The 65,463-nt window shown below is 31.4% G+C and overlaps 5 protein-coding genes and 1 long non-coding RNA gene across 8 annotated transcripts; all 6 read left to right on the top strand.

The window, feature by feature from the left end:
- Window positions 1–840: 840 nt before the first annotated feature.
- LOC137807109 (Alkaline-phosphatase-like family protein) lies at window positions 841–8,253 on the top strand. Of its 3 annotated transcripts, none has more exons than XM_068607566.2 (20): window positions 841–1,320; window positions 1,399–1,433; window positions 1,515–1,636; window positions 1,770–1,859; window positions 2,143–2,262; window positions 2,405–2,488; window positions 2,628–2,705; window positions 2,831–2,956; window positions 3,055–3,144; window positions 3,500–3,535; window positions 3,639–3,694; window positions 4,450–4,582; window positions 5,400–5,844; window positions 5,938–6,029; window positions 6,181–6,727; window positions 6,924–7,038; window positions 7,160–7,201; window positions 7,420–7,576; window positions 7,667–7,750; window positions 7,849–8,253. In XM_068607566.2, the coding sequence occupies exons 1-20, from the start codon at window positions 1,046–1,048 to the stop codon at window positions 7,984–7,986; spliced, it is 2,865 nt and encodes a 954-aa protein (XP_068463667.2). In that variant the 5' UTR covers window positions 841–1,045; the 3' UTR covers window positions 7,987–8,253. The 3 variants fall into 3 exon arrangements, with proteins under 3 accessions (XP_068463667.2, XP_090156803.1, XP_068463668.2); XM_090300677.1 differs by having other exon boundaries at window positions 894–1,320; window positions 3,639–3,701; XM_068607567.2 differs by lacking the exon at window positions 2,143–2,262 and having other exon boundaries at window positions 919–1,320.
- Window positions 8,254–13,917: 5,664 nt separating this feature from the next.
- On the top strand, window positions 13,918–16,886 carry LOC137807108 (protein NRT1/ PTR FAMILY 4.5). The gene is made up of 6 exons (XM_068607565.2): window positions 13,918–14,015; window positions 14,267–14,360; window positions 14,466–14,683; window positions 15,049–15,471; window positions 15,545–15,669; window positions 15,766–16,886. Exons 1-6 carry the CDS (start codon window positions 14,013–14,015, stop codon window positions 16,673–16,675), a joined length of 1,773 nt encoding a protein of 590 aa, XP_068463666.1. The 5' UTR covers window positions 13,918–14,012; the 3' UTR covers window positions 16,676–16,886.
- Window positions 16,887–20,824: 3,938 nt separating this feature from the next.
- On the top strand, window positions 20,825–25,094 carry LOC137807107 (pectin acetylesterase 10). The gene is made up of 10 exons (XM_090300676.1): window positions 20,825–21,840; window positions 21,991–22,064; window positions 22,482–22,568; window positions 22,657–22,781; window positions 22,907–22,967; window positions 23,494–23,547; window positions 23,735–23,812; window positions 24,034–24,139; window positions 24,285–24,430; window positions 24,716–25,094. Exons 1-10 carry the CDS (start codon window positions 21,783–21,785, stop codon window positions 24,821–24,823), a joined length of 897 nt encoding a protein of 298 aa, XP_090156802.1. The 5' UTR covers window positions 20,825–21,782; the 3' UTR covers window positions 24,824–25,094.
- Window positions 25,095–25,586: 492 nt separating this feature from the next.
- LOC150028799 (uncharacterized) lies at window positions 25,587–26,318 on the top strand. The gene is made up of 2 exons (XR_016519693.1): window positions 25,587–25,655; window positions 26,039–26,318. It is a non-coding gene; the product is annotated as an uncharacterized LOC150028799 (long non-coding RNA).
- A 12,684-nt stretch (window positions 26,319–39,002) lies between these two features.
- IAA31 (indole-3-acetic acid inducible 31) lies at window positions 39,003–40,249 on the top strand. Its single transcript, XM_068607562.2, has 4 exons — window positions 39,003–39,292; window positions 39,443–39,651; window positions 39,738–39,834; window positions 39,944–40,249. The coding sequence occupies exons 1-4, from the start codon at window positions 39,075–39,077 to the stop codon at window positions 39,996–39,998; spliced, it is 579 nt and encodes a 192-aa protein (XP_068463663.1). The 5' UTR covers window positions 39,003–39,074; the 3' UTR covers window positions 39,999–40,249.
- Window positions 40,250–46,098: 5,849 nt separating this feature from the next.
- BSH (transcription regulatory protein SNF5, putative (BSH)) lies at window positions 46,099–51,194 on the top strand. Its single transcript, XM_068607561.1, has 10 exons — window positions 46,099–46,425; window positions 46,496–46,584; window positions 46,660–46,754; window positions 47,354–47,425; window positions 47,513–47,560; window positions 47,638–47,721; window positions 47,972–48,010; window positions 48,096–48,178; window positions 48,298–48,360; window positions 50,808–51,194. The coding sequence occupies exons 1-10, from the start codon at window positions 46,376–46,378 to the stop codon at window positions 50,905–50,907; spliced, it is 723 nt and encodes a 240-aa protein (XP_068463662.1). The 5' UTR covers window positions 46,099–46,375; the 3' UTR covers window positions 50,908–51,194.
- Window positions 51,195–65,463: the final 14,269 nt, after the last annotated feature.

Raw genomic sequence — 65,463 nt, 5'->3', positions numbered from 1 at the left:
GTTATAAATATTAATCTTTAGTGTGATTGTAAGGTGGAATATGTTGTGAAAATATCAAAACTCTTCATAAATTATGTCAACATCTGCATGTTCCGTGATTCATATATTAATTTATTATATTTAATATTTAAATATAATTTATAATTTATTTGTCCCTTGAATTTATTTGTTTTTATTTAAAATTATCATTTATTTATTTTCAAACGAGATTTATATTTTATATATAAAAATATATGTTATAATTTTGTCTTTATAAATTTATTATATATATAAGTTTATAATAAACATAAAATTTATAATAGTATTTAAAAATGAAGATACATATAATAAATTAAAAATATTATGATATAAATTTATAATTGTTTTAATAAACATAAATATATATATATATAATAATAAAAATAAAAAATACCTACTTACAGTTTTAAATTTTACACTATATAAATATAATTCAATAAAAACACCCAAATGTTAAACTTTTAGGGAATTGCTTCTTGCACCATATCACTGCACCCGATCACGGGGGAAAACCCAAAAATACCCTTAAAAAATGGGATACATATAAAATTACATTCTAGACCCCTTTTCCCAGAATATAATAATCTCTTCCAGATAATTTTTTCTGGAATGTATTATTTTCAGTCCAGGGTTTTTTATCCGAAATGGAATTTTGTTTTCTTTTTCCAGATTTTTATATCCGAAATACAAAAATCTCTTCTGGATTTATTTTTCTGGAATGCATTATTTTCACTTTCAAATTTTTATTTTCGGAATAAAAGGTATTTTTGGAACTTTTATGTTGGGTGTAGGTTAAAAAGTATTGGGTGGAGATCATTTGCCAACTTTTATCTCCCTCTCATGTAGAAAAGAAAAGAAAACTATTCTAAAATAATGGTAACATCTAAAACCCAAAAAACAATCAATTTTGAATTTATTAATTACTGAAGATGAATTTAGGAATAGTTTGACGCAAACACGAAGCAAGTTAGATGAATCGATGAACTGAACAGAGCAGCAAGCGAAGACGGAAGCGGGGTGTAGTGAAATGAAGCAAACGGAAACTACGTCTTCGTCGGTGGCGGCGGAAGGACGGAAGCGTGGGAAGTGGGGATACATATGGCCGCTGTGGACGACGTTGTTGCTCCACCTCCTCGCCATTCTCCTTTTCACCGCCGGTTTTCTCCTCACCCGAACCGAGCTTCCATACCACAGTCAATGCTCCGACGTGTCACTCTCCCCTTGCTTCTCTTCCAACAACGGATCTTGCTGGACCAAACCCGCAGTTAACCGTGTCGTCCTCATCGTTCTCGATGCTCTCAGGTACACTACCATGTGTGGATGATGTTCACAATTATCACCATTCATTAATGGCGTTATGTTCTGTGATTTGCGTTTCAGGTTTGATTTCGTTGCTCCCAGTACCTTCTTCGCAGGTTACCTATCTCACTTATTCTTCACTTGCTAAACGATTTTTCTTCTTCTTTTTCTCACAAGTTTGTTATGTTGTGTGACAGAGTCGAAACCGTGGATGGATAAACTGCCAGTTTTGAAGAATGCGGCGTCGACGCGACCGTTGTCCGCAAGGATTTTCAAAGCCATTGCTGATCCGCCTACCACTAGTTTGCAGCGCTTGAAGGTCTAATCAATTTCTTTTTCATGAATTCAACGTGTTACGATAATGAATTAGTATGATAACATTCCCCGTTGCTAGATTGTGTTGAATGTCTATGAATTCGGGATTTGATGTTTAGTATCTTGAACTGATGAAGGGCTTGACAACTGGTGGACTTCCGACTTTCGTTGATGTTGGTAACAGCTTTGGTGCACCGGCAATTGTGGAAGATAACTTCATAAATCAGGTAGGTATTCTCTCTAGCTTCTTGCTTGTAATCTAGGTTTTATATTAGAGTTGTAGTAGCGATTGGGGTTTCGTTGCGATCCTTGATATTGTGGGTAAATGAGGCCCTGTGGCCACAATTGAGGTTGCGATGCACTCATAGTGAGTAGAGAGTCCTGGACATTGTGGTCGATTTTTAAACCTTGTCTGTAATGTTTGTCATCCAAATATTGCTTCACTACTTTGATCCCAGATTTGAAGCAGATTCTTGTTAAATTTCTGCTAATTTATGTGCTCACTTGCAGTTGGTTCAAAATGGAAAGAAAGTTGTTATGATGGGGGATGATACGTGGACTCAGTTATTTCCTCATCATTTTGAAAGATCTTATCCATACCCGTCTTTTAATGTCAAAGATCTTCATACAGTAGGCCTTCTTTCGTGTTAAACCTGACTTTTGATTAGACTTCTAATCCCTCCAGTATATGTGAATTGAGCATGGGTGGCTTTAGTCTTTTTGTTTGATCCATCATTTCAATGAATATTAAATATTGTTGTTTATTTTCTAGGTTGACAATGGATGCATTGATCACCTATTACCATCCTTATATGAAGAAGATTGGGATGTTCTTATTGCACATTTTCTTGGAGTGGTAGGTTTGATATTATTTCATGCTATTCACCTAATAATCCTAATATCCTCATTCTATACTTGTTATTCCTGTTCTCGTTCTCCTTACCAGTGTGTAAGCAATTTTCACGAGGTTGTGTATTGTATTCTGCTTGGTTCAGGATCATGCAGGACATATATTTGGTGTTGACTCAACCCCAATGATAGAAAAGTTGGAGCAATACAATACCATCTTAGAGGTATGTTTTTTGCAATCCTTGATTTACAATATTTGTGGAAATCTTGTATTCATGCTTTATCAAAATATGTTGGTTTAGTATTGCTGATTTCCATGGGTTAAACAAACTAATGTAAGTTGTTTTAGAAAGTTATTGAAGTTCTGGAAAATCAGTCTGGACCTGGGAGCTCACATGAAAATACTTTGCTTGTGGTCATGGGTGACCATGGACAAACATTAAATGGTGATCATGGTGGTGGGAGTGCTGAAGAGGTGTGTACAGCACTTATAGTGTCTTTTCATATGCTTTGTTTTTTCATTTATAAATTTTTCCAAATTTGACTTAGGATACTGGTGATGAAATCATGCAGGTTGAAACTGCCCTTTTTGCCATGAGTTTTAAGAAGCCTCTTTCGTCTGTACCTGCAGAATTTGATTCTTGTTCTATTCAACAGGATCTGGTATTTACTATTCCTTTTAAAGTTTAAACATAGACAATAAAAATGCTGGTGTCTTTTTTCTCTTTCCAAATTTCAACAATCTTTTGCTTCCTCTTGCACATGCTCATTACCTTTAGTGCAAGAAAAATCAAGAAATGGAGAGCATAATTGGGAGTGGAAAATGGTTATGCATAAATAAGTTATTGAGGAGACCACTGGTAAACTATAACACTAAGTTCATGCATATCTAACTTAAAGGATACACTTGGATAAATATTCATTCTACTCATAGGTAGTGCTATTGCACGAAGCTGACATTGATCTTTATATTTCTGTGCTTGGATTTTAATATTTTTATGGGTAAATTACATTTCAGGATGGGAAGAATGTTTGTATCAGCTCCATGCAGCAGGTTAGCAAAGTTTTTCCCTTTGTAATAATGGCATTTGAACACCTCAGATATAATTTAATATATTGATATCTGTATTCATCCAATTGCCTATCATCCTTTACAGCTAGACTTTGCAGTAACAATCTCAGCTTTGCTTGGCATACCTTTCCCATATGGAAGGTGCAGTGTAAGCAACCTGTCTATATTACTACTATCTTCCTTTGTCTTGCACTAGTATAGCTATATAATTAGCCTGATGTATTGACTCAATTGACTTTCTATATTTCTTTGTAACATTTTGTTTTCCTGTATGAGCTGTGGGTTAAATGGAAGGTTATTTTGGTCTCAATCTTGATTCAGTATTTCATGTTTTAAGGTGGTTTGCAAAGGCCTAGGATACTTTTTGCTTGAAAGTATTGGTTTTATGTGTTATTTGGTGTTGAGAATTTACAAAAATATTGGGAGTTGAAGGGGATTGAAATTTATTTTTCTTAAAATTTTTAAGAGGATAGATGAATATATAAGGAAATTTTGGAGCCATTGTGCCTAAGTAGATGTCTATCCTATCATTCAGCATTTAGATTTTCCAGAGGGCTTCATAAATTCTTGCTACATAGGCTTGATAGAAACACATATATATAAATGAAGATTATGAAATGAAGCACCTGTGCAATTCTTTCAGTCGAGTCCAACAAATATATCGTGCATCAGAACATTAATCTTGTGCATATAAGCCTCCATATTTATTGAGTTAAGCCTTGTCAATTCATCACTTTGCTGTCCCTATCTATATGTCCCGAATCCTATTCTCCATTAATTTCTTCAATCTGGAAGCTTCTATTTTGATGTCTGGTTTTTCATTTTCTTATTGAAGCACATTTTAAAAATTTATTGATGACTGTTGATACTCACAACGTCTTTTTCTTGGTCATCAGCATTGGTCATATCAATCCTGAATTATATGCTTTGGGAGCAGATAGTTGGAATTCGGATGCCTCTCAAAAGCTGTCAGAATCAGATGTCTGGATGCAGAATTATGCTAATGCATTGTGCATAAATTCTTGGCAGGTACTTGCTGAATCTTATATTCTTAATTACAAGTTACTCTTTCTACAACTTTTCTGCTGAAATTTGGCTATACAGTTGTGAAACGGACCTTGATGGTGCAATTCGAAAGTTAGAATACCTCCCTTTCCTGGATGCAGCATTTACTCTTTTCTCCTCAGGATATTTGTTGACTTGAAAAACACAGCATTCTTTCTTCTTCTTGTCTCATTTAACATAATTCTTGTTTGGACTTTTGAGAACCCCATGCTTACTTTATAAGAAACGGTTTTCTGTTGGAGTTTGTTAGTTGATACCACAATGTTGCTCAAGCACCAAGATAGACAAGTGAACTGTTTAATATGTTAATATTTTTTAGACTTAAACAAACATATCCCATGTTTTCTTTCCCGATTGAACATATGAGGACTAACAAATGCACACACAAATATGTATGCACACATGCATGTATGTACGTATATGCATTGACATTTTTGTATTGTGAGTAAACTGTGTCTCATATCCAATACACTTGCGTTATTTTTTCATAAACAATAAATGCAGGACATTTTTGTTATGCTAGTAAATTTTGATGGTTTGCACTGTGGTGCTGCATGTAAAAATATTATTGACAAGCTTACCATTCATGTGTTATTTAATCAGAAAAAACACGAGTCTTTTATGCTTTCAAAATAGCTTAATTATACTTTAAGGAAATCTTGGGTTTTACTACAATTTTGATATTTAATTACGGCAACCAATAATGATATAAGCATTTAGGAGAGTGTGTGTGTGTGAGATATCATTTAGTCATTAGAATAATGATTTTCTCCTTGTCTAGGTGAAGAGATATGTAGATGCTTACTCAGCATCATCAGCCGTTGGATTCTCTCATGATGAATTTTCACGAATAGCAAGCATCTATGCTCAAGCAGAGAATCATTGGTCACATTCCACCAAAAAGATTCTGCTTGATAGACAAAATAACAGCGATATATCAGTGTCAGCACTGAAGAAGCAAATTGATGAATACTTCAAATTCCTAACAGCGGTCACTGAGTTAGCTCGGTCTAAATGGACTGAATTTGATTTGAACATGATGGGAATTGGCATTGGAATCATGTTAATATCACTTATATTTCAAGTTTTTACTGTTTTAAGGACAACCAAGGAGCATGATGTGACACTGTCATCATCTGGAGGTTCTTGGATTGTCAATGGCTCAATTCTTACAATCTTTTTACTGGCCATCCGTGCATTCAGTTTCCTTTCAAACAGTTATATCCGTAAGTGTGAAGTTTTTATCAACATACATTCCACTTTGTTTATCCAGAATGTTTAAAATAGTTATTGTATTTTTCACTCTATCTTTTTGTCAGTGGAGGAAGGGAAAGTAGCAAATTTTCTTTTGAGCACATCTGGAGTTGTGACATTACGCCAATCTGTTATCAAGGGGAAGCTGTTAATAGAAGTATGTGTTTTGTTTAGTTTTTTTTTTCTGTCCTCTGTCTAAAAGCTTAATTTATTTCTGAACTTCCTTACATTCTAACGCATGTGTGCCTATAGAAGTCTTCTTGGAATTCTAATTAAATGGCTCTTTAACTTATTTATCTTTTCTGCAGAGCATTGGGTTTCTTATTTTGAGCACTTTTTGCCGATTTGCAATTGAAGTTGGGCTGTCCAAGCAGGCTGCCACATCTGCTTTCATGAAAGACTATACCTCATGGATCATCAACATAGCCTCAGGTTTACCTGTTTGGGACTATGCAGCTGAAGTTGTCCCAATCGCAGTTCTGATTCTGTTGGCAGCTTGGTTGTACAAGGCCACCCGTGGCAGCTTCTTTGATTGGCCATGGAAGTATTTCATACTGGGCACTATCTTGAGTTATATGCTAATAATTGCTCATTGGATCACAGACAGTAATAGATTTGATGGCGCATTGATACCTCAAAGTGTTGGAAGAACTTATATTCCTAGAATCATTTATGCTATTGCTCTGGGGCAGTTGTTATTTCTGACATTTGGTCAATTATTTAAGAAAAGCAATTTAGACTGCAAAACAAATTTAGTTGCAAAAACAACATCCATGTTATCTGCGTGGAGTTCAACTGTCATTCTTCTCTCAGGAAAACAGGGTCCCATGGTTGCTTTTGCGTCCATATTTGGAGGTGCTCTTTCTTTTTGTGCTCTTATGTTGTATAAATGGCCTATATCTTGCTGCATAATTCTCGAATACATTTCTTTCATGGCTTTGGTTATACCTTTGTAGATAAGGAATGGGTATTGCGGTTTAGTAGTCAGTTTCATGTGCTCAAAGCTGCATGCTCTTTAGTGAAGAAATGTTTGATTTTCAATGTATTCCAGGTTGTTTTATTATGAAGTTTGTTAACATAGAAGGTAAGGATGGACCTCATAGAAGTTTTTCTATCATGCAATGGAGCCTCTTTGCGACATGTCTCTTCTTCTGTAGTGGTCACTGGTATGCTCTTCAAGGTTTAATTTTGGAGTTATAATTATCATTTTTAATAGGTGTATAGATTTGCAACTCTCTGTCCTTCATTCCCATTGTCTTGTAATAATTTTGAAAACTATGGTTTCAGGTGTGCATTTGATGGTCTCCGCTACGGTGCTGCATTTATAGGGTAAATAATTATTAGCAATCTTGATACAAACATTTGAGTTATTATAAGATCCGCTATTGGACTTTTTTCCTTTGGCAATATATTGGGACTCGAAACAAATGTAACCATTACAATCAACCCTATTTTTTCCGTTCGAATAATCAGTTATTGGCATCTCTGTCGTTACTATTTCTATACAATTGGTAAATTAAATAATTGAGACACTGATTAATTTTCAGGTTTGAAGAATTTGTGCTAGTTCGCCAAGCAATCCTCCTTACTATTGATACATTTGGCTTTTCTATCATTCTTCCAGTTTTTGGACTCCCGTTTCTTGTAGCAAGCAAGTACCAGGCTAATCATGGAAAGCATTTTATTTTCACACAATTATCTCAAGTGAGTTTTCTTCATTTATTAGTATATCCATTAGTTGATCATTGCATGCATTACTTGTTCAATGCAATAACCACTCAATGTTTTGTATAGATGTATACAACATATGGGCTCATAACAGCAATTACAACCACTTTCACGATACTATGTGTCACAATTCAAAGGCGGCACCTGATGGTAACTTTTATATTTTTTACCTGAAATATATTTCATTTACCCTGATGTTACATATTTGATGCTTTTACAGTTTACTCAATGCTTAATCGTTTTTGCAGGTTTGGGGTTTGTTTGCTCCGAAGTTTGTTTTCGATGTGTTTAATCTTATTCTTACGGATGTCTTTATTTGTTTGGCCTCAATTTACTATTTTGATCAAGGGAGGGATGATCCAGAAGTGAAATCACCAGGTGGCTGAATAAACATACATATACTATGATCAATTTAAATTTTTTTGTTTTAAGTTTCTCACGATTTGAGCTTTTATCTTTTAGTGTTTAAAATAGTGAAACTGAGGGCATAGGGGGCATAGGGAACTTGCAGTCCTCCCCCTCTCGCTGTTGGGAATTTTGTCCGCTAATTATGTAATATAGAAATATTTATAGCTCATTGAACCGAATCAATCAATGCTTTGTTTTTGGTGATGCTAGCTAGTAAAATAATTACATGAACCTGATTATTTCTACGGACTTTTACTATCTATATCTTGGCAAGTGGTTGCTTGAGTCGGGGTTAATTTAATTTTCCATCTTTTGGTGTTGCTTGTCAAGTATGCCACGCTCATTCATATTCAGTAATCATTGTGGATCTTGTCAGTTAGCAAGATATGCAAAAACCAAGTTATTTCTACGTCTACCAATCTACTATTAAAACTGCAAGAAAGCTACACTGACAATGAAAATAAGACTCAATATTTCTTCTTTGTTACCTCAAAATATAAAGTAACCCTAACCTCTCTTCATTCGTTTTACCTATCAATTTCTTTTAAAGATTTTTTGTTTTTATTTATTTGTTGTTTCCCAATTTTGAAATATTAATTACTTTTTTTTGTTAATTATATCTTTATTTTTTGCCTAATTTTTAATTTATTTATGTATGTACATTTATTGAGGTAAAAAATTAAAAAAGTTAAAATAACAAACTTCATAACATTAGACAAAAGAATAATTACATATTTTTTAGTTTCGAAATTAAACCTTAAGTAAAAAGGATAGTAAAGAGTATTATGTATATTATCTATAACTATTCTAAATGTGAGCTACATCTTTAAATGTGTCGCTTTATTGGTACGGGTGTGCAAAATCCAAATTCAAATAAGTGGGTTGGATTTAAAATCCATATCTACTTTAACTAAATCAAATATATTTGGATTTTTTTAAAATTCATTTAAAGTGGATTGAATCCAAATTAAATTCACTTTGTTAATTATATTAAATCCTCTTTGTCAATTACATTAAATCCATTTTGATAGGGATAAAGACTAACTTGGCTCAAACTAGGCCTAAGCCGACTCAACCTAAACACAGACCAATTCAGCTCTACATCGGCCCCGACCCAGATGACTCGACATCGGTCCGGGCCCGGACGACTCGACATCGGCTTGGGCCCAGACAACTCAACAGCGGCCCCGACCCGGACGACTCGACATCGGTCCGGGACCGAACGACTATACATCGACTCGGCCCGAACGACTCGACATCAGCCTAGGCCCGAACAACTCGACATCAGCCTCGGCCGAACGAATCGACATTAGCCCAGGCCCGTCGACATCGGCTCGACATCAGCTTAAGCCCGCTCGGCTCGACATCGGCCCGGGCCCCCTCGACTCGACATCGGCCCTAGCCCACACAACTCGACATTGGCCCAGGCACACTCGGCTCGACAACGACCCGAACCCCCTCGACTCGACATCGGACCAGGCCCACTCGACTCGACATTGGCCTGAGTCCGATCGGCTCGACAACGGCCCGAGCCCGGTTGGCTCGACAACGGCCCGGGCCCGGTCGGCTCGACAACGGTTCGGGTTCGGTCGGCTCAACAATTGCCCCGCCCCGGTCGGCTCGACATCAGCCTGGGCCCGCTTGGCTCAACATCTGTCCGGGCCCAGTTTGCTTAACATCGGCCCGGCCCCGGTCGGCTCGACATCTGCCCGGGCCCGCTCGCCTCGACATTGGCCCGGGCCCACTCGCCTCGACATCGGCCCAGGCCCGCTCAACTCGACAATGGCACGGGCTCGCTCGACTCGACATCTGACCGAACCCAGTTTGCTTGACATCGGCCCGGGCCCGGTCGGCTCGACATCGGCCCAGGCCCAGTCGTCTCGACATCTGCCCGGGCCCACTTGCATCGAAATCGGTCCAGTCTCGCTCGCCTCGAAATCGGCCTGGGCCCGCTCGAGTCGACATCGGCCCGGGCCCGCTCGACTTGACATCGACCCGGGCCCAGTTGCTCGACATCGGCCCGGGTCCAGTCAGCTTGAAATCGGCCCGGCCCGACCGACTCGACAATGGCTCGGGCCCGCTCGACTCGACATCTACCCGGGCCCAGTTTGCTTGACATCTGCCCGGGCCCGGTCGGTCGGCTCGGGCCCGTCCGCTCGACATCTTCCCAGGCCCGCTCGCCTCGAAATCGGCCTGGGCCCGCTCGCCTCGACATCGATCTGATCCCGATCGTCTCGACATCGACCAGACCCGCTCACTTCGACATCGATTTGGATTCGCTCGGCTCGACATCGGCCTAGGCCTGAATGACTCAAAATCGGCCCGAGCCCGCACGACTAGACTTCGGCCCGGGCTCGCACGACTCAACATTGGCCCAAGCTCGAATGACTAGATATCGGCCCTGGCCCCCTCGTCTCGACATCGGCTTGGACTCGCTTGGCTTGACATCGGTCCGGGCCCATTCAGCTCGACGTGGACTTGGATCAACTTTGCTCAACCTGCGCCTGAATTGTCTTGGCTCAACCTGGATCGGGCCAAGTCAAAATCCAACCCAAAATACAAATTGGATAATCCAAAAATGTATCCAATCCATATCTAATCCATATCCAATTAAATGGATTGGATTTAAAATCCAAAAATATGGATTTAGATTTGAAATAAATCCATTTAAATGGATCAAAACTAATATGGATTTGGATAATTATGGATTGGATTTTGTAATTTGGATTTTTTCCCACTTACTTACTTATTGGTATGATTCAAGAAGTGAATGTATTATGTGTAAATTCTAATAATATCTATTATTATTTTCTCTTTCACGTCAAAATTTAACTTTTCTGTATTCCTAGGTAGTGTATTATTTTCTCTATCACGTCATTTGAATGGATGAAAGATGAAAACAAAAAAGGAAAAACAAAACAAAAGAGGGTTCTGAACGAAGAACCTTTCCTTTGAAGTAGTAGTAGATGCCCTATGATATACCAACACCATTATCATTCTTATAATTACAGTTACTGTTTTAGCATATACATAATTTGCCAACATAACACTCAATGGAGACTTGCCTTCTTACCATGCACATATGATTAATCATTACCATGTTTTCCGCGTCATCTTAACTGATGTCGGCAAAAAATAATCTAACCAATATTTATGAGAAAAACTCATTAATATTGATATAATAACTTTGGTCTACATTGAAAAAAAAACTCCAATTAAATCAACTGAAAAACTATTTATTCATATTAACTTAAAATAAACTATTTAATATAAGTCAAAAAACAATAATGTTGAAAAAAATCCCCATCAAAATACTCAAATAGTGTACACTTTACCCCCAATTCATGTGGTATGGGACAAGTAATACAAATTATTCAAAATGATTATGCATGCCCATTGTTTGACAAAAAGTAACTCATCTGCTAAACAATTTGCAAGAAAAGTCTTCTAACCCTGTCCAATCCCCTTCCTAGTTAATCTATTATTTCAAATTACCCTTTAAATCATCATGAATCTTTTAACGTGTTTTCTTTTATATCTTAGAATTCATGCAACAAAGTTCTATAATATTCTTATCGTGTATTTTGTATTTATAAGTAGAAAAAACGTTTTATTTATAATATGTTATTATGAAATACATGTGTTATATTTTAAAATATTTACATTATTTATTTAATTCTTATTTTCTTCCTGTGGTATATGAACATTATGTTGTGACTTGTTCTTGAAGCTCTAGGTAACATTTATATATAGGTGGGGTTGCAGATACTTGTAGAGTCTTCAAGTAGGTATTTTATTAAAAAATATTAAAGTTAACCATTTCACTATTTTTACTTGATGCAAAACATAGAGGATAATAATTTCACGTGATAGTCAATTGAATTATTTTAGTTTATTCTTCTATGAATTGAATTTTTATTGTGATATTGGATTTGTAATTTAACTAGCTATATAGACCTAGGTATAAAGTAAATTGCAGAGTTTTATTTTATATTTCTTGTGTATTTAAATCTGGTTAAATGGATTTTAGAATATACATTATTTAGATGCTTGATAATATATCATTGTACTTTAAATATATAATTTTCAAACATGTAATACACTTGAGAAAAAAATAAGACAAGCTATAATTAGAAGACATAAATTAAGATTTTTGAAGTACATTATTGTAATACACATGAATAAAATAAAACAAATAATACTGTAATTACAAGTCATAAATTAAAACTTTGAAATACCTTAGTTAGCATAGTCATTGTCACTGTAGGTCTCGTAAATTGGAGATTAAGAACTGAAGTAAATGCACTGACCCTTATTGAATAATTTTTTTTTATAATTTAAATCAATAAAAATCTCGTTCTTTGATTAAAGTTGCAAAGATGAACTCTTTTTTATCTTTCTCACTAATATAAGTGCATTTCATGTTTAAAAAGATTTTAACTCTTTTACTTCAAATTAGAAAAGTATCCCTTTTGGTTAAACAATTTTTTTTCATTATAAACCAAAGGTTGAAGCTCTAATAACATACTTGGGATAAACTCTTGAAACCCATTTCAATGTATGCATTATATTTATAAGGTAAGAAAGTAGGCAACCTAGGGTTTGAGCAATTAATTATATTAACTTGAATTTTGTTGCTTGACCTTAAAAGAGTTTAATTTAGTTTGAGTTTGGAATTGCCTTCTTCTTTATTTATTTAGTTGGTTAAATTAAGAATCCCCTCTTCTCAATTTTGCGTGGACGTAAATATCACTCCACCAATACAAAAAAGTGTAATTTGATTTTCTGTTAAGTTTCGTTAGCATGTTTGGAAACTTGTGTAAGATTTTATCTGTAAAAAAATATGGCTAATATACAATATCACTAATGGAAAAACAGTATTCCGTAACAAGGGTGTAGTAAACAATGAGATGATATGCTGATTTTAGTTATTATCGACATAGTAACTTTATTTAGTAAGTGTTCTATTTCTATTACATGCCATTATTTATTTAGGAACTTTTCTTTAGGAGAAGAGACATTAATTCTTCAACGATTTTTCCCATTTTTTCTTCTGTTTTTGGTCTTTGGCAGAGGAATCAGGTGCACCTACAAAAGTTTTTCTAATGTTTAAAGAACTTATCAATATTTTGATATAATAACTATCGTAGTAATATCTTATTTTTATCTAGGTTGTACATATTTATAAAGTTTTATTTTATGGTTGAATCGAGATTAAATTATATATCACGATTAATATTTGTATTATCTTGTTATATCTTAAATATTAAGTTGCATAATAATATTTAACATCAAATTTTTTATTAAAAAAATTTATATTAATTTATATTTATTTTAATATATTTTTCTTGTAATAACCAGCTGGTACCGGATACCACCAGTAGATTTAGGACCATTCGGCCTTTTAACGGTTAGAAAGTATTTTTTGTATACTACAGAATTTATATATGTGGATAAATTTTATTTAAGTTTGATGCAATAGTTGTTATTAGAGCTGTAAATATCACGGTGCATGAAAGTTAAGAGAAGAGATAAAAGATGCAGTGTTGCAGAATAACTCGGATATTAACGAAGTTTGGTGCAGTTCATGGGCGGACAATGTTTTCAATCATATCAAACCTCACAAAATTCCAAAACTACTCTTAATATATGTTTGCCTTTAACAAAGTCAATAGTAGGTTTTGTCCAAGTAATCCATAATCACCATCATCATCTTTCTCATAATTAAATTTCATAGACACTTTTTTATTTTTACTATAATTTTTGCAGCCGGTTTCAGCATACCAATTTCCCAACACTATCAGCCAATGGAGATTTCCCTTCTTACAATGCATTCTATCATTACTCATTACCATGTTTTCCGTGTCATCCTTGTCATGAAAGCAACTGGGTGATCATTATAAATAAAGTACACTTTTCACACGGATTTCATCACAACCAAACTTTCCTTCCTATTTCTCTCACTGGTCGCTGCTTTCTGGCTGTGACATTCCATTCCAGAGTCATGGTAACTATCTGCACATTGCCTGAAATATGCAGTTTTAGACTTTGCCTGTATAAGGGTTCACAATTTTCTACTTCATGTTTTTCTTTAGCTAATCAACTCTCCATATATTATCCACTTACCTTCTATTATCTGTTTATCTTTGGCACATTCAAATGGTTCAAAAATGATTCTGCATGCTCATTGTTAACAAATCAGATCACTTTTAGATGTTCATTCATTTGCTTAATTAAATGTGATGTTTTACACTGAAGGATTTGAAAGCTGAGGATTACGTTGGAGATGTTGAGTATAAAGCAGATAAGACTCCGAGACAAGGAGGATATAGAGCCACATATTTCATCTTTGGTGGGTAGACCATGTTCCCCTCATTCACATTTTCTTTTTAACATTCTTCAGGTAAAATGGAATAATCTGTTTAACAAAGGCAAATTCTTTGGCTTTTTACTGCAGCAATGATGTTGCTAGATAACGTAGGATTTGTGGCCAACATGGTAAGCTTGGTTTTATATTTCATGAATGTCATGCATTTTGACTACTCTGGCTCTGCAACCACCACAACAAACTTGTTGGGTACTGCTTTCTTGCTGACGATCGTTGGAGGGTTCGTCTCTGATACCTATATGAATCGCCTCAACACCTGCATCCTCTTTGGCATAATTCAATTGTTGGTAAAGTATAAACAACTGAGCTGCTTAATTTTAATTTTTGAGGGTCAAAACATAGATAATTGAAATACAAAAATGCTAGAAATATATTTTCTCATGTATTTTTTCAACACACATACCATTATGTTGGTTGAACTTTGTGGGAGATTACTAAATGATGTTGGTCTCAGTAAAAGAAAACGTAGGCTTGAATCAATAAGAAAAATGTGTTAGAAAGAGGTGTCACAAATCGTTGCTAACACTTATAATTGAAATAACTAGCATACAAAAAAGAATCACTGCTATCTGTTGATACATAGTTGCACACAGACACAAAAGTGAAAGGAATTTTTTCTCACTGTCTTAATCTTGATATGTTTGAATTGCAGGGATACTCCCTACTTGTGATTCAATCTCACGACCATAAACTTCAGCCTGATCCATGTTTAACATCAAAATGTGTACATGGCACAAAGGCTTTTCTCTTTTATGCCTCAATATACTTGCTGGCACTTGGTGGTGGTGGAATCAGGGGCTGTGTACCTGCTCTTGGAGCTGATCAATTTGACGAGAAGAAACCAAAAGAACGCATACAACTAGCCAGTTTCTTCAATTGGTTTTTATTTAGCATCACAGTTGGGGCCAGCATAGGAGTCATTTTTGTAGTTTATGTGAGCACAGAGTATCAATGGTACTTGGGTTTTATCATGTCTCTGACATGTTCTGCCGCTGGTCTTCTTTGCATTTTCTCGGGAAAGAGATTCTATCGTACCAGGGTGTCGGGAGAGAGTCCATTGTTAAGTGTTTTACAGGTCTCTTCATTTCCCCTCAATGTTTCATTGCTACTCAACTTCATTCTAGTTTCATTTGAGATTGTTCTTGCAGGTGCTCGTGGTCACCATAAAGAATTGGAGGGTGAAAGTACCCGTGTATTCTGATGAGTTGTATGAAATACAAAGTCACGAGTCTAATTTTATGAAAAAAACCATCCCTCACACTAACCAATTCAGGTTGGTCTTTCTACTAGACCATTATTTTGTTCAGATTTTTAGTTGTCTTGTTTTCAAGTTATACCTTATTTTAATACTTGTTTTGTTCACGAACAGTGTTCTAGACAAAGCTGCTGTTCTACCTGAAGGCATTGAGGCAAGGAAATGGAAAGTCTGCACAGTGACACAAGTTGAGGAGGTGAAGATTCTGACAAGGATGATGCCTATTCTTCTAAGTACCATCATCATGAATACATGTTTAGCCCAATTGCAAACCTTCTCCATCCAACAAGGAACCTTAATGAACACATACATCGGCAAACTTAACATCCCAGCAGCTTCCATTCCCATAATACCATTAGTATTCATGACCCTTTTGATACCAGTCTACGAATTTGTTTTTGTACCTTTTGTCAGGAGAATCACTGGCCACCCCAATGGAATCACAGAGCTACAAAGAGTTGGGGTTGGCCTTGTTTTGTCAGCAATCTCAATGGTGATAGCAGGGATGATAGAAGTGAAGAGGAAGCACGAATTCAATGATCACAATCAGCATCGTATCAGCCTCTTCTGGCTCTCTTTCCACTATGCAATCTTTGGTATAGCTGACATGTTCACACTGGTGGGGCTGCTGGAGTTTTTCTACAAAGAAGCTCCTCAAGGCATGCGTTCTCTTTCCACTTCATTTTCTTTTCTTTCCTTGTCCATTGGTTACTACTTGAGCACAGCTTTTGTTGAGCTCATCAACTTGGTAACTAGAATCGGAAAGAGCAAGAAAGGGTGGCTAGAGGGACGTGATTTGAACCAAAACCATGTTGAATTATTCTACTGGTTCTTGGCTATACTCAGCATGCTTAACTTTCTCCTTTATCTGTTGTGTGCAAAGTGGTACAAATACCAAACTAGTGTACCATTTGAGAACAGGGGAATGTTGCACAAAGATCCACCACCTCGTAACGATGAAAACATGTCTACTATCCAAAACATTGCCTCCAATGAAGAACATAGACCAGAAATCTCCCACTGATCAGAAATTCTTGTATAGTTTTAACTCTATGGATTTACGTTCTAATCACGTGATCCCGATTAATTTATTCATGAGACAATTATGTTTTTAAAATTGATTAAATAAACAATAATGTGCCATGTAAAGAATGTTCAAGATCACATGGTGTAGACTATACAATATTGTTGTGACCATTATGTGTTTTGCAATACCAAAATGATAATTTAGGTCATTTCCCCTTCATATCACAAATGATTTCACTATGTAAATTTTATTTCCGCAAATTCTTCCTATAACTTCATACCTTCTTTTTTTCACCTCTATTTTTTTAATTTCAACAATATCCTTCTAACTATGGTGAAAAGTATTGTGTCTTCTTCTTCATTTTCAAGTGTTAGTGATTTTTTGTGGTGGTTGACGGTGAACATTAGTGGTTGAAGTAGTATTTTTACTAGTAGTGATTGTTTTCATTTGTTTATTGTACAATCTGAAAGCCACAAAATCTATAAAAAAAACCTTGGAGTACAAACCTAAAAAAAATCACACTGTAGAATAAAATTTTGGTTCCAAAGGTCCACAATTCGCTTCAAATTGCAATAACAGTTAATTTTATGAAATCATTGCAAGGTGCAACAATAATTATTTTTTATAGGATTTTTGTGTTGTTGTTTGAGTAAAACTTCTAACTACAAGAGACTCAAAGTTTTCCGATAGATGTGAATTTATCTTATGAAATTAATTAAAACATGTCAAATGATGAAATTGCTCTTTTGAACATTATGGTTGAATAATGATAAAAGTGTTGCGGTTGAAAGGGATGTATAAGTTTCATTTAGAGTTATTTAATTTTTTAAAAATGTTAAAATCGAATTTCACAAATAATATGAAAATGAAGGAAGTATTTGTCTTTTATTTTTTTATTTTAAAATAGAATTTATAGAAATATATTTGATCAAATTACTTTACGGGCTTTGTAGTGGACCTACCTTCATTTTCCTTTTGGGCTTTGTAATTCAGATGGGGAAATATGTGGGCCCATCTTATTTATTATGTAATTGTTGTACCGCATTTATCGCCGATTGATTCATTAATTAATTCTAAGACGGTCTGGCTAATGCTATTCACGTGACTTCAAATTAAAGCTGACAGCAAAATTTAATAAGAAAAAGTTCGTGTTTTCTAAAAATGCATTTTTGAACTTATTAGAAAAAAGAAGTTTTATAATCGAGTAGAATATAATAATCTTTTAAGCTAATAAAACAGAGTCTTGCGTTTAACTAGTTGTAAACTTCGATATATTCTTACAATTTGAGAAAAAAAAAAAATAACAGAACAAATATAAACTTCAATATAAACTAAGCTAACAACATAACATATGGTCTTATTTTTTCATATTAATCAGCTTTGCATTATTTAACAGAGTTTGTATATTGTTATTATAATAACTTTATATTTTAAATACACTCTAATTTTAAATTACGAGAATATTCCAAGAAATTCTCAGCATAATTATTTAAATAGACAATTGACACAGTGATAAATTAATTCCTGAATGAAAATTTTGAAGAGTTTTGTTATAATTAAAAAGGAATTCTCACAAAAAAAAGTCAAAATCAATCCAAATATTTATTTTTGTTGTCATCTTCTTCATCTAAAAAGACTTAAAATGCATTAAACACGACCCGTTATAGGATATTGTTGGATTCACCATCTTTGATAACAAAATGAAGTAAAAAAAAAAAAAATAGTGTACCGGTATGGCCGAGAGGCCGAAACCTGAGAAGACTTGGTCGAGGGGCCGAGACCTTAGAAGGCTTGGCCGAGAGGCCGAGACCTTGGAAGGCTTGGCCGAGACGGCCGAGGGGCCGAGACCTTAGCAGACTTGCCCGAGAGGCCGAGACGACCGAGACCACTGGAACATGGCCGATGGCCGACCCATGCCATGATGATTTGGCCGATGGCCGACCCCTATTACAGTTAACGCTCAAACCAAGATCAGTGAAGTTAATCTATCATTAAGAATTAGGTAATGCAAACCTAAGAGGTGTCCACCTCGATAAATGGGCCCAACAAGGTAGGCCCACTAGAATAATATAAATAGTACGCATCCCAAGGAGTAAGGTATGTCATTTATCACTCTGAGAGCTGACCACCCGCTTTACTGACTTGAGCGTCGGAGTGCCTTCGCAGGTACCCCACCATCCGATGTTCAGCCGAGGCCGAGGGCCGAAGGAGAAGCAGGAGGACGAAGAGAACCTCAGTTCACTACCCAGTCACCTGACCGACCGAAGGAAGGAGAAGAAGACTTCAACAGTTTTCTAGGTCCCATCTCCCTAGCAGGAACAAATAGTATTAATTTAAGTAAAAGTGTAAAAATCCCATATAAATCTTTTAAAAATGACAGGACATAATGAAGACTAAAAAAATACAATAAATATAGTTGAAGAAACTAGTGTAACTGTTATTGAAAATGACTTTATCATGAATTGTTTCTATCTGTTCTTATTTTTTTCCCTCTCTTATTTAGATACTAATCTATTTGCAATAATGCATGTATTATTTGTTTACAAAACAGTGTTATAACTGCACTATGTATCAATTGTATATAAATACTCATAACAATACATAAAAAAATATTTTTTTATAAAATTAGGCAAACGTAATTTATTTTTATAGTTATATGTATTTAGTATTTTCATTCTTATTTTGTGACAGTCCTTTTGTGAAATGATAAACTATAGTTCGCACTGAAAAAAATATAACTTGAAAAGTCTAAAACTCTCACTATTTTTCTCAAATCATAGGTTTACTCACCTTCGCATACAATAGACATTAAATTAACCTTCACATATATTATAATATAGACTGTTATTAAAAAAAAAAAAGTAAATCTAAAAGATACTAAAAGACACAGAGAGAACCCTTTAAATATTTTTTTAAATTACAAATATTTAATTGATAAAAATTGTTATCATGTAAATTCAAGAGAATAAATAAATTGTCATTTATTTTTTAAAGGTATGAACTACATTTTTTAAAATACACGATAATTTAAACAGAACTTTATCAAAGTTATTGCGGTTAACAATTTAAATGATTAATATTGTGAGAATAGAAAAATATACACACATGTCTACAACTTAAAATCCAGTAACTCTCCTAATTCAATGAGGCAAATAAATAAAATTAAATCTTTAAAAAGCTAATTTCAATAGTTATATTGTGTTCAAATAGCATTAAGATTACAATTATAGAATTTTTAAATATCACTTTATAAATATTTTTATAAGTTTGAATTAGATTTAGAATTATTTTTTTAATATTTTTCTAAATAAAATGAAACATTAATTATAATGTTATCTTCTATATTATATTTTTCTTATTTGGTGGTAGGGTATCTTTTATGTCACTAATCAAATTATGGTGTTTAAGATATTAATATCTAATGATTACGGCACATTATATTTAATCATGTGGTTAAATATAAATTTATTTAAATTGATATATATAATAATAAGACATTGGCATTATCATAATGTAATATAATAATATGATATTTTGTTATTTTTATTAGCTTACTCTTAAATACTTGTGTGTACTCTTTGATGAATGTACTTAGTATCTGTATAATATACCTACATAAAGATTGTAATAATATAGTATTACTAGTATTATTTTTCGCTTAGTTTTCAGAGTTGTGCCTTTATAAGATTTTGGTTACTAAATCAATAAATGCAAATAACAATAAAGAACACAGATACGATATGACATAAGTATCATTGATTCATAAATTATTGAAAATGTTTTCTATCTTTAATGAAAGACGTTCAAAATCCTCTAACCACTATTTAGCTTCAGAGAGGAATGATTTAAAAAACAAAAGCGGATCCTTGAAGTTAAGAATGTTTTTATTAATTAAAAATGGCTACATTGGAAGAAAGAATGTACTTTTTAAAGGTGATATTTTTATTTAGACAGAAACATCTTGAATCTGGGTTCCTGAAATACTAACGTGTTAAAGATTTGAAAAAGAACATAATTGTTATTAAATGTTCTGAAGAAATGTGGTCCTAAAAAAAAATCTTAAATTGTATGTGGTGCCACCAAAATAACAGGAACAGAACAAGCTGATAGCTACACTGGGACACACACACACACACATATATATATGAATTGCTATGCTAATGCAATCTTAAATTGACTCTTGAGCACTACTTAATTCATTGTAAAGTTGCATGTAATCTTCCCTTCTTTCTTCACCACTATATGTTGCTAAAGTTGGAAAATGGCTTGCTCTGTTAATAAATATACAATGTATTTAGATGTCAAGATCCTCAGTGGTGTTTGGTTTATGACATGCAATTTTTGTATCCTTTCTATACCTTTTGCTGCAAGTAAATTATGCACCGATTGACAACCCACCTGGAAATCAATGCACAGGCAATACAGATTACCTTTCTAAATATGTTGGATGATGTCTTTGTGAATGTATTAGATATGATTATGACACTATACCAAACATAATTTTGTAGTTGGAATGAGAAATTTCAACCAATACTTCTTCCAACGTACAAGGCTGTGTAAGGATCTTCCATATAGCATGTGGAGTTATGGAATTTAGCATTTTGCTGTGATGACAATGGCACTTGTATTGGCAGTCATGAGAAATTTTGTTGATACCATTTTTTCCGGATCTTCATTGGCCTAATTCTCATGCTCTTTCCTTAGTCATATCCTGAACATTAGAATAGGGAAATTAAAATTTGGTAATGCATGATGGTACCATTAGCATCTGCTGTGCTGCTGAAAATTTTGGTTTATTTTTTATGTTGAGACTGAGCAGTAAATATTGGACTAAATGGTCTATTGATGTAAAATATAGGAAAATTATAAGGTATATAACATTCCTATATTGACTGGATGGGCCTGATATATTTGAAACACTTACAAAATGTCAAAAAGAGAATATTGCCCTGGGCATTGAATTTCTGACTTTCTTGTAACATCCTGCTGATCTGTTTAGTCATAATAATTTCACTAAACCTTTTGGTGACAGGGAGGAGGCTGGTGTGGAACTATAAAAAATTGTCTTTACAGTAAGAAAACACGCCATGGTTCTTCATATTTTATGGAAAAGCAAATACCATTTATTGGGATATTGAGCAACAAAGCTCAGGAAAATCCAGGTTACAATTCTCAGACTCAACAGCATTTCTATTTCTTTTTTCCATTTAGCACATACACACATAACATGCGTTTATACCAGGTCATGCTTATTACTCTTCATTTCTAAGTATAAATTAGCTTCATCTTTCTTTTGATGATTATATTTTCAGATTTTTTCAATTGGAATAGAATAAAAGTCCGATATTGTGATGGGGCATCATTTAGTGGGGACAGTCAAAATGCGGTAAGAGTGCCATCTCTTTTTCAACTTTAAGTTCCTCCTGAAGTCATACACTTTGCTATGTAGGATAAAACAAAATGCATGTTGCTTATTTTAATTGAAAAGAAAAAATATAGTTGTCAATGAGCTATAACTGTACTTTGATTCCCTATTCTCTTATCATATTTATTTTATGAGTCATCCCGTATGTTGTGCTATTTTTTTTATTTTATTTCACACATTGTTTTGCACTTTCAAGTTATTCCTTTATTTCAATACTAGAGTTGTGTCAATTTATTTGATGTGAAATTAAATTGTTATCAAATCAAGACAACTACTTCATTCAAGTGTTTATCTAAGAGTCTTGTCTGTTTAACACTGTTTATTTGGGCTGATGGTGAATGCGGTTGAATTAATACTGAGTTCATCTTTGCTCCACAGGGAGCAGGATTGTATTTCAGAGGGCAACGCATTTGGCAAGCTGCTATGGAAGATCTAATGTCAAAAGGAATGCGCTATGCCAAACAGGTTTCCCTCTAGCCTCTGATAATTTCAGGAAAAAGAAAATTGTTGCCTGATTTCCTTTTGATATTATCTATGTTTTTTTCTTTTTCAGGCTCTTCTATCTGGATGTTCTGCTGGAGGTTTAGCTACTATTATACATTGTGATGAATTTCGGGAATTGTTTCCTAGGACCACAAGAGTAAAATGCTTGAGTGATGCTGGATTGTTCCTTGATTCGTAAACATCATCCAATGAACTTTCAATTCTAATATATTATTTATTGGATCTGGTCATAAATCTTAGTTCTGATCAGTCCATGTACTTTAAGAGATGAATAATCATCTTGAGTTGTATTGTTGCAGTGTTGATGTATCTGGCCGTCGCAGCTTAAGGAATTTGTTTGGAAGTGTGGTCACCTTACAGGTTTTTCTCATTTGAATATTTAATGTTGTTGTATTTTGTTTCTATTCCGTTATAGATGATATAGTAAAATATGGTGAATCAAATAACTTTATAGCAGAAAACAAAATGTCATGAGCTAGACCCAAACAATCATTTGCCTCAAGCCTGAACCACGAATAATCACAAATTAGAGACTTTCTTGGAGAACATTTTATATTGCCTTAATACACCAGAGCAATAATGACAACAGCGTTTGGTCAGTCTGAAATATGAGTTTCTTCATTGCTAAATAAGTACAATCAACAATAATATCATGACTCTAAGAAGATTCATACTCACTGTACAATCTGAAACTTCAGCTCTGATCCTCCAGTAAGAGGAAGGAAAAGAATAAAGATGTAATAATGCCTTAAAATTGATAATCACCTTATTGTGGAAATTTATTTCAATTTCCTGGTAGGAGGCTTTCAGTAACTTCTGATTACTTGATTATTAGCAATGCAATCATGTTCAACAACAAAAGTTAATTGGTGCATCTTTATGTCAGGGAGTGCGAAAGAGCCTTCCAAGAAGTTGTACCAGTCGCCTCAATCCAATTTTGGTAACTACTATTACTGTCATTCAAGATTGTAAAATTACACAACTAGTCTAATCAAGTTCTGATTATGGTACTCGAGATGAGATATATTTTATTGACATGGAATACTAGTATTGTTATCATCACTGTTCTTTTCAATACAGAGGCATCTCGTAATTATTTTTACTCTTTTCTGTATTTTATTTTTCAGTGCTATTTCCCTCAGCACTTAATTGCCAGTGTTAGAACACCACTGTTTCTTCTCAATGCAGCTTATGATACTTGGCAGGTAAGTTCCTTTCCCATATGAAATTTTTCCCATGACAAAAATTCTTGTTTACATTGGGAGCAAGATCTCATGAGCTAGTTTCTTATCACTTGTGGAGTATGGTTTGTGAATGACTTTGGAGCATGGAATTTCATGTTTTATGTTTTTGACTTATGTGCCATGAAGATGCATCAGATCACTGGCCTGAAAGGCTAATAGATGATTATTTCCACTTTTTTCAGATTCAAGCCAGTCTTGCTCCACCATCTGCTGACTACCGATGGAACTGGTATGAATGCAGAAAAGATTATGCACGTTGCAGTGCACCACAGATACAGTATCTTCAAGGTAATTAATTAGAAGCTTCAAGAGTTGTTTTCAGTTTTTTTTACGCATTTTAAATTTGTGCCTCTGGAGTAGGATTTCCGTGACATCAATTGTTCTCAGTATGGTTACTAATTAGTGTCAACATCATGAACTTTGAATAAAGCAGGTTTTCGAAATCAGATGCTTAGATCTACAAGAGCCTTCTCACGGTCTTATAAAAATGGTTTATTCATAAATTCATGTTTCGCTCATTGTCAATCAGAAAGACAGGATACGTGGTTTGCTCATGATTCTCCTCGTATTGGAAATAGAGTACGTCTTTCCTAACTAACTTTTTATGTTGCTTTTATCAAATTTTAAGGAAGACTTACACTAAGATTAGTTCATTGGAGTGTGACAAAACAATTACAAGATTTTAACTTCTCCATATCATTTTATGTCCTACACTGTCCATGATCATTGCTCTCACTTTATATTGTAAAACATAGATTTGAAATTTGTTTTAATTGTTCATATGCATCAAATAAAGGAACAAAACTCATTGTTTTTGTAAGGTTTCATCTCACCCATCTAATGTTTGTCTGAAAACACAATCAGGGAATCGCAGAGTCTGTTGGGAACTGGTTTTTTGACAGAGTTAGTGTCCAGGCTATTGGTTGTCCTTACCCTTGTGACAAAACCTGCCATAATTTGGTATTTAAGTGATCACTGCTCAAGTTTCATTCTTTCAATAGTCTTTTTCTGCTCCTACATTGCACAAGCTATTGGGATCTGAAAAAGAAAGACATTGCTAGAATCATTCTTGTTGCCATAAATTATAATATTCATTCTTGTAAAACATTGGCTGAGCTTATTAAGTTTTCATCTAATTTTTTTCAAGTAGATATTCAGGTTCCGCTCTCTGGAACATTTTGTTGGGATTTTGGGGTTTTGAAAATATAAGATATATTATATGAGAAGCTTGTGATTTATTTTATTTATGTACTGTGTATACAAAGCAAAATGTAACAGAATATCAAATATTAATATCTTAATCTTTATTTTTTAAATCTAAATAATAAATGGTTTATTTTTACGTAAAAGATATTTAAACTGCAGTAAACGGACCTCCTAAGTGTCAAATTATCATAAAGTTTAAATCTTATGCCTATTTATTTTTATTTTTTAAAATGATAAAAAGATAGGAAAGCAAATTTGTCAAATTTTCTAATTTTCATAATTATTTCATTCCATATTTGCCTTATAGTACGTGACTGACTGTGCAGGTTTTCACATACATGTTGGGATGTGTTTTTTTCTTTCTTTTATATAATAAATGATTGGTTAACTATTATTAATGAATGAGTTCGTTTGCATTTAATTTTTTTAAAGAAACACTTATCGCAAGAGTAAGCATTTTTTTTTATTTTGGTAAGCAAATATCATCTATTTCTTAAATAAATAGTTATTTTAAAAAATATTTATTTTAAGTTCAAAAAAACTGATCCAATATCTTCCATTGGTTAAGAGGCATAATTGGACATATGAGCTGGGCCTTGTGAGTTTCCGTTTAACTTTTCAAACTATTCAAAGGAAAAAAAAAATATTTATAGAGTTGTGAATTCTTCACAAATGAGCTTTAACGAATAAATTTAAGCTTCAGTTAGAGGTTTACTTACATAAAACTCTCAGGCCTCTAAATAATAAAAGAACAAAATAATAATTATATGAAAATGATTAAATGAATATTTTTTTGGGTAAATGTGTGTATTTATAGATATTTGAACCTCCTAAAATAGGGTAAAATAAAAAGAAAATAACTTAGAGAGAAATTATATTCATCTCGTGTTCTGTTTGAAAAATAATTTAAATGATAAAAATGTTAATTTTTTCATTGATTGAAAAGAAAGACGTAACTGCTTTTATTGTATTGTACTGTAGATGTACGAAGATACAGAGAAGGTGTACAGGAGGGTGGTACATCGTTTTCTTTTGAAAGGAACATTAGAAAAGGAAAGTGTCTATTCCTGCTATCATCGAAATGCAAATGGAACTGCTAATTATGTTGTAAGGTAAACCATAAATGGTTATGTAGCGAAAAACAAATAGCTAGGATAAGAATAATAGTGCTGATAAGAACAAGACAACTAAATTATAGTAATAAGCCACAACAGCTGTAAGGAAAATGAAGTGCACAATTCTACAATCACTAACTAGGGAATTACTTTTAGATGTTCTCTTCACTTTTCTAAATTATAGTTTATAAAAATATCACTTAGCTCAAACCACTCTGCACCAATGAAATGTTGACATTAACTCCACCAATTTCCATAAAATCACTCCATGTTTCCCACCACACCAAAAGTAATTCTTCCATATTGACAAGTTCATCTGACAAAACTTGTGATGAGACAAGCTAACATTGGTTGAATCAAATGTTTAATCTCCCACCAGAAACATAGGAAAAAAAAATGTTTATTGTATAGTTGAAACCGGACTAGTGTTAGAAATTTCGATACCTAAATTGATGGATATTTTAAAATATAGTAAGAAAGTCTTTTACAAACATATAAATAATAACAACCTTCCAGAAAAAAATATCTCATTATTATATATTTATTATATCGAATACTGAACATTTGCTTAAATGTAGGAACATCTTTTGTAAATGTTCTTCCGATCGAAGGCAAACAAAAAGAAGAACTTGATTGAAGTGCAAAGAGAGTTGAGAAACCGACCTAATCTAAAGAGTAAAAGAAAAAGTGTATATCAATTGAAACAAAGAAGTTAATTGTTCGACCAAGAAGAATTATCTGAGACTATTTTGTAAAGTTGCATTTCATGAATTAAAGTTGGTATATATGTAAGGTTCTTTAGCACTAACAAATATACAACATGGTAAAAGTTGTATTTTCTGAATTAAAGTTGGTATATATGTAAGGTTGTTTAGCATTAACAAATATAAAACATGGTAATGGTAAGAAGCAAGATTTATTGGCATATGGTGGTAAGATAAAGTGCAGAAAGTGAGAGAAAGATGTTTGAGGAAGGGAACTTTATTGGGTTTGATAAAGTGGCAAGGTTGGAAACCAGTTTGGTATGGAAAGAAGGCCATGTTGGTGATTAAGGGGAAGAATGAAATTAGATGTTAAGTAGGTTGGTGTTTAGGGCCAACAGAAAGGTGCAGCAATTGGGGCTCAATGCACGAGGCCCACCTCTTATTCCCACAGTGTGTCTTGTTGTGTTTTATGTGACTTTTGAAAGTAAAGAGAAGAAAGGGGAAGATGAAATCTACATGCTTAAGCCACACACAAAGTGCAATGTGACAAAAAAATGATGAAATAAACAAATACTATATAGAGCATTAAAGAAAAGAAGGAGATGTCCAACTAAAGCAACATTGGGGGAACAACCGTTTCTTTTACCCTTGTTTTTAACAAACCGAATCTTAAACCTCACTATCCCTCCTTTCTTCACCAATAATTCTGCTCCCTTCTTGCTATTTCATATGCAATTATGGTGGTGCCAGTACAAAACTACTCCAAACTCATGCTATGGTTCCATAGGTGTAATAAAAAAGAAGCAAAAGGGGAAAGTGAAAAATGAAAGAAGAAAGTGTTATTCTCTCTAGCTCTACCTATACTTAGCTACTGTTTATTCTGCATGCTAACTAACAAATGGGTTATTCACAAGTTTTTTTACTGGTATGAAATTATGTAAATAATGGTTGTGGTTAAAGAAGAAATGAGGTTTGCACATGGGTAGGCACATGGTTGTATATATGGAAAGAGAGTGCATGTTTGTTAAAGTTGGGGTCATGTAATGGCTTTTGTAATAAGAATTGCTTAGTTGAATTAAGAAAAAGATGTGTAAAGAATCGAACGTATCAAAACTTGCCCAAATGAGATGAAAGACTATTTCTTGCTTCCAAGTTTCAAATTTTGTGTCTTCACTTTCTTTTCCTCTTTCCCTAATCATCGCTGCCTCCTACTCTTTTCTAAAATTTAAATAATCACCTTTGCTAACCACTTCCACACGCCTACACCTAATATATCTATTACATTTATTTTCGTTCAAATACCATTTTTTTAAACATCTATTCTCTCTTTCAAACCTACGTTTTTAACTTTTTGAGAATGCTTCAACTCAGGATTCTTGATTCTTGAGCTCACACAATAATTATAATAATAATAATTATTATTATTATTATTGTTATTATTGATCAATAACATTCTTTCTTTCAATATAATTATTATTCTGCAATTTCCTCGATCAGTTTCATTTTATAATGTCAAAACAATATTTGTGACTTATTTTTTCTAATTCCAAATATTTCTCTTACATCAAAACTCTGTTCGTCAGAGAGAAAAAATTAGTAAAAAAGAAAAAAACCGAAAAATATAATAAAAATAAATGTTATTTAATTAAAAAAATTTAAATAAGAAAAAGATGCTATTATAATAATAATTTTATTATTTTTATTTTTAATAATAGTTTATTTTATTTTATAGTTCACTGCAAGAAATTTATTAAATAACAATGAAAATTAGATAAAAAAATAATTAGTCATTATCTTAACTAAATTAAATACTATTTTAGAGAATAAAAATTATTTGTATCTAAAGTGATTTTTATTATTAATTAAAATTTATAAAATAATTTTTAAATTGGTATCTAAATTAGCTAATAGTTTTAATTACTAATATTTTAGATTCTAAATTAGTCGTCTCAATTAGTCTTTTAGAGACTAATTTAGAATCTAAAATATTAGTAGATAAAACCTTGGTAACTAATAGTTAGATACCAATTTAAAAACTATTTATAAATTTTTATTAATAATAGAAACTACTTTAGATATCAATAATTTTTTACTCTCTAAAATGATCTTTACTTTAGTCCAATAGTAACTAATTATTTTAGTCTCCAAAATTAGTTGTAATTTGATGATTTTCTTGTAGTGGTTATAATGTGTATTAAAAAACAATTAATTAACTATTAAATAATTTAAATAATAATAATTTGATACTTTTTACTTTATTTTTTATAATTATTGTGAATTTAAATAAATAATGACTAAGTTTTTTAATAAGTATATCTAGGATACATCTTTATCAAATATATGAAACATATTAAAAATTGTTATGTAATATAATTTATTTATATCATGATTACTAAATAGTACCTATTTTGGTCTCGTAAGATGATTATTTTTATTCTCCTATATGTATTTATTTTTAACACTACAAGAAAATCATGAAATAGAAATTAATTTTAGAAATAAAAAATAATTAGTTGCTAGAGTGACTGAATTAGAGACCATTTTAGGGACTAAATAAATTTTTTGTTTCTAAATTAGTTTCTATTATTGTTAGATGATTTCTAAATTGGTATCTAATTAACAATCAAGATTTTTGCTACCAAATTTAGAAACTAAATAATTGATAGTTAAAACCTTGGTTGCTAATTAGATAAACTATTTAACAATAATATAAATTAATTTAGAATTTTTTTTTTTAGTTTATAAAATGGTCTCTAATTTAATTACTATTGTAACTAATTTTGATTTCTATTTGATGATTTTCTTATAGTAATATATGACTCGATGTAAGGAGAGTGAGTTAGAAATTTCATATAAACTATTAAAATAATTTATAATATATAAATAAAAATAAATATCACATTAATTATACATTACTAAGATTTGAGTCCAAATTTGGATTATATATTATTAAAAAAAATATCTCATTTTAATGAAAAATTTTATTCTTCTTAAAATTTAGTCTTAAATAATATAAACCAACATTAAAAACATTCACACATAAATTTTAATTAAACAATTATACAGTGTTTTTTATATTAATATATAAGCTTGAATCATTTAAAATATAACTTTAAGTCAAACATAATATTTATTTATATAACGAATTTATTATATTATTTGTATAATAAATATGTCATGTACGTAGTGTGAGACATGTTGGGTAGTAACTAGAGTATTTGTACCGTATCCATTAAGTTTTGCATGTAATACTCATCCCATCCCCCCAAATAAGTAGATACTTACCTTATGTTATAAATACTTTTGCAGGTGTTCATAAGATTCTATATACTTTCTCATCATTAATTTGTGGTCAACGATTAAATAATTTAGATTACTGTGATTTTTTTTTTTTGGATAATATTAAAATTTAACTATTGCGTTAAAAGAAGTAAATCACAGCCAACTTGAAAAGTCATAAAAAATTGTGAACCCAATGAATATGTGTATTTTTTTTGTTACATAATAACAACTTATTTAATATAATATTTAAAACAATACATAATTAATAACTACTTATTTAATATAATATTTAAGTAGATATATAAGACCATAATTTTTCCGTTTAATATTATATTTAAGACACATAAATTAGACCATAAATTATTAGCGGTTATAGTTACTATTATAAAATTCATTTATATCTCATGATAATCATTCATTACTTAATTGTCTGAATCCAACAAGACCTATAAACCGGTGATGACTTTCTCAGTAAGAAAACACACTAAACTTTATCATGTCCTCTTACTCTTAACTCTTTATTAAGAAGAATTTATCATCATTTTTGTTCTTCTACTGACTTAAGCATCAGAGAGTCTTTTGCAAGTGGACATCTCTCTCATCGGAGACCAACTGAAAGTTCGTTCCCCGACGAACACGCAGTCCTCATCGAGGTACCCACCAAGTCAATTTTTTTGGTAGGAACATTTGGCACCCACCGTGGGGCCTGGTAAAACTTTTCCCAGGACCACTACAGAAATTCGGACATACACTCTCAATGTGAGTATCCAACAGGAAAACGCAAATCAATTGATAGGGGACCCAGAACAAACGAGGAAGACCTACCTAGAACTGTGAGAGACGCCTTACGCCAAATGCGGGAAAAAATGGAACGAAATTTGGCATCCCTAAGGCTCTGGTTGCTTCCATGGATGTACTGTTCACAAGGAAAGAAGTGAGAGGATATCAATGTTATATAAGATGTGTTTTATTTTCTAATTTTATAGTATATATTTAATATTTAAAAAATTACCTGAAGTTTTCTTTTTATTTATTTTGTTGCTGTGTTTATATTAATATATTTTTTTATAATTATTATGTTTATGAGTTAGTAATTTATTTGATAATAGTTTTTTATGAAATTATTTTCTATTGTTAATTACGTTATATTTTTTTTAATATTTTTTTCATTATTATATAGTTTTTAATAATAAAAAAATATTGTCTTATATTTATATAAGATCTGATTTATTTTATAATTTATTTTCTGATTTATTTTTCAATTTTATAATGCATGTTTAATATTTTAATAAATTATTTGAAGTTTTTTTTTATTTAATTTTTTGAATACATTTTTTTGTAATTATAATTTTTAAATTATATCTATTTATATTTATTATATATTTATTTTCTAATTTTAATTTTTAAATCTACAAAATATGTGAAAGTTGTTTATTTTAAACAAAAATAACTCAATTCATGGTTAAAAGAATTTAATAGGCAAGGATAAATTTGTAAAATAACATTTAACAATTTAAAAAATAAAAATAAAACTCCCTCACAACCATCATATCACTCACAAACTCCCATAAACTTTCCTCACACATCCACTCTAACATACCCCAATCCAAACAATCTTACTTTCTTCTCACATCCACTCCCTAATCCAAACATACAATAAGAGAGCAACTCAGGACAAAATTACTGGTAATGCATGATCATATAACTCGTAGGGACAACAACAACACTCGGAGCATACCGCCGAATCCTAGAGGGTCCCTCGAGAAAACTCGAATCAGCAGGAAAGGTCGATATCTCACACTCCCACCAGAAAATCATCTTGAGGGGAACCCCATCGAGCTCCACACAATGTAGGACAGGGCAAAGGAGCCATGGGCACGAGCATTAGCCCTTCAAGGCACTTCCTGACTTGTTGATCAACCGCACAATGAAGACCAACCTAAGGGGTTTTCATCCCTTCAAGGAAGAGGTTATGAGAGTCCAATTGCCCCAAAGATGGAGTTGGCCTAATATGGAGAAATACTCGGGGACTTCAGATCTTGAGGCAAATGTTAAGGTATATGACCCAGGCTCAGCTATTCTCAAAGGATATGGACATGAACTGTAGGTTGTTTCCCACCACTCTAGTCGGGGTGGCCTTGGAATGGTACTACTCTCTGCCCAAAAACTCGGTAGACTCATTTGGCACGTTCTGTGGCAGGTTCCTCGCCAGGTTCGCAGATTGCAAGCTCGTGGTCGCCACCTTAGCATCCTTGCACAATGTCGTGCAAGGGGAGATAGAAGGCTTGAGACATTTCATGACCCGGTTTGCCTGAGCTACTCTGAACATACTCGACCTGCACCCGATGTCTCCATGCACGCCCTATTGGTGGGGCTACGTCCAAAGAAATTCTTGGACACCCTATATGCGAAACCCCCCAAGGACATGGATCAACTACGGGCTAGGGTAACAAGATATATAAGCATTGAGGAGAACATGGATGCCTGGAGAAGGGCAATGAAAGCATTATGAATTCATTACCATTTTTATGCTCCTATTGACTTAGCATTGGAGAGTATTTTGCAGATGGACCTTCCTTTCTCATCAAAGATCAACTAAAAGCTCGTTACCCTACGAACACGCAATTCTCGTCGAAGTACCTCCAAGTACATTTTTAGGAGGGAACAATCTGCATGTTATGATATATAACTAACCGAAAGTATACACGATTTCATTTTATACCTTTTTTTCTTTCACTTTTTTATCAACTCAATGGTACATATATCATTTTTACCTTTTCAAAGCTACTGTTTGAGAAAGCTTTCAATTTAGGATTTTTAAGCCGACATATTAACGGTAATTGAAGATTCTTCCTTTCAAAATAAAAATTATTTGCAATATTCCTATACTATTTTAATTTTATAATTTCAAAAAATAAATTACTTATATTTTACTTCCAATTTTCTCTTTTACAATTAAAGCTCTGTTTGTTTGTGATAGAGGAAAAAATACTAAAAAAAGAAAGAAAAAAACGAGAAATGTAATAAAAATAAATATTATTTAGTAAAAATAAAAAATAAGAAAAAAATTGTATAACAAAAGTATTTATTTGATTTTAATCTTTTATGATAAAAAGTTAAAATTTTAAAAAAAAATTACACACCCTTTAATTGGTATTATTGTTTGGAACTATAGTGAATATTGACCAATTTTAGAACACCAAAATAATATATTAAAATTAAATATAATTTTAGGATCTAATTTTCATACGCATGGTGTAATGTAGTGTTGACAAACTTATCTTTCTCTCATACGTATTGCAACACATTTATATTGTGCATGAATAAAGTATACAAAATAACTGCTTAATCACTAATGACATTAACCTTTCTTTGCTTTAAGGTTGAGGTTCCTCACTTTTGTTAAGATCCACCTTTGTTTTTTAGTTTTGTTTTCTTAATTGATTAAGATAAAAGTCATCTAACTATTGTTATAGGTTAACTGATACAATTTATAATATTTCTCTCTTAATAATTATTTTATTAAAAATCAAATTCTTAACATTCACTCTAATACTAATACTAATACTATGTGTGAACAATATAGTTGATTTTTCTATCTCGTATTACAATAACACCAATGATCTATGAGGGTACTGAAGGATTGAACATGTATATCTACTTTCAATGAACATTGTAGACAAGAATATATTTACATGATCTATTGTAGTCATCTTTACATGTTTGGCTGTACATAGTATTTGTTTAACTATAACAAAGACTTTATATTATTGGTGAGACAAAATCAATATTCGATTCTTTTATCCATTGGTATATTAATTGTCAAATATTTATTTAAGAACCAAGAGCACTTCTATCCAAAATTTGATCTATATTGTGTTAAAAAACATATTTTATTAAAATAGTTTTTAAAAACTTGAAATTTCATTCTTAAATAATCCAAAACAGCATTAAAAATATTCAAATATAACATAAAAAAAAAATTCAAAAATATGGTCAAGCAATTTTGTAATCTTTCCTTATATTAAAAATATATAAATAGTGATTTACATTATTATTATCATATATAACCCTTAAATCATGTAATGTATAATTTTAAGTAAACATAGCATTAAAAAAAATACTGAAACATAATATTAAAAGAATATCTTAAATTATACTCACTCCATTAAATTTTGCGAGTAAATACTCAATGTATACCTTTCTCTAACTAAATAAGAAGATACTTATTCTATCTATTGTGGATATTTATTTTGGAGATAATTAAAAGGGTACTTATCCCATCTATTGCGGATGTTTTTGTAAGTGCTCATAAAAATTGGGTATATTTTATCATTTCTAATACTCTTTCTACCAAATTAGTATGTGATTAACAATGACATAATTTAGACTATTGTGAATATTTGCTATAAAAATATTATTAAATAATAAATAATTTTTAAAAAAATAGTTATTATATTTATTAAGTTAGATATTATTTTATAAATTAAAAAATTATTGATATTTAAAATAATTTTTATTAGTAATAAAAATTTATAAAATAGTTTATAAATTTATATTTATTATGATATAAACTGATATATGTATTACATTTTAACGAGTAATGGAGAAAAGAAACACTAAAAAGAGGTATAGACATTACCAAAATCCTTATTAAATCAACGCGTCATGTTTTATTATACTTTGCTAACAAGATTAAACACAATGAGTTAAACTCCTTTAAAATGTGTGATATTTATTAGAGTTAATACAATTTTATTATATTTTTAATAACTTTGTTAACAACTTTTATCCTTAATGAAATCGTTAACAGAACCAGTATTAGTTGCTAGTAGATTTATTAATTGGATCTAATATATTTGAGAATGAAATCCTATTTTTTTAATAAAAAATGGATCTCGTTATTAATATAAAAACTAAAACCGTAAAAGAACCCACAGAATTACAGTGAGTTAATGATAATTAATTAAGAATGAATTGATTGATTAGATAAAAGATCCGTGTTAGTTGATTCTGTGAGATAGGTAATGGAAAAACAGTGGATATAAATAAGTTTTTGATTGTATATTAAAAAAATATAAAAATAGTAAAGGATTTGTGGTGGTCCCGTTGTATTGAATAAAGAATATGTTAGTGGGAGGAGTGATCTTAAGATGGCCACGTAGGCATAATTTGTCGGATCAATTAAGGTTTGTTGATAGATCCATAAATGGGTCCGTGGGGTTTGTTTGGTAGAACCATATTTAGATTGGAATTAGTATTTAATTTTTGCGATAAAACGTAATTATGATGCAATTGCAAAGCTTGATTAAGGGCTTGCATGGTCCATTTGGTTATATTTTTGTTAATATGTGTGTTGAAAAGGAAAAAAGGTGAAAGGGTGGAAGTGTATAGTTTTTTACGAATAGGAATAATGATAATTAAAGGCAGAAAACGAAGAAACATGTAACAGAGAGAATGAAGTGTGTCTAGTCTGCAAATTCCAAAGAGGAGACTGTGACTTTAAATCATGTTTCTTTGTCTCACCATTTCTTTATTTCTCTTTATTCCATCTTCGATCCTCATAGCCCCACCCCACACGTTCCCTCTATTCAATAATAAACCATTAATTTCACCTCTACTCTATTCTATTGCCATTATTATTATTATACTCCATCATTTATCATATCAAAAACTACTTTAGTTTCATTCACTTCAAATATACATGCATATGCCTCCCTCGCCATTGCTTTCAAAATTTTAAATCATTCTCACAACTTTGAGGAAGATTATATATAGAAATTTTCATTCTTATATTCTTACTTACTTATAGTCTCACATCAATTAAAAATAAAAATACATTTTATATTATATATGTGAAAATAAACATTTGATAAATCTGTTCTATAAAATTAAATTAAGTAGTAATTGTTCTGATATTCAAGTCAGTATTTGATATTAGCGTTAAACTTGATAATTAGATAGATATCCTTTTAAAAAGTTGAGACGTGTTTAGCTGTGTAAACGTCTTATATCTTGATATATCTCAAATACATACGAAATCATTACTTCAATTTCAACTTTTAAATAATAATTTTGCAACCTTACCAAACTTAATCAATTTAAAATACACATAATATATCACATATAAAATGCTAATATTTTCAACTTTTCCTTTCTTCTCTTTTATGTTTAACATTTTTTTCTCTCAAATACTTGACATTACAACATTAACATCTTATGTAGAGATTAAAAAGTGATTCTAAATTTTACCTTTTTTTTCTTAATTCTCAAAAATTTGTTTAGGTTTAATAGTATTACATTACTTAAAAGTTAAAATAAAAAATAATTTGAATACATTTGTTCTTTTAGCCTTTTGAAGAATTATTTAAAAATAAAATCATGAGTTCCTAAACTAACAACACACCATTGAGTTAAATTAACCTTTTCTATTTTGTAATATAAAAGCTAAAAAATATGCTCATATTCAAATTCATACACCATTATTGACTTGTAGAGCTGATCAAAAGAGAAACATTATTATAACACCAAAAATAGCCGAATACAAAGATAATTTATTCCAGCGTTTGGCAATAAAATACGCATGCAAAATGAGATAAATATTCAAATTCATGATTACATCCACCTAGTTTACACCCATGTTATAATTTTATACTATTTCTTAATATGTTTTTGGTTTGACTAATTTTTTTTTATAAAAATAAAGAAGCTTAGGAAATGAATTTCTTTTGGTTCAATTTGAATTGCATACCATACAGTCAACAAAAAAAAGATTCTTTTTTATTTTAAAACATTTTTCATTATTATTTAATATGAATAATTTAAGGCATGCAATCAATTCAGTACAAGTTTAGCTTACAATTCTTTGAATAACATTTTTAATTTAGTATTGTAATAAAACGATAATTTATGCTTTAAAATTTTAATTGCAGAAGATAACGTTCCAAAATTTTAAACCAGTCTAAATGTGCATTTAAAAACTACACTATACGGTGCTTTAAATAGGTCAGAAATTCCAAAAATTTATAACTACCAAATAATTTTAACTCTTGATAAAATGGCTATGTCTTATATATAATTAATAAATTACGTAAGTCAACTTCATTTTAACATATAGTTGGTTCAAAGGTAGGTGCGTGCTTGTTTAGTGAATCGAAATTCAGTAAAAGTAAACATGTATGCAATCAAAAGACAAAAGAAGAAGAAAAAGGAAAAGACCTAAGCAAAACTTCCTTTAATCTAAACACATATTTTTGTTTCATGATTCCAAATAGATCAGTCCTTTTGAAATGAAGTTTACCAAATCTTCTTAAATACCTAGAAAAATATATATTAAATCATCATTTTCTGTCTTTTTGTACTTTTGATGCGAAAAATTAGAAATACACGTGTTTTCAATAAAGTGACCAAACACACACTAAGATATACACTTTCAAATTAACACTCATAATTGTTATATAAATAAATACAAACTTAATTTTATAAATCAATCTTAAAAAATTGAGTTAACTCGTATTATACAGCCTAATAAATGGAAGAGAAAAGAAGATAAAGAAGATTGAAAGGCAAAAAGAAGTGGTAACTGGAATGTGATGGTGAAAGTGAAGAACTAAGCTTTGAACAAGAATGACAACTCTTGTACTGGTGTCCAATGTTTGAAATGCATGAGTGTTTAGCTACAATTAATGCGTCTGAGTTTACTACATATGGCTGAACATCATAGTTACTCCAAGTTGCCTATCTGGGGTTGGTGATGCTGTGGATCAAGCTGTCAATTTAATTCTTTTCTACTTGTAATGCCTTGGGGAGTTGCTATGGGGTGCTTAGTCCAAGACTCAATTCAATGGCCCTTCTACATTGTCTCCATCATTCTCTTCCAACACTTACGCACTGCCATCACTTTGGTTTAACTTTACTTCAATTTACCACAACCATTTCGGCAATCCCACTTTTCCTATTAGCAAACAAGGATACATCCAAAAGGGGCACAAAAACACTGTAATTAGATACTTCAACTCTTTCTATATTCAAATCTCCTTTTCTCAGAAATTGCTTCACACCATAATTGTTAAGCCTACAAAGCCCTTCAAAGTGGATTGGTTTTTGAGATTTTCACCAGATCAACGGTACAAATTATAAAACTTTTCACCCTTTCATTCGTTTAGATCATATAAAAAAAACAAAGATAAATCATAAAGCTCCCACTCAACAAAGAAAACAGTGTTCTGTAGTCCAATATTTTAGAGAATCCTTAACTAAACATCAAAACCCACTAAATTCTCCGATGGATTATTATAATATATATACACACACATACATACATTAGTATATCAGTATTGAAAAGACAAGATATATATATTTATCCAGAAATTACTTTTCCATTGTTTGTTATTTTATTAATCATATGGTACATGGTGTGCATGACCATAGAGGCAAACCATTCACCTTTTTTCCAATTTAATAATAGCAGACCTGATGTCCTCCCATAATGATGTGAAGACATCTTCCATGGAAGGCAAAGTTGATTAAAATAATATAAAAAGCTTCCAAAGCTAAAATAAACAGGAAGAGGGGTGGAATATGATTAAGAGCTGATTAAAATAAACAAGTTTTGTTGGTTCCAACCAACCAAAACTTCAAAATAAGTAATTAATTAAAGACCGTGTAACTTAGGCCTTGTGGACATGTCGCCCACCCTCATGGCAAATCAAAACCAAAGAGAGTCTGCTCAATGTCTGACTTGGCTTTGCTTTTGCTTATCATTCTCTCTCTCTCTCTCATTCTTTCTTTTTGGTTTAAAGTAGCTTCTGTTGTGAGTGTGTATATATATATATATATATATATATATATATATAAAAGGACCCTAAGGTGGCGGCTTTTCTTTTCAGTCTTGATCAGTTTCATTCATTGGAAGATATGGGAACATTAGAACAAATCGATGTTCCTCATACCCAGTCATCATCATCTTCATCTTCTTCCATTGATAGCAACAACCACCCTTCTAGGACTCCACCACCCTCTTCCCCTTCATCAAGTGTCTGCAGAAAAAGAACTGATTTGAGCACTGACCTCAGACTTGGTCTTAGCATATCTCCTTCATCTCAATCTCAACCACCTTTCAATTCAACACCAAGGTAAATACACTCCTATCTGTTTCTCCACACCAATGCTAAGCCTAATAGCTTGGATTCTTTTATGTTCCTTGATCCTATTGTTTGGGTTGGATATGGTGATGCATGTATGATGAATTGCATTAACATGATAATCTATTATCTACCTCTCAGGGAGGAAAGTTTCAACTGGCCACCAATTAAGTCCATATTGAGGAGCACCCTAGTGGGGAAACAAAGCCATCTGAGCCAAAGACCCTCTTTATTTGTCAAAGTCTACATGGAAGGCATCCCCATCGGAAGAAAATTAAACCTTATGGCACATTATAGCTATGATGGACTTGTGAAAACTCTTGGCCACATGTTTAGGACCACCATTCTGTGTAAGCATTTCAAACCCTCGTAAAAGAATTTCCTTTTGCACCTTCTTTTGGACCATCATATTTACAGATCAAATTTGTTTTTTCAGGTCCAAACTCTCAACCACTCAATTCTGGGAATTTTCACGTGCTAACTTATGAGGATCAAGAAGGGGACTGGATGATGGTTGGAGATGTGCCGTGGGAGTAAGTGATGCATATGTTGTCTCAAAATTCAACTCTTGAATCTTACTACTAGCTCCGTTTTTCAGTGTATTTTGTTTGACCCTTTTTTGTATTTGATATATTAATGCAGGATGTTCTTGAACAGTGTGAAGAGGCTGAAGATCACGAGAGCTGACAGATGCTAGTTAATTTAATAATGTATCCAATCTCTCACAACACAACACAACACAAGCTCCTCCTCAATTTTCATTGTTCATAAATTTTTGTTGTAGATCTAGTTAGTTAATTATAGGTGGGTGAAAGGCGTTTGAAATATTTCACCAAAAAGAATGGATATGGATCCCGTGATTGTCATATCTAATAGCTTTATACACCAAAAAATATAGATGTATAGCTCTTCTTACCTAATAGTCAATTCAGTGCATATTTCTTAGTCTCTGTTTGATAATAGAGTCGTCTGATTTTGGGTTGGACCTATTGCTTCTCCCTTATATCTTCTTACCTATAATGCATGATGTTTCTAGGTGTATTGCACCTTGAAGAATAGTGATTTGGTGTATTGCAGCTTCCTTGTATGAAGTTGAAATACGAAATACTGAAAAGCGTGTGTTGCTTAAAATGTGTGAAAGCTAATAGTGGAACTATAAAAAGCAGGTATGATTTTCCTAATTTCCCTACATGGGCCTTTTTTCTGCTGTCTCTGCTTTGATGTGTTTGGCTTTGTTGGGTACAACGTAATGATGCTTATGGTGTCCACACCCCTCGTGTCAAGAACAGTGGTTTTGCTTTCATTGTCATGATTTGAGGAAGATTCTAAACATGAATTAAACAATCCACATTCAGACACCTGTCTGCCGGAGAACTGTACTCATTTTGATTCTTCATCAAACATTCACCTACTGACATTGATATTTCATCTTCACAATCATTGATAGCCCTTCAGTTTCAACTTTCAACTCCATCACAACCCCAAAACATTAAGTTTAAGGTATACATTCTTCGTAAACATGCACTATACAATATATTGTACATGAAACAACTGAGAATTAGAAAAAATAATTAATATTAGTTTGTTTTTAGATATTAGCTTACTTCTAGATACGATAAAATAAATTATATTAATTTCTTTCTAGATATTAGCTTCCTTCTAAATATGATGGATGAGCTCACGAAACAATTAAAAGTTAAAAAAAAAAAATTGATATTAGTTTCCTTTAGAAGTTTGTATTTTTTTTTTTACACTTCTATCCACAATCCATTGAATATTCGTATATATTACCACTCTAACTCTTTTACAATATTAATTAATTAAAACCGTTATTCATTATACCACTTAATTAATATGTATGAATTATAAATTTAGTAAAAAAATTAATTATGACATTTAATTAATATACCTCGAAGTTTTTTATTGGGTGACTCACATATATTCACTACTCTCTATATATTTGAATAAAAATAATCATAAGAAAATAGATTTTGTACTAATCAAAATTAGTTTATATATTAGAAATTAAATTAAAAAAAAGTCTTTATAAGCTATCTTATAGAGAAGCTGTTGTAGTGTTTTAGGTATTTCAAAGATTCTCATTATTTTTTTAACACGGAATTTTTTCAGGAATTTACTTCACAATTTATTTTATTTTACTTATTTATTCCTTTGTAATAGTCTTTTGAAATATCTTCACTCAAATAAAACAACACATTTTACTTTTCTTCTTTTTAAGAGAGTTAGCTTTTAAGAGAGTTGACTATCATTACAACACAATCATGAAATAAAAATTAATTTTAGAAACAAAAAATAATTAGATGATATAATAATTAAATTAGAGACCATTTTAGAAACTAACAAAAATTTAAGTTTCTAAATTAGTTTTTATTATTGTTAGATGGTTTCTAAATTTGTATCTAATTAGCTACCAAGATTTTTGTTACCAAATTTAGAATCTATATAACTGATAGTTAAAACCTGGTAGCTAATTAGATACCAATTTAGAAACTATTTAACAATTTAAAAATTATTTAAAAATAATAGAAACTAATTTAGAAATTAAAAATTTGTTTAGTCTCTAAAATGGTTTATAATTTAGTCATTATAGAAACTAATTATTTTAGTTTCTAAAAATTGGTTTCTATTTCATGATTTTCTGTGTAGTAGTGTGTGTAGTAGTGTATTATGCCCTTTCAATTTTCTTATTTTAATCAAAGTTTGTGTGTCATTATATTTTTTCTCCACATGATCACATCTACTTTTCCTCCCTTCATATTAATTAAATTAAAGATATAACTGAAAAAAATGTTATCTTAGAAATTTAAAAATGAAAAATAAAAAGACAGTTTTTGTTTTTTTTAAAAAGCAATAAAAAATAACAGAGAATATTATTTAATCATTTTTTAAATTCGATTTTAGTAAATTTTCTATCATTATAAAAATGGGTAGAAACACGTGCTCATTTTTAAATTTAAATAATACAGGTTAAAAAAATATGTCTTAATTATTTTAAGTAGAAAATAGATATTTATATTTGAGGAATACTTATGTAGTTACGTATTTTTATTAAAAAATATTTTTATTTCTTAAAAATAAAATTATTTATTACAATAGAGATGGTTAAAAATATATCTTTTTTATTTAAAGATAAAATAGTTAAATAAAAAATACACTAAAGATGATTAAAAAAATGTATTATATAATGATGTAGATTAATTTACTTTTTTTTTATGTAATCATGCTTATAAAGTTAGAATTTTCTTTTCCTAAAAGAGATATTTTATTTATTAGATTGATTGTAATAAAACTTATTCCTGTCATTCATCCAGTTGAAACACTAAATTAATGATCACGGATTGACTCTGCATATTAAAAAAGTAAAATTTATATTATATATGTTTAATATAATTTGATAAATATAAAAATTTTATCATTATAAAATACTAATATATAAAATGACAACCACAATTTAAAATAATGTGATTTCATAGTTTTATATATATATATATATATATATATATATATATATATATATAAAATTGTGTGCGAAATGAAATTTTAGCAGGCTAATAGTGTAATTTACATCCTTTATTTATGAATATGAGCACAAAAATATTTAAAATGATATATAACTTTTATTTAGAACGTGGTCAATTTTGAAGTTGTGTTAAAATTTCATTAGTTTAATTAATTTTATACATAAATTATGTGGTGATTGGATAACTTTAATTAAGTTTGAGATTATGTTTAATTGAAATCATGTCATGAATTTAAATTCAAATAATACAATTAAATTCATGTCATTTATGCACAACTTCAATTATATTAGTCTTACACTTAAAAATCGTACCACCAATATTGGTAAGTGGAAAAATAAAATTAAAACTTGAGAGTTGGAAGCCTATGGTTTAATGAGGAGTGAGAAGAAAAAATAGTGAGGGTTAACGGTGTAGTTGTTGGGGTTTAAGTGTAGGATTTTTTTGGGTTAAATGGTTGTAGGGATATAGGTTTAGATTTAGTGTCAAGGTGTAGGATAAAAATGTAGTGTTTAAATTAGTTGAATGAGATGTAAGTATGGTAAATAAATAATATAAAAAATTAGAAGGTATTATTTATAATATAGAGGTTTATTTATAAATGGATATGGGTAATTGTTCCTATTGTGACATTCATTCTTATAGTAAGAACATTTGTTTGATTTGTTTCAATCCAACTCATCCATTTCATTATGGATGTGTACCATGACACCTCCATCAACATTTTGTCCACTTTCATTATCGTATTGTTATCGACCTTCGCTACCTTCACATGGATTTAATAATCCACTACTTGACTATAACCAATAGGAACACACTAACAACAATCCAGAACAGACTAAATTTGTACCTCTATAATGACCACAAAGACAAAGAAGGAGAGACTGCCATGTGACACTCTTTCCCGTAAATAGTTCATTTCATTTATGTAATCAAAATAATTTCATTAATTTTGTGAAAGTAATTTATTTTATGTTATTTTATTATTCTTATTTTCCAATTCAAACGATAAAAAGGACAAGATAATTAAAAAATAATAAACTTCAGATAATATACTTGAAAAAAATCTAAACACTTGGTTTCATCAAATCCTTTAACCTTAAACTCTAAAAACTAATAACCATTAAAATTTTCACCATAAACATAATCACAACTTCCACAAAGAAATCTCTTTATTTTTTTAATTTTTTTAATCATAAAAACAAGCTGGGTCATGACACAACTTTAATTAGACACGTAATCCCAAATTTAATAAAATTCATCCATCATCATCGTATGATTTTTTTTTAATAAAATAAATTCAACTAAACTTATAGAGTTGGGACACGAATTTAACGTTCACTCTCCGAAATCGTGCCCCTAATATTCATACTGAAAGATATTAAATTACACCATTGACATAAAAATAGAATAAAGAAATCATTAAAATATTTTCAAAAGCAAAAAGAATTATATATATATATATATTATGGAAATATATATTAATTTTATTATATTATTCTTCCAAACTAATAAGAATTACTACTGTACAAAAACTAATAATATTCTCTCCATCTAGGAGATACAAAAGACAGCCAAAAAATGTAATTAATGTTTTCTTCACTTTCTAAAGAGTAAGATAATTTAAAACTATTATCGAAAGTGAAAATCTTGGTGTGAAATATGAATCCAATACTCCAATGGCAAAATCAACTTCCCCTTATTGTTTTTTTCTCAATGGATTATTAATACCAGATTTAATTATGTTTTAAGCTTTTGATAAATTTAAATATTTTAATTAAATTTTTTTGTTATATTAAGTACTAAAAATTTCTATACTTTTTAATTATGTTTTCGTCATTTGATTATGTCATTGGCAGACCGTCAAATCGTCATTCCTTACATCTCAAAAGTTAATTACAATTTTAACAACAATATAATATAATTTTAAGAATAAAAACTATATAATTTAAAATTATATAAAAATTATATTGACTGTTATTCCGTGTCTGAATCCGTTTATCACTATATTTGAGAAAAGTTAAAATATTAATATAGCAGAATATACATCCAAAGTAAACGTTTCACCGAAAAATGACTAGAAAACTATTAATGCCGTGCTCCTACACTATAATTTCATTATTTTAAAAACATAACTTTGTTCATTTTCTCAAATTAAAATTTACGTTTATTTTCTAAAGAAATGAGTTGAACACGGTTTCACCAATACAAGTGTATTTGAACAAATTAATAAATTGCCTTATTCATAATGTGGTTTAATCTTTCGTAATCTTATCAAATTTCCAAACCATCTTCTTAGTAATTTCTATGTCTTGATTTAAGTTTACACTATATATATATATATATATATATATATTATCAATGATTTTATATAAAAGCAAATGTGATTTATTTAACAATTGAATTATAATTTTATATTATTAAAATTAAAAAATAATAATAAAATATGAAATGATTTATATTTTAATATATTTTAAAACATATATACTTATATTTTGTCAATTTTAGTATATATTACTTTGTTTTGTAATGAGTCCAATTTCGAAAAATGGACCAATCAATGATTCCACTTAACATTTAGCTATGAGCAGTCCTTTGAAATTGGATTTGTTTCTAATTAATCCTATTATAGTTCTACCCACTCACTCTAATGTAATGGTATTATGGAAAAATTCAATAAAGTAGGTGTTGTGTGAATTGGACATACTCTATTTAGATATGGCAAAATAGTGGGTTTCAAGCTAAACAGGAGGCCTATACTGGGCCTGGTCCCTGGCCTGGGTCCGGGCTCAAACGAAACAAGTCGATTCACTAGAGTATGTTTCTTGCTCTACCTCCAGAGTTTCTCCCTGCACCTCTTGAAATCTTTAAATTCCAAAACTACCCTTAGACAAAATGTGCAGGATTTTTTTTTAATTTTCGATTTTTTTTTTTAATTTTTTAACTTTTTAAAATCTAGAATTTAGAATATAAATAGTATAAAATCCAGAAAATACAATTGATTTCCAAATCCTAATGCTTGAAAGGTATTTTATAAGTCTGAAAATACATTTTAAACTCTAAAATTTGAAATGTAAATTCAAAAGATATTTTCGAACTAAAAAAATACATTTTAAATATATTTTAAATTTTAGAATTCAAAGTATTTTCAAATATAAAAAATATATTTTAAATTCTAAAATTCGAAATATAATTTTTTTATTTTGAATTTTAGAAGAAAAAGGAAAAAGGAAGTGTTAATAAAAAAATGAAGAAAAGGACAAGATTGTCATTTTAGGTGTTTTATGGAGTTGGAGGAAAAAAACGGGTGGGAAGAATTGCAAGTCCTAGAATCTTAGAACCGAAATTTGTAAAAACTGACAAAAGAAAAAAAATAAAAATTAGACGCAGAAACTGCGGGGTGGTAAGTGTGGGAAGAGGATAATTTTCAAGTGTTTATGATTTTGGTTTTGGGGCGCAGAGCAAGTTGGTTTGTGAACCTGTTGCATCAAAACGACGTCGTAATCATCCATTCGTTCTTTCGTATTGGGAGAGCATGAAAACCCCGATTTCGGGTTTCTACCGAAACCCTGTTAAGTTCAGAATGTAAGTTTAAAAATTGAAACTGTTTGGTTTTGTTTGTGTTTGCAATGCGTAATGAATGATTAATGCACAGGCCAACTGCAGAGAATTTGGTTCCCATTCGATTGGATATCGAAATCGAAGGGCAGAGATACAAAGACGCATTCACTTGGAACCCTTCTGGTAATTTCACACAAAACCTGTTCATCTTGCTGTTCTTGCTTATCCATATGCGTTTATTGAATTACAACATTATAGATCCCGACTCCGAGGTTGTGGTCTTCGCAAAAAGGACTGTTAGAGACTTGAAGCTCCCTCCGGCTTTTGTAACACAAATTGCTCAATCTATTCAAGTACACACACCGCCATTTTTGTATCCTTTTTCTTTATATTTGGTTTAATTTCTCTTTTACAATATTTTAGACAAACTAGTTGTTTTAGACCCTTTACATGCACTTTTTTTTTAAAAGACTCATTTTGGTTCCTATACATTCCTTTTAACTGATCCTTACGATTTTGAACGGTAGGGACTAAAATGGATTTAAAAGTAGGGGTTAAAACTTGTAGTTTTTAAGTATAGAGTCTGAGACGTAAAAAAGTATACAGACATATGACCTGTTTGAAGAATTTTTCTTATAAACATTTCTATAAGAAAAAAGTAAGAAAGAAACATGAAATTTGTTTCTCCATGATTTAAAATTAGTTTATCAATAAGTTAATTTGGAGAAGTTATTTCCCATTAACCCTTTTAAAGATTGATTCATAACTTGTACATAGACTAATTTTAGCTTACAGGAAAACTAATTGCCTTTTTATTTTTATTTTTTTCCTTCAAGAAATCTAGTAGAGATGTTTCATCCAAATAAATCAGTGTCCAAATGAGTAGTTAAAGCTTTATTGCTATTATTATTATTGTGCATTTAGCCTAATTTATGTTATCTTGTGCTATCAGTCACAGCTTGTGGAGTTTAAATCCTATGAAGGCCAGGATATGTATGCTGGGGAGAAGATTGTTCCGATCAAGGTCTCTTGGTTGCCTTTTTGTGTTTCTCTTGTTTCATTCAGTGTTTGCTTTGCATTTTAACAAATTAACGTTATTTCTGTTTTGCAGCTCGATCTTCGTGTTAATCATACGCTCGTGAAGGACCAGTTTTTATGGGTAATGTTGGAGTGTAAGATTGCCGTGCTTGTTTGGGTTTGTTTCGGTTTTATGTGTCTAAAATTATTGAATTCTAGGACTTGAACAACTTTGAGAGTGATCCTGAAGAGTTTGCTAGAGTCTTCTGCAAGGACATGGGCATTGAAGATCCTGAGGTTGGAGTAAGTATATCCAATTTTCATTTGTAATAAGTTAAAATAATTTGTTGGAGAGACCCTGGGAGTATAATAGAATTTTTTTAGATAGGCAAAATTATGTTATAAGTAAGAAACAATTTGTTGTAATGTAGACTTGTTTTTATCAATGGAAATTTCTTTTTCTTTCTTGCTTTCTTTTTAACATGCACAAGCACACGGACATTCTTGAAAAATTAAACATGCCAAACAGTAAAATGCTTCTTCTGCTTTGCAGCCAGCTATTGCCTTTGCTATCAGAGAGCAACTTTTTGAGGTAAGGTTTTATTGGTTTATTGATGTATCATTTTCAGCAATTATATATGGTTTAGTTACCACAGTCGTTATGTTTCCATTTTTAGATTGCAATTCAAAGTGTGGTCTCAGCAAGAGAAAGCAGAATGAGCAAGAAGGGTCGTCGAGGGGCTGAATATACTCAGATCAGGTCTTCTATCATACACCTGTGTCAAGTTTGCGTGGTGTCATAAATGCAATTTTATTACAATTCTAAGTGAATATGTATTTCCTAACTAATGTCTTTTTTCATCAATGATCCTTTGACAGTAAAGGAGGCGCTGTAGCAGTGGACTTGGTCAAGTTATTTGGTCCGAAATCTAGTGTAGTCCGGTAAGTCTTTGTAATAAATTGAAACCTATGATGCATCGGATACTATGCATATCTGAATCAACGATACACTTATTTTGAAAATAACAGGATATACAGTACATGACATATACCTATTGAAAAATGTATAATTTTAAAAAAAATATAATAATAAATATATAATTGCAATTGTGTACGTAAATCCAAATTAAAATCTCATTATTAAACATTGTCAAAATAAAAAGTTATAAATTATTGTCATCATGAAAAATGTTAGTGCTTTATAGATTAGATACTTCATCGTTAAGTATTGGTAAAATATCTTAGAGTATTGAATATGTCGGATATGGATACATGATCCAGATTGAAGTATCAATTCATCATAGATTGGAACACTATTTTTGCTGAAATTTATTGATTGACTACTGAAGATTTATATCATGGTGTAATGGTGTATGTTGGAACAATTGGTTCTAGAAGGAGGGTTGAATAGAGCTTGGACTCTTCTATCAGAGAACTATACTAGACCGTCTAGTGAACAAACAACACACCAAATTTTACACTGGTTCACCCAAACTCACAGGCCACGTCCAATTCTCCCTTAAGCAGACTGCTTAAGAGGTCCACCAACAATTAATTGATTACAAACCGAGTACACAAATTATTCCTGGTTTCAAACGAGCACCAAAATCACTCCTGTGAGGTTAGGAACTCTCAAAAGATATGAACACTCTTAGAGAGAGCACAATTCAAGCTCACTAGGTATACTTCACATTGTGAAGAATTACAAAGGTTATCGCTCACTCACAAAGAACACTATAATATCCTTGTATGATTGAAAGAATTGTAGATTGCAGTTGTGTGTTCTTCATCTTCAACAAGAACTCTTTATATAGGCTTGGAAGAGGATCATTGCAACTTTGATTTAGCTAACACTTGATCTTTGTTGATCTTCAACAGAATCTTCATCTTTCTTTGGCTTAGATGCTTGATAAGAAATGTTCTGATTTGAATCTTCAAAGTGCTTCTACCTTTGTTTTGTTTATAGAAACAATTTGAACAAGATATGCATATATCACAATTATTCATAAACGCTTAGATTTGTTTGTTTCCTTAAGTAGCTGATTATAAGACTGGTTGGTTAAACATTTTCAAACATGGATATTATTGATGTTAAGAATAAAGATTTAGACACTTAATTTTATCCAGAATACATTTGATTGTTACAACTTGTTTATAAGTTAAATACAAGTTAAGAACTCATGGTTTATTAGACCGTCTATTGTGAGACTTGCAATACTCATTGGATGCGAATGTATCCTTCAACTGTCACAAAACATATGTTAGAATGTGCAGATACTACATTTATATTCAAGCAGATAAGACACTTGGAATGGAAGGTTTGTTATCACTAAAACTCATAGATGGTCTACTGGTACTAGACTGTGTGGTGGGGCTTGTATAGTTAGACAGACTGTCATTCATATGGGGCTTGTATAGTTAGACTGTCAAGCATATGGAGCTTATATGGTTGCCGTCTAAAGTCTCAACCATGTGTATGTTATGTCGTTAAAATAGTTGTTGAAATGACAATGTGTGTTATTAGAGCACAATGAAATTAAGTAATTCATAAGCCTCAGAACCAGGCTCGGAAATCAGTGGCATAGTATGGCTATTGACATTTGTTTGTGGCTTGTGCATTTACGAATAAGAGAAAGGTACAGATATCAAAAAGAAAAAAAGATTGGAAATGACGGTGGAATAGAAAGACAAACGCGAGATTGAAACTGGAGTTAAATTACAAGGAAATATTTATTTTTCTTAAATTATTTCAATTTGTAAATCTATTGTTTGTTTTTTCTTTATTGAACAAATTTCCTGACTGAGATGAGGACTCTTTGGAGCTTTTTAGATAAAATGGAATATCTTTGTTAATTGATCGTGTGTGTTTTAGTTTATTATAAAGAATTCCTTTTACACTTCATTATCTATTTATCTGTTTATAATATATAAATCCTAAAGCCCAAACTATGACATGGACAACTAAGCTTACCATTTATTGCCATGTCGGCATTTTGATTAGTGTTTTGCTGAATGGTTCAATACTTCAATACCTTACTTTCTCCTAATCAGATGACACAACAACAATAACTCCTATTCCTTTAGGCTAGGGTTCTCCCTTCACAAAGGGGTTCCTTTTTCTTCTGCAGAGCTATGCCCAATTCTCAGCTTACAATATAAATCTTTTCCCTTGTGTCCTACCTACTATTTAAAGCTTAAAATAATTGCCCCTCCAACTAAAACAACTTCGTAACTAATTCTATAATTTTAAACTTCGCGAGTCCTATCACATAATGCATGCAAGGGTTCTTTGCGCCAGGAATTAATATATCTCTCTATCTATAGTCTTGCATATGAAATTCAGTATGAGAAGTTGATAGGTTTGGGCATTTATGCTTGAATGCAAACAGGAAAAGAAAGGAGTGGGATGTATATGAACCTATCGTGGACTTACTATCCAATGAGGAAGTTGATGCCCTGGAAGCAAAGGAAGAGAGAAATTTCAGGTGAATTGGCCCCGTGGTCAGCTACACCATATCAGAAGGGTATAATAGTACTATGATAGCATATGTCGGAGGGTTAGAGTTTGAAGTTTTTTAATCATATGCAAGCTGCAATTTTAGTACCAGGAATCATTGATTCAGAATATTGTTATCATTTGATTTCTTTGGATGTAATCTTGTAGTTTCTTATTTATTCTCTGTATACAAAGCGAAGGAAAAAAAAAGTTAGCATCCTCTTTGCAGAATATTTTCTGGTTAACGTAGCATCAACAGTGATTAAGCCATTTTCCATTAGGTAAGAGGTCTCCTAAAATTGTTGGATATTTCTTATTGCATCCCTACATTTAGACAATTTTGGATGGTTCCGGAATAAAGGGTGTTCCATATGCAAAAGGTAAATCAAGAATAGGAAATTCAGAAGACAAAAAAAATATTTTAAAATATCATTTCTGGAACATATTTTTTTACTTTCAGAATTTATAAAATATGTTCTGGAAATATTATTTTGAAATGATTATGGACTGTTTTTTTCGTGAATAGGTTACAAATTGTCCTTTCTGAAATGTAATATGGATGTACTTATTTCATTTCGTATTGTCATTTACACCAATGGATTTTCTATATATCACACAATGAAGTACAACACAAGTGGGTATATAAGAATCCAAATTTGCTGCTGATGTTATGATCTTTTATATGCATATTACACATGGTAAGGGTAACATAGGAGACATTTAGGAGGAATCCTAGAATTACCACAACTTAACTTTCAATTCGTCTCATGGATTATCAATTCTGAAAGAAATAAATGGCCTTGCTCGAAATAGGGACAATGAAAATGGCTGAATGAAAAGATGTTAGAATTTATGGCCTTAAATAAGGGAAGAGTTTATAAATAATTTTTTGCAAACTTTGGAGTTATAATGAAATCTAATGATGAATCACAGAAAAAGAAATCAAGGAAGCCAAAGAACAAAACTAATTAAGTTGATTTCCAGAAAATCAACCGGTTGTATTTGCGATTCAATAGATTATTTTTATCAGTAGTGAATAAAAATAACTTAAAACAGATATTAAAGAGTTCAGGGAAAGAGATAAACACACAAACAAATTTATACTGGTTCACTCTTATTCCAAGAGCTACATCCAGTTTTCAAAAACCACTGGGTATCCATCAATCACAAATTACAAACACACAACCACCAAAGAAGTGATCTTGATCCCTTCAAGAACACACACTTCCTTTGGCACACCACAATCACACCACAAATCAGAACACCCTCTGACTATGTGAACACCAGTACTTACAAAATTACAAATGAAGAAAGAAATAAGATTGATTACACCTGGTACAAATCAAATATCAAAGTACACAACAAGTCCTACTTCACTCTTAGAGAAATATCGAAAGCCTTAAGCAATCTTGGAGAAAACTTGATTTCACAAACTGATCTTGTAAAGTTAATGTTAGGAGTGTAAAACATTACATTTATACTCCAATTAGCAGTTGAAAACATTTATTATAAAAGGCAAATCAGTTTCAAATCATTTAAAGCAGATTTAACTAACTTAAAAGAATTATGTTAAGATAATTAAAAAAAACAATCGGTTGTTTTGTCGAAATAACCGATTGAATTGGTTTGACAGCAAAGTCAACCAAATTCAAATCTGCTAAAACTAGTTTCAAAAACCTTAAGTATGAAACAACCGATTGAAACAATAAAACAATTGGTTGTTTTTTTGCTTATTCATAAAACACTCTTTCTGCTAAAACCAGTTTCAAAAACCTTAAGTATGAAACAACCGATTGAAATGATAAAACAACTCGTTGTTTTTTTTGCTTCTTCATAAAACACTCTTTTAAAAAAGATTTGAACTAAACCGGCTTTAGATTCAAACTAAGAGTGAATTAACAAATGCAAACTATCCCAAAGCACACCCAACTAAGCTACAATCAAGCAACCCATGGATATTTGGAGTCATCAAAGTTCTTCTTCAACAATCTTTCCCTATTTGATGAAGACAAATCCTTGGTTTGCTTTGTTGAGTTCTGTTTGAATTTGAAGGTACCTGCCAAACAATCAACACAACAATACTAGAGCGTAATTCCATCTCGAATCTCTTACAATACTGAACCAGTTTTCACTATGTGATTTCCACAAAGAAAATCAACAAAATCAGTGTGAAAAACCAGTGCAAGTGAGTGTGAAAATCAAAGTTTCATGCATAGCTATATATCAATACTAAAACCAGTTACAAACAACAATAAACCAGCAACCAAACCAACAACCGAACAAACATATTCTCCCCCTATTTGTCTTCACAAATAGAGTAAGAGACTATAAAAACAGTTTGACAAGACAAAATTAAGAAAGCTTTTGATAATCAACAATTCCCAACTCATTTCTTAAGAGAAAGAACTTGTCCTTTGGTAAGGGCTTGGTGAAAATGTCTGTCAGTTGCTTTTCTGTTTCAATGAATTTCACTTCACAATCTCCATTACTGACATGATCCTGGATAAAGTGATGCTGAATCTTAATGTGCTTTGTTCTGGAGTGCTGAATCTGATTTTTGGTAAGATTTATAGCACTTGTATTATCACACAGCAAAGACACCTTGCTAACTTGCAATCCAAAATCTTCCACTGTTGTTTGATCCAAAGGATCTGTGCACAACAGCTTCTAGCAACAATGTACTCAGCTTCTGTAGTTGACAAGGCTACATAAGCTTGCTTTTTTGTTGTGCCAAGATATAAGACTTGAGCCAAGTAGATGACAAGTCCCACTTGTGCTCTTTCTGTCCAATTTACATCCTGCAAAATCAGAATCAGAATATCCAACTAAATGTATAGGAGAGTATGAAGGATACCATAAACCCACAAATGTTGTTCCTTTTAGATATTTTAGGATTCTCTTGGCAACTTTAAAATGAGATTCCCTTGAACTAGATTGAAATCTTGCACAAAAACAAATCGCAAACATGATATCAGGCATGCTTGTAGTAGTTTGAGACAATTCTTCTGATAGACACACCTTTCTGAATCTGTCCAATAATGTTTTTTTCACAAAAAGATTCCTAGGAGTTCTCCATTCTTGGCGTAATTCATCATGTTGCAGAAATTCAACCGATTGCTTCGCAGAAACAATCAGATGTTTTTCTAGACAATTCTCCAGATTCTTCAAGGTAGTATATGCTCATCTTCCTCTGCAAGATTTCTTTGAGATTCCTTTTCTGCATGGCTAGTTTCATAAAAAATAACATGTATAGACTCTTCTACAGTCATGAGCCTTTTATTATATATTCTATAAGCATGACTAGATAAGGAATAACCAAGAAAAATACCAACATCAACTTTCCGATCAATCTTTTCAAGACTTTCCTTACCATTATTCAAGACATAGCATTTGCATTCGAATACCTTTAGATGACCAATATTTGGTTTCCTGCCATTGAATAACTCATATGGAGTCTTTTTCAAGATAGGCCTTATGAGAACCCTGTTCATAACGTAACAAGCAATGCTGACAACATCCTCCCAAAAATACTCGGGTAAGGAGGATTCACTCAACATAGCCCTTGCAAGCTGTTCTAGTGACCTACTCTTCCTTTCAGAGCGAAATCAGACCCATGATAAATGCGATTTGAATTGTAACAGCTTGGAGAAAGAATCTGCAACATAAACAATGCATAGAGAAAAGAATCCAGTTTAATGCAATGCTGTTTGAGGGGGAAATAATCGGTTGTTTTGTGAAAACAATCAATTGTTTTTTGTGACAGTAATTAAGACAATTAACAAACCAAGGATTATTGGCAAAGAAGAATCGAAATGGAAATGCTTCACATAACGTTTACAAAGATGAAATATTTTACATATTAAGACATCAATTAAGATCTTTCATAATTCAAGTGTAAAGGAAACTCAAGAAAAGAAAATTAAAAAAAAAGTCTTATCCTTTAGACATTGTTGTTCTCTTAATGAGCCATAGTGCATGATTAAAGAAATCCACTTTGACTTTCAAGATAACTGAGTGAAGTAGAGATCTGCAATAGAATGTCCAAATAGAATCTTTTCCCTCCTTAAGCTTGGTCCTTTAGCTCAAAAGTTCTTGATCCTTTAGAATTCCTGCAAAAAGATGAAATCAAGCAACAAAAAAAAAATTTGGGTCCTTTGGCATTAGTTTGATCATTAAGAACCTTGGAAATCTTAGGAACCCGCTTCATAACACCTTTAGGAACAAAAAATTTCCTAATTTTGCAGAACCTAACAGAATGATCCATTTTCATACAATAGAAGCATGTAACAACCAGTTGTTTCAATTTTTTAATCGATTGTTTTTCTGGCACAGTTGAAAAAGGCTTTGAAATTCCATTATTCTTACTCTGTGGATTAAATCCTTAACCAGATTTTCCAAAAACACAATTTTGAGTTGCCACGACAGTCTCAAAGTTGGATTTTACTTTTGAAAGCTTGTCCACAATTTTCACAAGATAATGAATCTTCTTTTCAAGAGATTCACAATTTTCACAAACAATTGAGTCTCACTTGCAAGAAGAGTTCTTGTAAATCAAATCCAGATTTTCAAAAGCAATTTTAGATTTTTCCAACTCTTCTTCTAGTGCTTTGACTATATTTTCAAGCTAATTATTCAAACCTTTCAACTGGTTATTTGGAAGAGCCAGTTTGTTAGCTTCTTCATGTTTTTGTTTAAAAACATTAAGAAGTTGACTATAATTTTCACTATCAATATTGCTTGTGTCACTTTCTTGCTTTGTCATAAAACACAAATTTGCTTATTCTTCTTCACTTGAAGAGGAGCTTGAGGAGTCATCATTCTAAGCTTTTCTTGATTTCCTTTCTTTTCATGCTTCTTGTAGTCTTTCCTCTCTTTGTTGGGACATTCAATTTTTATATGACCCTGTTCACCACAATCATAACTTATGTATATTTGTTAGCATTGAAATGAAATCACTAGGTTTTTTGCTATCATACCTGTCATGAGTGTGATCTTTGGTGCAGTTCTTCAAGAACATGTTGATTTTTCTTGGACAACAAGCTAAGAATCTCTCCCTCACTTTTATCACTTGAATCTTGGTTGTTCTTGTGTCTAAGAGTCTTCAAAGTGATGTTTCTCACATGTTTGTCCTCATTTTCTTAAACATTGAGCCTATTCATTTCCAACTCATGCTCTCTAAGCTTCCTAAACAATCAAGTTGTAGTCAAAGATGTCAAATCTTTGGATTCTGAGATGGTCGTGACCTTTGGTTGCCATGTTCTATCAAGACACTTGAGGATTTTGATGTTTAGATCTTATTTGTCAAATATCTTTCCAAGACTCATAAGGTGATTAACAATATGAGTGAATCGCTTTTGCACATCTACAATTGATTATCCTTTCTGCATCCTGAACATTTCATACTCTTGGATGAGAGTATGTTTCCTTGCCCTCTTTACATCATTTGTGCCTTCATGAGTTACTTCTATAGTATCCCACATCTCCTTTGCAGATGCACATTGTGGCACCCTGAAAAACTCGTCAGAATTTAATGCAGAGGTGATAATATTTTTAGCAATAAAATCAAATTTGGCTATTTTATTTTTAACTTCAGTCCATTGGGACCAAGGTTTTTCAATAAAAACATCATCTTTTTCAAACTTAGGAATAAAATGACCATTTTCAATTGCATCCCAAATTCCTCTATCTAATAGATTTCATTCGTACCTTCCAAAACTGGTAATTCAAACCACAGAACAGAGGTGACCTGTTTATTGAGGCCCCCTCCCCAAAAGGTAACTTTTCAACCATAAAATTGTTTTTAGGATCACAACTTGAATAACTTTGAAGAACCTAGTTTTCATACCAATTGTTAGAATTTATGGTCTTAAACTAGAGGGGGGGAGAGGATTGTTTATAAACGATTTTTGCAAACTTTGAAGGTATAATGAAATCCAATGATGAATCACAGAGAAAGAAATCAAGGAAGACAAACAACAAAATTGATTAAGTTGATTTCCAGAAAATCAACCGATTGTTTTTGTGTTTCAACCGGTTGTTTTTAACAACAATGAATAAAAACAACTTAAAACATATATTATAGAGTTCAGGGAAAGAGATAAGCACACAAATAGATTTATATTGGTTCACTCTTATCCCAAGAGCTACATCCAGTTCCCAAAAACCACTAGGTATCCATCAATCACATATTACAAACACACAACCACCAAAGAAGTGATCTTGATCCCCTCAAGAACTCACACTTTGAAGGTATAATGAAATCCAATGATGAATCACAGAGAAAGAAATCAAGGAAGGCAAAGAACAAAATTGATTAAGTTGATTTCCAGAAAATCAACCGATTGTTTTTGTGATTCAACCGGTTGTTTTTAACAACAGTGAATAAAAACAACTTAAAACAGATATTAAAGAGTTCAGGGAAAAAGATAAGCACACAAACAAATTTATATTGGTTCACTCTTATCCCAAGAGCTACATCAGTTCCCAAAAACCACTAGGTATCCATCAATCACATATTACAAACACACAACCACCAAAGAAGTGATTTTGATCCCCTCAAGAACACACATTTTGAAAGTATAATGAAATCCAATGATGAATAACAGAGAAAGAAATCAAGGAAGGCAAAGAACAAAATTGATTAAGTTGATTTCTAGAAAATCAACCGATTGTTTTTGTGATTCAACCGGTTGTTTTTAACAACAGTGAATAAAAACAACTTAAAACAGATATTAAAGAGTTCAGGGAAAGAGATAAGCACACAAACAAATTTATATTGGTTCACTCTTATCCCAAGAGCTACATCAGTTCCCAAAAACCACTAGGTATCCATCAATCACAGATTACAAACACACAACCACCAAAGAAGTGATCTTGATCCCCTCAAGAACACACACTTTGAAGGTATAATGAAATCCAATGATGAATCACAGAGAAAGAAATCAAGGAAGGCAAAGAACAAAATTGATTAAGTTGATTTCCAGAAAATCAACCGATTGTTTTTGTGATTCAACCGGTTGTTTTTAAAAACAGTGAATAAAAACAACTTAAAACAGATATTAAAGAGTTTAGGGAAAGAGATAAGCACACAAACAAATTTATATTGGTTCACTCTTATCCCAAGAGCTACATCAGTTCCCAAAAACCACTGGGTATCCATCAATCACAGATTGCACACACTCAACCACCAAAGAAGTGATCTTGATGCCTTCAAGAACACAAACTTTGATGATATAATGAAATCCAATGATGAATCACAGAGAAAGAAATCAAGGAAGGCAAAGAACAAAATTGATTAAGTTGATTTCTAGAAAATCAACCGATTGTTTTTGTGATTCAACCGGTTGTTTTTAACAACAGTGAATAAAAACAACTTAAAACAGATATTAAAGAGTTCAGGGAAAGAGATAAGCACACAAACAAATTTATATTGGTTCACTCTTATCCCAAGAGCTACATCAGTTCCCAAAAACCACTGGGTATCCATCAATCACAGATTGCACACACTCAACCACCAAAGAAGTGATCTTGATGCCTTCAAGAACACAAACTTTGAAGATATAATGAAATCCAATGATGAATCACAGAGAAAGAAATCAAGGAAGGCAAAGAACAAAATTGATTAAGTTGATTTCTAGAAAATCAACCGATTGTTTTTGTGATTCAACCGGTTGTTTTTAACAACAGTGAATAAAAACAACTTAAAACAGATATTAAAGAGTTCAGGGAAAGAAATAAGCACATAAACAGATTTATACTGGTTCACTCTTATCCCAAGAGCTACATCCAGTTCCCAAAAACCACTGGGTATCCATCAATCACAGATTACAAACACACAACCACCAAAGAAGTGATCTTGATCCCTTCAAGAACACACACTTCCTTTGGCACACCACAAATCAAAACACCTGCTGACTCTGTGAAGACTAGTACTTACAAAATTACAAATGAAGAAAGAAATAGGATTGATTACACCTGGTACAAATCAAATCAAAGTACACAGCAAGTCCTACTTCACTCTTAGAGAAATATCCAAAGCCGTAATCAATCTTGGAGAAAACTTGATTTCACAAACTGATATTATAAAGTTAATGTTAGGAGCGTAAAACAGAACATTTATACTTCAATTAGCAGTTGAAAACATTTATTATAAAAACCAAATCAGTTTCAAATCATTTAAAGCTGATTTAACTAACTTAACATAATTTTGTTAAGACAATTAAAAAAACAGTTAGTTGTTTTGTCGAAATAACTGATTGAATTGGCTTGACAGCAAAATCAACCAAATTCAAATATGCTAAAACCAGTTTAAAAAACCTTAAGTATGAAACAACTGATTAAAATGATAAAACAATTGGTTGTTTTTCTGCTTATTCATAAAATCACTTTTTATGCTAAAACCAGTTTAAAAAACCTTAAGTATGAAACAACTGATTAAAACGATAAAACAACTGGTTGTTTTTCTGCTTCTTCATAAAAACACTCTTTCTGCTAAAACCAGTTTCAAAAACATTAAGTATGAAAGAACCGATTGAAACGATAAAACAACTGGTTGTTTTTCTGCTTCTTCATAAAACACTCTGTTAAGAAAGATTTGAATTAAACCAGTTTTGGATTCAAACTAAGAGTGGATTAACAAATGCAAATTATCCCAAAGCACATCCAACTAAGCTACAATAAGCCATCAAGCAATCTATGGAGATTTGGAGTCATCAAAGCTCTTCTTCAACATACGTGTGCTTGGGTTCTTAAAAGCTTCTAGATTAATTTTGTCAATGAGCTTTGAATCAATGAGCTTTGAATGCTTGATCTAAACCGGTTAATCTGATGAACATATTTGAAGTTAAAAGTAATTTTTAGAGTGTTTCTTATAATCTAGAAAATCTCTATCGAATCTACTATATAAAAATTCAATGAGGAGTACGAGTCTCATTTTCTTAATTTTGCTCAATTAGATATTTTCAATATCTTTTCTCCACCTTTGGATTACATTTTATAATTCTACAATTGGTTTTTTCTTTTTCCCCACCATCTCGAAACACCCTTATTTTATCCTTCATTGAATGTTCTTAATTGGTTATCCTTTTCAATCAAACACATTTTAATTTCTATGATCTAAAATTTATATATTTTCTAAAAAATATTTATAGTTAAAAATTACTTTATGGTACAATTTAAATTATTCATTTTAAATCTTTTTTTTTATCTTTTAAAGATATTTATTATGAATTTTGATTATTGCACCAAGAAGTCCAAATCCAAGGTCCTTCGAAACACAAGGAATTAAATGAACTATCATAACTTCCAGAAAATGTCACCAGCATCAATTGACAACTCAAAAGAAAGCAATAAGTGCAAGCACAAAAACATGTACAATGTATGAGTATCTCTACTATTTTTCCTGTCTTTCTTTCACAACTTTACCTTTTACTCTTTTTTTTTTCTCTAATTTAGAGCAATTATAATTATGTTAAGAAAATAAACTGTTTTCCAGAGTCAAATTGCATTTCAAATATTTCTACATTATTAGATCTTTCTCTCAAGGGTGAATTCAGATTTGAAAAATGTTACGGCAGCATGTTTGTCATCCCTGAATTCCTTGCATCCATAGAAACACACAAACTTTTAGATATTTTTGTCCTTCAAATATAGAATAACTCTTAAAATATGACAATATCCAAATTTGAAATAAAGAAGAAAAAAAGGCACGTGGCTTCATTAGAGAGAAGAAAAAAGTGTGGTGGATTGGAAGTTTTCGTCTTCCCGGTCTGAAATTTCGTGGTCCTCAAATTGGGCAATTTAAGTTCACACAAAGTCCATGGAAATTCCAAATTGTTTACTTCCACCAATCACAGGTGAGAAAAAGGAAAAAGAATGTTTCAGTGAAGATTTATTTTTATTATTTTAAGAACTTATTTGATGATAATTGGCATCTATTCTATTTATTTTTGGTAGCATGAATGAGTGAGATGTTGTAGAGAATCAAATCCAAGTCTTTTCTTCGTGGTGGAATGTCACTCAACTTTTGTTAGGAATCAAATAATATACGAATCTGATTTGGATGATTATGACTTACCATCATAATCATTGTTAGTAATCTTTGCTTTTGATTCTTCCTGATTACACAGAAGAATTTATTTCCTAACATAAATAAAAATCTTATAAATCTTTTCAAATGCGAATCACTTTGTTGTCATAATCTTTTTATTTAAAATATGTGTACGGATTGATAACAATCCGTTATTAAAAATACGAGATAAAGTACACATAATAATACAAAAATATGATTATTTTTTTTAATTAAAGTTAATGTTCAATTTACTAAAATAATTATTAAAAAATTTAATTTGATTCTATTATTTTTTAAAATGTATTTAAGTTAGTTCTTTTTAATTTTAGACTAAAAATGTTAAGAGTGTATCTGATTTGACACAAACAACTGCAAACCTGAACTCTAATTTGTTGAAAGTGCAACAACCCCATTCTCAATTTTGCAAATCTCTTCCTCCACTGCACCTCAATATCTCACTCTCAACGCCATGCACCTTCAAGTTGCTTGCACCTTTTCCTCTTAACCCTTCTTCATCATTCATTTTACTTCTACTGCTATCAAATTTGAATCACTCATATTCCCACAAAGGCAAAGCCACCACAAAATCAAACAATTTTATACAGTAAAAAATGAACTAGCTTTTGAAAACAGTTTAATTTTCACGGTTATATATTACAGTTTAATGCTGCAAAACAATGAAAAGAAAGGTTCAAAGTTGAATAAAATGTGAGTTTCTTTGAGCAAAAGAAACCAGCTAAAGTGCGGCTTCATAATAAGTATGTTACCCTATCATTCTCAAATAACATGGGAGAATGGATGTGTTTAGAGAGAAAGCCAATGAGGTTGGTGCGGGAAATGGTGAGGGTTTGGAGGTTGGAGGTGTGAGAGAGGAGAACGTTGGGAGTGGAGGCTTTGATGGTGAGGTTGGAGAGGGTGAGGTGGGTGAGGTTCTAAAGGTGGGAGAGGGAGACGACAGAGATGTTGCGGAGGCTCTTGACGGGAGTGAGGAAATAGAACGTGGAGGTGAGTTAGGAGGGAAGCACTTGGAGGAGGTGGTGGGGCGAAGGGGCATTTGAAGGAGGAGGGCTATCAAAGCCCGTTTGCAGTTGTGCCACATTAGAAACATTTAACGATGTCAGTTCAAAGTTAACAGAAGGAACCAACTTAAATACATATTAAAAAACGTTAGTATCAAATTGATTTTTTTAATAATCACGATAATAAATTGAATATTGGTATTAAATGTAGGGACGAAAAAGGTAATTATATCTAAAAAAAATATTTTTGTGCTCCATTAAATTTTTTCTTGTACCCCATTAATTTCAGAGATCGAATTTCGAAAGTCAAATTCCAAAAGGTAAAAAGTTGTTCCATAAAGGTTATTTCGAATATATATATTTTTTATCTTCTGAATTTCTATTTATGAAATTCACTTTTATGTTATTGAAATTTAAATTATGAAATTGATGAGGTGTAAGAAGAAATTTGATAGAGTGCAGGAAGAAACACCCTAATAAAAAATATAAAACTGTCTCTTCTAACTTTTGGTTCTCCTCAATGTCATGTTTCTAATCACTCGACGTGTTTCAATTCATAGTGTGGTAGAGATATTAGAGAAATCTAAAACCATTGTAGACATTATTAAAATGAAAACAAATTAAAAGATGTAAAATGTGGTTCCTAAAGAAACAAATTAAAATATTGTCACGCCAATACTACCATCATACAGTTTGCAGACAAGATAATGAATGTTATATATATATATATATATATATATATTAATTAAAATATATTTTTATCAATATTTTTTTAATAATTTTTTTTATGCTAGCTGACCCACAAATCATTTCTTATGCTGGACGGAACAATAGAATTAACTCACTTTAATTAAACGGGACGGATCAACCTGATCGCAAGTAGACCAACACGTATGTCACCGTAATTATTGTATCTTAATTGTGAAAATCAATTTAATTTTTTAATTTTTTTTATCTCTTTTCTCTAAACTATCCCTTTATGTTATTTTTTACTTTTCAAAATTTATATTCTTTGTCTCTCTCTTTGTATATGTTTCTTCGAATAAAAGATGTGAGGAGAGAAGATATAATGAGAGAAATAAAAGATGTCTTAGAAAAATTGAAGATAACTAAGAGAAAGAGAAAGTATAATTGTAACTCATTTTGAAATATTATATTCGAGATAATATATGTACTTTTTTTAATAAATTTCTTTTTATTTCCGTTTCTTATAGATTTTTTTATGCTCTTTGTAATTTATTAGTTTTTTTAAAATGAGAATTGTCTGTTAAATAATCATGTCAACAGCGAAGTAGAACACACATTTTTTTAAGATTATATTTTCAAAGAAAAATTATTCAAAATGATGGAAATAATGTGTTTCCCTAATTAATTTGCATCTCTTATTTATTTTTCAATAATTTTATTCTATGGTGAAACCCAAATCGATGGTGAAACCCATAGGAATAAAGATCAACAAAAATATTATTTTTATATTCTTAATTTTGTTGAAGTTTAATTGTCAAATAAGGAAGAATGAAAGAAATAAAGGATGGAAGATAATTTAAATGAAGAAAATGACAGCGTTATTTATTTTCTTTTAAACAAAACTATTTTTAGAAAAGTACAAATGTCAGTCCACTTAGCCACTATCATCATTATATAACACAAATAACTTATATAAGTAACTTATCACTCAAGAAAGTCAATAAGCAAGAGGCCAAAATGAAAAAAAAAAGTGTTTTCCAGAAGAAAAAAACTTATTAAATAAAAATTCATGTGTTAATCATACTCAATTACTAAGGTGTTTTTTTTAATAATGTTATTTTCTTTTAGGTATTATTATGAAACTTTCACATTTTTAGTGTGTTGATGTCTAAAAAGGTGATATTATTAAAAAAACAAAAACAGTTACAAAATGTGGGATTAAATCAAACAAATCCATAATATAATCGTGAAATCTAAACTTCAAAAGTTGAAATCGATTTTTAAAGAAAACTTGTTTAATACAAGTGAACAAGTTTCAAATAAATTAAATAAAATATTTTTTAGAATTAATTCTTAAATTTGATAATTTTTCAACATACTTTTTTTTACAAAAGTTCTCGTGTTAGGCATCATTATGAAACTTGACATCTTAGTTAGGCTGACACCTCAAGTAATAATAATCATCTGTCACCACATTAAAAAATATTATTAAAAGAAAAAAAGAAAGAAAATACAAGAAAATATGGGAAGACTAGACTAAAATCCATATATTAACAAAAATGGTACATATGTAATCTATATTTATTAATAAAGAACTTTTAAGAAAAGACTAGATGAAAACCTATTATACCAATGAAAATATTTTATATGAATAAAGCCTAAGTTAGCAAGTTTATAAGCACATGCATTCCCTTCATGAAAAATGTGAGAAAACCTAAACCTGATTTTCCCACATTAGTTAAGACAAGTTTTTCACCTATTACAAAGCATCCAAGAAACATTAGTCCTAGCAATAAATGCAGCACAAACCAAGGCAGAATCACATTCAAGCTATAAACTAGTAAGACCCATCTTTTGAGCTTGTTCAATAGCATGTATAAATCCATAAAACTCAACAGTCAAAGTAGTCTTAACATCAACAAAAGCAGAGAAACCACCAATAAATCCCCCCATACTCCCATGGAAAATACCTCCACCAATAGCAAGACCAGGAGAACCCCTAACAACATCAACAATGTTTATTTTAACCCAACCTAGGGAAGGAAACTCCCATCAAATAGGAAGAGAAGATAAAATTTTACCACTACGAGTATTAATACAAAAAACTTAAGCACATTGAAATCAAACATATCATTTCACATAGAACTTTTAGACGAATTACCCACTAGACAAGTGAAATCTTTAATGACCGAAATGACCATAAAAACATCAATTTTAAGCCGAAATCTAGCATAATTCCTCATACGCCATATCATCCAAATAGAAAAAGTGAAGCGGCGCACAACAAATAATCCGGAAAGAATCAATTTGTGATAGAGAGAATAATCAGGATACAATCATTATTAATGAGTAATATATATAATGTATATTAGCATATTCTGTAATATCAATTTTGTCTATAATTAGGAACGTAATTATAGGATACTAGGTTAGGAAAGAATGTGTATGATTCTACTGATATGGTGTATATATGGATCTCTACTATGGAGGAATAAAACAGGTTGAATAATATATTCCTTTATGGTATCAGAGCAGAAAACTCTGATACCCGACAACCACAAAACAAAGGCAACGGTGCACAACCATGGCAGCCGAACCAGAGCACGAAAAAAAGGTGCTAAGAAGACCTACTCACCATATGATCTCAATGCGAGTGACAATCCTGGAAACATAATCACGTAAGTCCAATTGCGCGGTGAAAATTACAATGAATGGGCAAGAGCAGTGAAGATCTTGCTTCGTGTGGTGGATGCAAGTGTGGGATTGGTGCTCAG

Source organism: Phaseolus vulgaris, chromosome 3, assembly GCF_051622355.1.
Source record: "Phaseolus vulgaris cultivar YP4 chromosome 3, ASM5162235v1, whole genome shotgun sequence".
Lineage (NCBI taxonomy): Eukaryota > Viridiplantae > Streptophyta > Magnoliopsida > Fabales > Fabaceae > Phaseolus > Phaseolus vulgaris.
This window is presented reverse-complemented; position numbering and strand designations above follow the sequence as displayed.

Coding starts and splice junctions, on each gene's coding strand:
- LOC137807109 (XM_068607566.2), top strand. CDS start 1,046: ATGAAGCAAACGGAAACTACGTCTTCGTCGGTGGCGGCGGAAGGACGG. Junction 1,321..1,398: donor ATCGTTCTCGATGCTCTCAG/GTACACTACCAT, acceptor TTTGCGTTTCAG/GTTTGATTTCGTTGCTCCCA. Junction 1,434..1,514: donor TCCCAGTACCTTCTTCGCAG/GTTACCTATCTC, acceptor GTTGTGTGACAG/AGTCGAAACCGTGGATGGAT.
- LOC137807108 (XM_068607565.2), top strand. Junction 14,684..15,048: donor TTGGCATAATTCAATTGTTG/GTAAAGTATAAA, acceptor TTTGAATTGCAG/GGATACTCCCTACTTGTGAT. Junction 15,472..15,544: donor CATTGTTAAGTGTTTTACAG/GTCTCTTCATTT, acceptor TTGTTCTTGCAG/GTGCTCGTGGTCACCATAAA.
- LOC137807107 (XM_090300676.1), top strand. CDS start 21,783: ATGGAAAAGCAAATACCATTTATTGGGATATTGAGCAACAAAGCTCAG. Junction 22,968..23,493: donor GAAGTGTGGTCACCTTACAG/GTTTTTCTCATT, acceptor TCTTTATGTCAG/GGAGTGCGAAAGAGCCTTCC. Junction 24,140..24,284: donor ACAGATACAGTATCTTCAAG/GTAATTAATTAG, acceptor TGAATAAAGCAG/GTTTTCGAAATCAGATGCTT.
- IAA31 (XM_068607562.2), top strand. CDS start 39,075: ATGGGAACATTAGAACAAATCGATGTTCCTCATACCCAGTCATCATCA. Junction 39,652..39,737: donor GTTTAGGACCACCATTCTGT/GTAAGCATTTCA, acceptor TTGTTTTTTCAG/GTCCAAACTCTCAACCACTC. Junction 39,835..39,943: donor GTTGGAGATGTGCCGTGGGA/GTAAGTGATGCA, acceptor ATATTAATGCAG/GATGTTCTTGAACAGTGTGA.
- BSH (XM_068607561.1), top strand. CDS start 46,376: ATGAAAACCCCGATTTCGGGTTTCTACCGAAACCCTGTTAAGTTCAGA. Junction 46,585..46,659: donor ATTCACTTGGAACCCTTCTG/GTAATTTCACAC, acceptor ACAACATTATAG/ATCCCGACTCCGAGGTTGTG. Junction 47,426..47,512: donor AGAAGATTGTTCCGATCAAG/GTCTCTTGGTTG, acceptor TCTGTTTTGCAG/CTCGATCTTCGTGTTAATCA.